Consider the following 72089-nt stretch of genomic DNA (forward strand, 5'->3'; position numbering starts at 1 on the left):
ACATGCACATTATTGCAACTATAGTCAAATCGCTAAAAACCATATAGTACATGCACACAGAATATTACAAAGTAATTTAATGCCCTCATTAAAAAAAAACAAAAAAAAATTACCATGAAAAGACTAATGTTGAATGAAAATATCAGGATATAATATCTGTGTTAATATACATAAATGTGTGTGCGAATACACACATAAAACCAGTTGTCATTGAGTCAGTTCTGATTCATGATGACACCAGTGTGCCAGAGTAGAACTGTACTCCATAGGGGTTCCAATGGCTGAGTTTTCGGAAGTAGGCTGCCAGACCTCTCTTTCATAGCAATTCTGGGTGGACCTGAACTCCAACTTTCTGTCAGCAGCTCAAGATATTAACCATTTGCATCAACCAGAGACTCTAATACACATACATGCCAATATAAGCAAGAAAATAGACATATCGGAACGTTAATAATTTATTCGATGCATTACGTATGCTTTCTTGTTTTTTTTTTTTTTTTTTTTGCATACTTTCCCATTGCTTCCAAGTTTTTGAGGAATAGAATGTACTTCTGGAAAAATTCATGAGAGATTTTTAAGTAAGGAAATAATTAACAGAAACAGAATGAGTAAATCTGTAGCAAGGCAGCCCATGAACCCAAGATTACAGTAACACTGGTATGAAAAGCAGAATTGTGGAGTCCTGAAGCTCAGTGGTTCCATGCATCCATCAGAAAAGAGGGAAGAGCAAATAAACAAGGAGAAAATACAGTGAGCCAGAGGAGTGGGAGCCCTCTGTTGTGGGCACAGTTTTCTCATGAAACTTTAGATGGACACAGTGGGTGGGATTATCCACTTCCATCATACAAACATTTTTATTACCCTTGATTTTAACAGAACTATGTTATAAAAACAAATAATAAAATAAAGTATAATAAAAGAATAAATCTCATCAGTGGACTACTATCATTTTCCCCAGCCACTGAGGAGGGCAGGAGACACACAAGGGAAAGAAGATGGAGCAGTGTGAAAACTCATGCTAAGTGGGGAGGAGAGCGTTTCTGAGACAGGCCTTAGCTGCTACCACCTAGGGAAGTAGGCAGCCGTGCACAACCAACTGGAAGAAATGGCACATTATTTCTGAGACCTACTCCAGCTCATAACAAATTATGGATAACATGGGGAAGAATGAGATTTCCAGGACACTTAACTGTTTTTATGAGAAACCTGTACATAGAACAAGAGGCAGTCATCTAAACAGAACAAGGAATACAGCATGGTTTAAAGTCAAGAAAGGTGTGCATCACTGTTGTATCCTTTCACCATATGTATTCAACCTGTATGCTGAGCAAATAATCTGAGAAGCTGGTCTGAAGAAGAATAAGGCATCAGGATTGGAGGAAGACTCATTAATAACCTGAGACATGCAGATGATACAATCTTGCTTGCTGAAAGTGAAGAGGCCTTAAAGCATTTACTGCTGAAGATCAAAGACTACAGACTAACAGCCTAACAACTGGACCAATAAGCAACATCATGATAAACGGAGAAAATGTTCACGTCATTAAGGGCTTCATTTTTACTTGGATCCACAATAAACACCCACGGAAGCAGCAGTCAAGAAATCAAACGACACATTGCATTGGGCAAATCTGCTGCCAGAGGCCTCTTAAAGTGTTCAAAAGTACAGATGTCACCTTGAAAACTAATGTGCGCCTGACTCAAGCCATGGTGCTTTCAGTCGCCTCATACGCACACGAAAGGTGGGCAATGAATAAGGAAGACCAAAGAAAAATTGAAGGCATTGAATTACGGTGTTTGCAAAGAATATTGAATATACCATGGACTGCCAAAAGAATGAACAAATCTGTCTTGAAAGAAGTACAGCCAGAATATTCCTTAGAAGCAAGAATGGCGAGGCTTCATCTCACATATTTTGGACATGTTTTCAGGAGAGATCAGTCCCTGGAGAAGCAGGTCATACTTGGTAACAAGTGGCCACAACAATCGGCTCAAACATAACGATGACTGTGAAGGTGACGATAGGTAGTTTAACATACATTTTGACCCATATGAATTAAAATTTAAACAATTATTTCATGCCTTTTTGTAGGGGTTTTAGAATATACAATTAAAATAAATGTAAACAATTAATAGAAAAAATCTCTGAAAATAAAATTTAATTTTTTTAAATCACTGCTCCATACCCCAGATCTAAATGGCTTGATATAAAGCACTGGTCTTTGTGATTCACAAAAAGGAGGTGCCAATTCCTGGAGGGGGGATGGGAGGATAGAGAGAGTTGGAAGCTGGCAAAATTGTCACGAAAGGAGAGACTGGAAGGGCTGACTCATTAGGCGGAGAGCAAGTGGGAGTACGGAGTAAGGTGTATACAAACTTATATGTGACAGACTGACTTCACTTGTAAACGTTCACTTGAAGCTCAATAAAAGTTAATATAAAAAAAAAGCCCAGCCCTGACCAATGTTTGCTTAAAAACTTTGAAAGTTTGTTCCTCTCTAAAATAAAGCAGGGTCTAACTTTAAAAATAAATAAATAAATGTAAACAATTTTTAGAAAAAATCTCTGAAAATAAAATTTAATTTTTTTAAATCACTGCTCCATACCCCAAATCTAAATGGCTTGATATACAGCACTGGTCTTTGTGATTCACAAAAAGCAGGTACCAATTCCTGAACAAGAACTGAAATGACAGGAGAAACCCCCCATGCTGTTATAGCCCTGAGTATGGGCCCTAATCCAGTGATCTGTCTTCATTAATTCCTTTTCATTTCATCTCTGTGAAAGAGGGGAGGAAGAAGGTGAGAGAGGGTTACATGTGCCTATTCTGTTCTTTAGCATCCAGTTCACTGCCAGGAACAAGTATTCGTAAGAGTCTAAAAAACGTTAAAGTACAAATAAGGAGGAAAACCTCCTAGTATATATATGTATTCGGTGGCACAAAGAGTTAAGTGCTCAGCTACTAACTGAAAGGTTGGCAGTTTAAATACACTCAGAGTTGCCTTGGAAGAAAGTCCTGGCAATCTACCTCCAAATGGTCACAGCTATTGAAAACCGTATGGAGGGCAGTCCTACTCTGAAAACTCACGGGGTCGTCATGAGTGAAAATCTACTCAACGGCAACTGGATTGGTAATCTATATATGGCATAAATGTTCGGAAAATTAGTTTCTGAACATATACGCGGCATACAGAATACACTGCACATTAGTATTATGTGCCAAAACCCACTGTCATCAAGTCGATTCTAACTCACAGTGACCCCAAAGGACAGAGTAAAACTGCCCCATAGGGTTTTCACTGAAGCAGACTGCCACGTCTGTCTCCTACAGAGAGGCTGGTGGGTTCGAACCACTGACCTTTCAGTTAGCAGCCAAGTTCTTTAACCACAGAGCCACTAGGGCTCACTGCTGTCATGTACGGTGATTACATAAGCAAATTCTGAAACAAACTGCCTGGGTTTAAATCCTAACTCAATTTATCAGCTGGGTGATCTGGGCACGTTACTTTACCTCTCACTGCCTCAGTTTCCCATTTCTAAAATGGGTCTTATTCAAAAGGTTGTTACGCAGGTTAAATAAAACACACAAGGCACTTAGAAAAAGGCCTTACACACAGAATGAACACAATAATTGTTAGCTTTCATAATTATTAAGGGAATACAAACAAACGGCTAGGTTGAAGGAACTTCCATTGAGAAAGAGCTGAGTTCCAAAATTCATGTGTAAAGTCATTTACGTCAACTGTTAAAGTTGTATGTTTAGATTCAAGTGATTACTGAGGTGTGTTATGATCTTGAACAGAGTTCTGGGGACTATACAGGCAGACTCTGCATGCCCTTCTCCTGCACATGCATTCCATCTCCCTTGGAGCCCAGACATCATGTTATCAATTAAACCCCTTCCACGCTGGTGGTGTACTGTTTAAGAGCTATGGCTGCTAACCAAAAGGTCATCAGTTCAAATCCACCAGGCGCTCCTTGGAAAGTCTATGGCACAGTTCTGCTCTGCCCTATAGGGCCGCTATGAGTTGGAATAGACTCAGTGGCAATGGGTTTTTAACGGGTATGAGGTAACTGTGCAGTGCTTAAAGACATACCAAAAGCAACCACGAACACAAAAGTATAGTAAAACGTTCTTATTTCAGAGTAGCAAAACCTTAGTTTCTAACACAGTGGTGAATTAGGGTGGACTGTGGATCAAGAGGAGCTCTGGTGGCATAGTGGTTAAGAGCTCAGCTGCTAACCAAAAGGTCAGCAGTTCGAATCCACCAACTAGTCCTTGGAAACTCTATGGAATAGTTCTATTCTATGCTATAGGGTCTCTATGAGTTCGAATCAACTAGGGTCTCTATGAGTTGGAATCAACTTGATGGTGACAAGTTTGGTTTGGTGGGTGTCATGGATTGAATTATGACCCTAAAAAATGTGTGTCTCAACTTGGTTAGGCCATGATTCCCACTATTGTGTAGTTGTCCTCCATTTTGTGATTGTAATTTTACTTTAAGAGGATAGGGTGGGATTGATTGTAACACCACCCTCACTCAGGTCACCTTTCCCTGGGGTGTGGCCTGCACCACCTTTTATCTCTCCAGAGATAAAACCAAAGGGAAGCAAGCAGAGAGTTGAGGGCCTCAGACTATCAAGAAAGCAGCACCAGGAGCAGAGCATGTCCTCTGGACCCAAGGTCCCTGCACCTGAGAAGCTCCTTGACCATGGGAAGGCTAAGGACAAGGACCTTCTTCCAGAGCCGAAAGAGAGAGAAAGCTTTCCCTTAGAGCTGATGCCTTGAATGTGGACTATTAGCCTACTTTAATGTGAGGTATTAAATTTCTCTTGGTTAAAGCCATCCACTCATGGTATTTCTGTTATGGCAGCACTAGATGATGAAGACAGTGGGTCAAGGTGGAAGGGGTGGATGAAGGACAAAAAAAGAAAAATGGACAACAGGAGAAATATAAGAATTCAGAGAACTGTGAAAATTTAATTCCTGAATATACTTTCTTTCTCCTCCCTATAACTGGAAGGACTTTTCTCATATACAGCATATATAAGGAAATCCTGGCAATATTTAAAACACTTAGATTTTTGTAAAACTCATTCTCTGAAAACTCATGGTGGCCCCATTAATTTGTGGCTTAAAAACAACTCAGAACTAAAAAGAAGCATAAATAAATAAATAAAGGCACTGCTGTCATTTGCGGGTGATATTCTTTTCCTGCTATCCACAACCCACACACTCGGGTTAATTTTCCAGGGTCAGTGTTCATAGACCATCCTCTTTCTCTTACCACCACCCACCACCCTTAATTATTTAGAAAGGGCAGGGCCAGTCAGTGCTCCAAACATCAAGTTTTCTCTCCAAAATGCCAACTGGCACTTGGGGAGCAGGCTACATTCTCAGCTATCAGCACTTCCACTAGCCCCTGCACATAAGGAATGTGTCTCCACTGAACTGTTCATTGTAATTAAAAAAAAAAAAAAAAAAAAGTAAAAAACTGTTTCTTAAAAAAAAAAAAAAAACCAGGCATTTCCCTATTACCCACCCACCCCACTCTCCCACACCCAGTGCTCCCCCACCACACACACACTCAAATATTTCCTACCAACGGTGTGTCCCAAGCACGGGGTCTGGCTCCGCTCTTCTTTTACACCCCTTGGAGGCCTCTGGAGAAACCATACCTTTGGTTGGCAATTCCCTGAACCCTGCCTATTCAAGCTGGCACTTATTCAAAAAGGCAGGTGAGTCTTCAAGTCAGGTTTTTAAAAGGAGTTTAAGAGGTGCCAGGTGATATGCCTACTCACCCTCAAATTTCTCAAAGGTAATAATTTCTTCAGATGTTTACAATGTCTCAACTATGGGTTAATTAAATCCCTTAGGATGGTGGGCATAGGAAAATCCTCCATCTCAATGCCCCCCATTTCGAAAAAAAAAGAGGGGAATCTCCAAAATTACAAATTTCAATTTCTACATACTTGATTGAACTAAGGAGTAAGTTCCTCACATGTGTTATTCTTGGTCTGAGTCCTGGTGGTGCAGTGGGTAAGAGCTCAGCTGCTAACCAAAAGGTCTGCTGTTTGAATTCACCAGCTGCTCCTTAGAAACCCTATGGGGTACTTCTACTCAGTCCTATAGGGTTGCTAAGAGTTAGAATTCACTGGACGGCAATTGGTTTGTTTGCTTTTCAATCTTTGGCTGAAAGGTAGACTTTGTTATCAATTTATTAAATCAACTGGTAATTTGCTGGATATTTCTCATACAGGAACTTATGATGTCTTCAAATCCAGCTAATCAGGTTTAGGGAGGGAGAAACTTCTCTACCTTAGCTTCCCTGCCACTCCCACACCTTTTTCACTGATTTCCATGCCCTGTTTAAGTGACATCACTCATCACTTCTCACTGTCTAGGTTATCTGAGCCAATTCATGGCAGTCAATTCCACCTGAGCCCTAGGATACCCTCATTTACATACTCTGCCCTGTTCCTTCACCAATGGCTGACCTCACATCTCCCCTTGAATGTCTACTAGGCATCTCAAACTTAATGTGGTTCAAATAAAATTCTTCGTCCAAGTGTCTTATCTACCTCCCAGTCTTCCTTATCTCAGCAAATGTTCTCACTATCCTCTGGGTTGTTCAGGACAAAAACCTAGAAATCATCCTTGATTTCTCTCCTTTATTCAAATCTTGCATCCAATCCATTGACATATTCTGGACTCTTGGCACTACCTTAACATAAATCCTGACTCTATCCACTTCTCACTACCTCCACCTTACATCCACCATCATCTCTTGGTTAAAACTGGACTCCATGCACCGATCTTCCCTCTTATAATCTACATAACAGCATCATTTCAGTGGCTTCTCATGGCAATTAGGAAAAATTCCCAAATCCTTCCCATGGTCTTTCATGATGTGGGACTTGCTCACCATACTAACATCATTTCCTAACAGTCTTCCCTCGGTTCACTCCACACTAGCCATGACTTCTTTCCTGAGCTTCCTCAAATGTGCCAAAACACTTGGTTATTTAAGGGCCTCAGAAACAACTCTTTCCTTTATTGGCAATATCCCTCCCTTCAGAACTTCATACAGCTATTCTCTCCTTTGATATAGGTCAGTTATCTCCTCAAATATCCTGCTCCCATAAGCCTTTACTATTAATCTAAAACAGCTCACCCCACTCATTCCCTCACATGCAACTCTGTCTTATTTTCAAAATATTTAGCTCTCCTTGACATTTTTTGTTAATTATTACCTGTATTTTTTCTGGTTGAGAATATATGCAGCAAAACATACACCAACTCAACAGTTTCTACCTGTACAATTTAATAACACTGGCTACATTCTTGAAGTTGTGCAACCATTCTTACCCTCCTTTTCCGAGTTGTTCCTCTGTCATTAACATAAACCCACTGCTCCTTAAGGTTCCTATCTAATCTTTTCAGTAGCTGTTGTCAATCTGATGCCATGTAGACAGTTCTTAAAAGAGCATATGCTCAAGGTAGACCATTTTTATTAGTTAAGTAAGCTAATGTTCTGGAGCCCTCATGGCACAGTGGTTAAGTGATACGGTAGCCAAGCAAAAGAAGAGCAGTTTGAATCCACCACCTGCACCTTGGAAACTCTATGGGGCAGTGCTATTCTGTCTTACAGAGTCTCTGAGTTGGAATCAACAGCAACAGTTTGGTTTTTTCTTTTTCATACTTCGGTTTTAAGATGATTCAAGGGAATGCTTTTGGTGTAATGTTTAAAGATTATCTCACGGCAATAGTTTCAGGAGTTCATTCACCCTCAGTGGCTCCAAAAAGTCTAGGGTTCATTTGAAATTCTGTTCTGCATTTTCCCCCTTTTGATCAGGGCTTTTCTATGGACTCTTTGATCAAAATGTTCAGCGACAGCAGCCGGGAACCTTCTGGTTCTTCTGGTCTCATGGCATGCTAGATGTTCTTCTAAAAAACATGAGTGGATGCTGAAGGTTATCAAATACTTATTTTATTACACCTATTAATATAATCACATTTATTTTACCTGTACATATGGCAAATTATACTGATTCATTTTCGAATGTTAAACTAACCTTGAATTCTTGGGATAGACCCAACTTGGTCATAATATATTCTTCTTTAGAGTATTGCTGGGTTTGTTTTGCCTATTTATTTTTATATTTTGCATCTATGTTCATCAGTGACATTGGCCTGTAATTTTCCCATCTTGTGCTGCTCTTGTCAGGTTTTGGTATCAATATTCATTCTACAAGCTTTATAAAATGAGTTTGGGTATATATTTCCTTTTATATTGAAGAATTTGTGAAATATTTCTTGAATATTTGGCAGAATTTGCAGGAAAAGCCATCTGATATGAAGTTTTCTTTTTGAGAATAGTTTGAGCTCTAATTCAATTGTATTAACAGTCGTGGAATTACTTTTGCTTCCTGTTTCTTCTTGAATCGTTGTTATTAACTTACATGGTATGATACGTTTGCCTACTTTACCTAAATTTGCAAATTTATTGGCTAATACGGTTCATAACATTCTCACATTATCTTTATGTTCTGCAAGATCTGTAGTCATTTTCTTTCTAATTCCTGATATTCGTTTTTTATATCTTTATTCTTTTTCACTTGATCAATCTTGCCTAAAGTTTGTCAATTTTACTAGCATTTTCTAAGAATCAACTTTAGTCTTTGTTGAGCGTCTGTTGCATGTATTCAATCATTAATAGAAACAAAAATTCCTATGAATGTTTGTTTCTGGTTTTTTCCCAACATTTTGAACGGATGTTTAACTCACTTATTTTTCAAGATTTGTTCTTTCCAATTATATTTTTAAGGCTATAAGTTTCCTATATTATATTGTCTGTACTGCACAAATTTTTATATGCACTATGTTCATAATTGTTCACTTCAAAATGTATTCTAATTTTCATTATGATGTCTTTTTTGACTCATAGTATTTTAAAATATCCAAGCACATGGAGATTTTGTATTTTCATTTTCTAAGATGGTTTTTTTTTTTTTTAATTATGGTGTACTAACATAAAAAAAAAATGGAGATTTTGTATTTTCATTTTCTAAGATGTTTTTTTTTTTTTAATTATGGTGTACTTACATAGTATCCTCTATATTATTGCAGACTCTTGAAATTTGTTGAGACTTGCTTTATAACACAGTATACAGTTAATTTTTATACACGCTATGTATGTGCATGAGATGAATGTATATTCTTTCATGGTTAGATAATACACACACATACACATATATCAATTTGGTATTTTTTTTACATGTTAAATCTTCTGTATCCTTGATAATTTATGGACTTCTATGTTTCTGAGGGGTGTGTTAAAAATCTATTATGATGCATGATGTCAAAAGGAGCCCCAGTAGTGCAGTGGTTAAGCACTCAGCTGTTAAACCTTTTGATTTGATCCACCAACTACTCCACAGGAGAAAGATATGACCGTTCCCTTCCATAAAGATTACAGCCTTAGAAACCTTTGGAGAAGTTCTACTCCATCCTATATTCACTATGAGTCAGAATTGACTCAACAGCACACAAGAAAAAATGTATGATGTGATGGAAACTCAGAAGTACGAAGCTAAAAAGAATTGGTCCTACCTCCAGGGTCAAAGGATGAAGGACAGAGAAAACAGCAGAGACATCCAAAAGCTTGGATAAAGGGCTGAGAGGACAATGGTTGGTGGTTTAAGGGCTTTGAAGGGCTACCATATATACTGAGGAATCTGAAGTGCAATGTTCTTGCCTAAGGATGAAGACATGCTCATAAAGATCCTGACAAAGCTTTAGGCTTGCACCTCTGGTTGATCTTTGGGCTCCATGGGGGCAGGAAGTGAAGGCTAGGGCAGAGTTTTAGGCACTCTTGCTTAGCATTGAAAGAACGCACCAGTTCAGAGCCAATCTGCAAAGACTGGGATAATGTTACTTTTTCTTTTTGGCTACAAGCATTTAAAGAAAGCACTGTCATGTCATGAACTGACTGCTGAGATAACAGAACAGAACTTCAGTGTCCACACATGAGAAGACATACAATCTTTGCAGAAATAGTTTGGAAACATCACTAAGCAAATGGATGACTGGCCCTCAACAATTAAAAAAAAAAAAAAAGCAAACCGTAATGACAGGAGGGAATCTGATTTCCAGAGTTACATTATAATATTTAAGATATCCAGTTTGCAACACACTATTCTAAGTCATAAAAAGAAAAAAGAAAAGGATGGTTCATTTGTTAAGAAGAAAGAAAGAAGAGAAATGAACAGAAAGCATCCCTAAGGAAACACAGATATTGGGATTACTAGACAAAGATTTTAAACCAATTGTCTTAAATTTCCTCAAAGAGCTAAACAAACCATAGACACACACACAAAAAAAGGAAACCAAGAGAAGAATGTATGAAGAAGTAGAAAACATTAATAAAGAAATATTATACAAAAGAACCACATAGAAATTATAGAGCTGAAAAGTTGAATAGCTGAAATAAAAATTTCATTAGAGATTCAGGCAGCCAACAGATACATGAGAAAATGCTCTCGATCATTAGTCATTAGAGAAATGCAAATTAAAACTACGATGAGATTCCATCTGACACCAACTAGACTGGCATTAATTCAAAAAACACAAAATAATAAATGTTGGAGAGGCTGCGGAGAGACTGGAACTCTCATACACTGCTGGTGGGGTTGTAAAATGGTACAACCACTTTGGAAATCCATCTGGCGTTATCTTAAACAGTTAGAAATAGAACTACCATACAACCCAGAAATCCCACTCCTCGGAATATACCCTAAAAATACAAGACCCTTCACACAAACAGATATATGCACACCCATGTTTATTGCAGCTCTGTTTACAATAGCAAAAAGCTGGAAGCAAACAAGATGTCCATCAACAGACGAATGGGTAAATAAATTGTGGTATATTCACACAATGGAATATTACGCATCGATAAAGAACAGTGACAAATCTCTGAAACACTTCATAACATGGAGGAATCTGGAAGGCATTATGCTGAGCGAAATGAGTCAGTTGCAAAAGGACAAATATTGTATAAGACCACTATTATAAGATCTTGAGAAATAGAAAAAACGGAAAAGAACACATACTTTTGTGGTTACAAAGGGGGGAGGGAGGGAGGGAGGGAGGGAGGGAGAGGGCTTTTTATTGATCAATCTGTAGATGGGAACTGCTTTGGGTGAAGGGAAAGACAACACTCAAAACATGGAAGGTCAGCCTAATTGGACAGGATTAAAAGTAAAGAGGTTTTCGAGAGAAAATGAAAGCTTCAAAGGATAGCGAAGCAGGGGCTGGGGTCTGGGGAACTTGGTTTGAGAGGACTTCTAAATCAATGGGCAAAACAATTCTATTATGAAAACACTCTGCATCCCACTTTGAATTGTGGCACCTGGGGTCCTAAATGCCAACAAGCAGCCATCTAAAATACATTAATTGGTCTCAACCCACCGGGAGCAAAGGCAAAGGAAGAACACCAAGGTCACACGACAACTAAGAACCCAAGAGACAGAAAGGGCCACTTGAACCAGAGACCAACAATATCCTGAGACCAGAAGAACTAGTTGGTGCCCGGCCACAATCGATGTCTGCCCTGTCAGGGAACACAACAGACAACTCCTGAGGGAGCAGGAGACCAATGGGATGCAGACCCCAAATTCTCATTAAAAGACCACACCTAATGGTATGATTGCGACTAGAGGAATCCCAGAGACAATGCTCCCCAGAACTTCTGATGGCACAGGACAGGAACCATCCCCGAAGACAAATCATCAGGCATGAAAAGGACTGGTCAGTGGGGGGGAGAGAGATACTGATGAAGAGTGAGCTAATTAAATCAGGTGGACACAGGAGAGTGTGTTGGCAACTCTTGACTGGAGGGGGGATGGGAAGATAGAGAGAGAGGGAAGAAGGTAAAATTGGCACGAAACGAGAGACTGTAAGGGCTGACTCAATAGGGGGAGAGCAAGTGGGAGAAGGGAGTAAGATGTATGTAAACCTACATGTGACAGACTGATTGAAATGGTAAATGTTCACTTGAAGCTTAATAAAAATTAAAAAAAAAAAAATTTCATTAGAGGAGCTCAACAGCAGATTTGAGCAAGAAAGCAGGAAAATGTAAACTTGAAAAAGCACAACTGAAATTATTCTAACTGAGGAGCATAAAGGAAAAAGAATGAAGAAAATGAATAGAGCCTAAGGGACCTGCGGGACAACATCAAGCATACCAATATACTCATTAAGGGAGTCCCAGAAAGGAAAGAAAGATGAAAGGACAGAAAGAATATTTAAAAACGTAATGACTGGAAGTTTCCCAAATGTCATCTAGATATCCAAGAAGCTCAATAAACTCAAAGGACAGTAAATACATAGATATCCACAGACAGACATAATCAAAATGTCAAAAGACGAAGACAGAAACTTGAAAGCAGCAACAGATAAGTGACCCCTAATGTACAAGAGAGTCTCAACAAGTTTAACTGTTGATTTTTCATCAGAAACCATTGAGACAAGAAAATAGTCGAATGATGTATGTAAGGTACTGGAAAAAAAATACAGAAACAAAACTATGAACCAAGATGTCAATATCTAGCAAAACTATCTTTCAAAAATGAAGGTGAAATTAAGACATGCCCAGATACACAAAACCTGAGGGAGTATGTTAGCAGCAGAACTGCCTTATGAGAAATGCTACAGGGAATCATCCTGGCTGGCACGGAAGGACACTAGACAGTAACTTGAAGCCATAAAAAGAAACGAAGACTCCGTAAAGGTAACTACTTAGATAAAACAAAGTCGGTAATATTTTTATATCACGCCTCTCTTTTTTTCATATATGATTTAAAGCACAAATGCATAAAAATACTTACACATCTCTCTTAATGGACACACAATGTATAAAGATGCAATTTTTGTAACAGCAACGTAAGTAGGGGAGGTAACTGAGCTGAATAAAAGCAGAATGTTGTATACTGTTGAAGCTAAATTTGTATTAACTAAAAGAAGATTGTTATGAACATAAGATATTAATTGTAATCCTCATGGTCACCACTAAGAAGTTAAAAAACATAAGGAAAGGAAATAAGGAGAGGATCAAAATTGTACACTTGAAAAAAATCAGTCAAACACAAAAGTGGACGGTAGTGAAGAAAATGAGAAACAAAATATGTATATGACCTACTACAAAGTAGAAGACATAAGTCCTTCCTTATCATTAATCGCTTTAAATTTAAATAGATTAAATTCACAATTGGGATCATTAAAGTTGTGTGTCAACTTTGTTGGACCATGATTCTCAGTGCTTTGGCAGTTATGATGTAGTTTAGCAGTCGTATAACGATGCAATCATTTCCATGATGAGATGTGATATAATGTGATTACCTCCATGATGGGATCTGCTGTGAGTAGCCAATCAGATCTAAGGGAGTTTCCTCGGGGGTGTGGAATGCATCCAATATAGGTGGACTTTCTGGCAAGGCTCTTGAGCTTTTGCTAACTCGGAATCCTGCAGCTGGCTCCTCTTCATCTGATCTCAAGTTTTTGGGACTTGAACTCTCAGCTTACCTTCCAATTTTGGGATTCACCAGCCTCCGCAGTCTGTGAGCTGCGGCCTGCCAGCTTACCTGCCGATCTTGAGATCTGTCAGCCTTTGCAGCCTGTGAGCCACAGACCTGTTGTATGACCTGCAGATCTTGAGTTCTGCAGTCCCTGCATCTATGTGAGTCAGGAGAAGCCACAAGCCTGACCCATGGACTTGAGACTTACCAGCCTCTACAGCCTCGTGAGCCATTTTCTTGATATAAAGCTATTTATATATAAATATATATATATACACCTCACTGGTTTTGTTTCTCTAGAGAACCCAGCCTAAGATACCAATTAAAAGACAAACATTGGCAGAATGCATAAAAAAATCATTCGATTGCTATCAAGCTGATCTGACTCGTGGTGACCCCTCCCCTCATGTGTGTCAGAGTAGTACTGACACACAAGTGTGTCAGTTCAATGGCTAATTTTTCAAAAGTAGATCACCAAGCCTTTCTTCCAAAGTGCCTCTGGGTGGACTCAAACCTCCAACATTTTGGTTAGCAGCTGAATGCATTAACCGTTTGTACCTCCCAAGGACTACAACATGTATCTATGTTTATTTCTGTGTTACTTCTCTTTATACTATATACATACATACACACATACACACACATAGACATCCATGAGTGGTTCATACAGATGCTCTGGACTTCAACTAGCAGGGCTCTATTAATTATTGATAGAAAAGTACTGATACCAGTTATAAATGCGTATTTGTCCATTTCCCCTTTCAGATTTATTAGTTTTTGTATTTTGGAGCGCTGTTGTTAGACATGTACACATTTAGGAGTGTTTTATCTTTTTGGAGAATTGAACCTTTATTATGTTATGTCCCTACTTATTCCCAATAATACTCCTTTTTCTGAAGTATAATTTGTCTGATATTAATACAGCCACTGCAGTAGAACTGGATAATTTTCAACCATTTCAAGAGGTAGCATAAGATCAAGAACTGATGGTATAAAAGGAAGAAATCGAAGCTGCATTGAAGGCATTGGTGAAAAACTATCCTCTCTCCACCATCTTCACTAACTCTGACACCAACTGTCCCTCACACAGCACTCCCTACTTCTCTGCCGGGTTCAATAACTCATTGCAATGGCCACACAGAACTCATAGTCCATATTCACGATTATGGGGTTTATTAGGGAAGTAACAGTTATAACTCAGGCTCAACGACACTCAGAATACAGTTCTTCTATCAGGACAGCCTCTTCCCTCCTGTGCTCATAGGCGTGCCTCTGCCTGGCCTTGGGCCGGCCTCTCTCCAAAGGCACTCAGCTTTCCTTCTCCATGGGCCATCATCTCCTATAGCCAGGTCCCTGTTGCTCGGTCTCTCCTGCCATGGCATCTTACCATCTTCAGGGTTACAGCTTCCTCTCTCTATCTCAGTCTCCTGCTTCTAGGAGCTTCTCAGTGCAGGGATCTCAGGTCCATAATATACGCTTGGCTCTTGGCTGTTCTTCCTTGATGGGAGTTGAATCCTCCTCTTTGCTCTGGAACTGGTTCTCTTTGAAGGGAAAATAAACAATCCCCTTGGTGAGCCACAATTACCCTATCACACAGTCCTGCCCAAGCACCAGGGTGGATGTTATAAGACCATGGCTAGAAAGGCCACACAAAGTAAACAATCACATCACAGTACCTTGGACTCATTTTTCAAGTGAAGTACCAAAAATCCCATACAAACAGATTGGTAAAGAATATAATCAACAGCAAGAACATTTTCATACTTATGTTTTCTGTATTTGGAAGAAATCTATAGCACTATTCTTATTTTGCCAATTCACAGGGATCACAGAGATTAGTGGTAGATGTTGCAGTACCAGAAAACTCTCTGGTCAAACAGTCTGTGAGCAGTCTTACAAACATGGATATTCCACCAGAGTCAAAAGAATGACGTTACATATCATCAAAGAGAACATTTCAAGATCTAGCCTGAAGTACAATGTTGTCACTGATAGGCTAAAATCCATACACTTACAAGGAAGACCAGTTTATATGACTATTCAAATTTATGCACCAACCACTAATGCCAAAGACAAAGAAATTGAAGATTTTAAACAACTTCTGCAGCCTGAAATTGATCAAACATGCAATCAAGATGCATTGATAATTACTGGTCATTAGAATGTTAAAGTTGGAAACAAAGAAGGAAAAGTAGTTGGAAAATACAGCATCGCTGAAATAAATGACGCCAGAAATCTCATGAAAGAATTTTGCAAGACCAGTGACTCATCCACTGCAAATATTTTTTTTCACCAACATAAACGGCAGCTATACACGTGGACTTTACCAGATGGAATACACAGGAATCAAACTGACTACATCTGTGGAAAGAGAAGATGGGAAAACTCATATCATCAGTCAGAACAAGGCCAGGGATCGATTGTGAAACAGACTGTCAATTGCTCACATGGGAGTTCAAGTTGAAACTGAAGAAAATTAGAATAAGTCAAAAGGGGCCAAAATATGACCTTGAGTATATCTCACCTGTATTTAGAGACCACCTCAAGAACACATTTTACGTGTTGAACACTAATGACTGAAGACCAGACGAGTTGTGGAATGACATCAAGGACATCACACATGAAGAAAGCAAGAGATCCTTTAAAAGACAGGAAAGAAAGAAAAGACCAAAACGGATGTCGGAAGTGACTCTGAACGTTGCTCTTGAATGTCGAGTAGCTAAAGTGAAAGGAAGAAATGATGAAGTTTTGAGTATTGAGACGCCACCAGTGATCCCTCTTACAAAAAAGACCAGAAAAAACAAGTGAAGCGATTATATTTATGACAAGCTAGGAGCCCTGAACATCAAAGGTAAAGTTAGAAAACGGACTCAGCGGCGGAGGGAGGGAGAGACTATTCAGAAGCAGAGAGGAGTTACTGAACCTGAATAGCCAGGAAGCCTCAGGCACCGTTCCCTGGAGCGACTGCAGTGGGGCTGGCAGTGGCGTTCCAGAGGCGCTTAGCTCAGGGAAAGACAGCAAGTTGCACAGACTACTCACACCTCCAGAACAAGAGAAGAACGGCACTCTCAGCAAAAGCTAATTACTTGTGTTTATTTTACCACGCCCCCAGCCCCCAAGCTGGCTTCAGTGGCTGTCAACTTCCCTGGGCCTGAGATAGGCCCTGGTAGCGCTCTGAGCCATTTTTCCATCCTTGAAGAAGGTATAAGTTCACAACTGGGGGAAAGATAATCTGCCAGCTCAATTAAGCTGGGGAGCTCAGGACAGAAGCAGCTCTTGTTCAGGAACAAACAGTCCATGGGCTTTGAATACCTTTCACCCCAGCATGGACCTGTGTGGGCCCATTTCAGGAGAATAGGCCCTTGTTGCCAGACTGCAACTGTTTCAGCTGAACGGTGGAAAGATGGGTGTTTGATGTTTGATACCGCTTTGCCTATTAAACAGGGTCTTCACCTCCCCACATCAGGGGCCTAAGGACTGGTGGCCCCACCCACAATACCTAGCCACCTGTGACAGGGTTCCAAGGATAAGTAGTACCGCCCAGAACTTACAACCAAAAGCATTGGGTACCCATCGCCCTTCTGCAGAACCCACCCGTGTGCTCTACAGAACAGGGATGCGCTTTCCTCACAGACACTCAGAGGACAGCTGTCAGACCCCTGCCTTGATCAGAGTCTGACCCCCTACTGCAGCCAGATACTTCTGCCTACACCAATAACCCCTGCCCCTCTAAGACTGCAGGACAGAGCCTGTACCTTACACTTTATGACCAACTACCTGGGCACCTGAGTTGAATCCATACAAGAAAACTAAATGAACTCCTAGGCTCATATACCTGGTAACAGTGCTAGCCATCTGGTGATAGTACATTAGAGCTTCAAAGGTGAAAATAATCAACCTAGCCCACTCAAGCAGCTTATTTGGGTATACCAAAACTAAACAAAGCAAGAAGCTAGGATATAAAAAGCAAGCATAAAATAAACTAGTACAATAACTTATAGATTGCTCAGAGACAACAGTCAACATCAAATCACATAAAGAGGCAGACACGGGGGCAGGACCAAGATGGCTGACTAGGTAGAAGATTCCGCTTATCCCTCTTGAAACAAAGACTCGAAAAAACAAGTGAACTGATTACATAAAGGACAATCTACAAACCCTGACCATCAAACACAGAACTAAGGAGCTGACCTGAGTGACGGGGGAGTGAAAAGCCACGCTGCAGCAGGGACCGCTTCCAGAGCCAGTGTCCCACGCCGCAGCCTTGAGCCCTCGCGGTTTCCTCATGTCAGAGTGGTGGGGCTGATTGTGGCTTACTGAGACAGGGAAGAAGAGATATAGGCCTAACCCTCAGGACCAACCTCAGAGGGGACCCAGGCAGCACACGCAGGCTCCAAACAGACGCAGCTGACAGGGAAACGAAAAACTATAGGGAAGCAGCGACTGGTTTTGGAGCCTGGAGTGCAGCATCCCAGAAAGGAAACCCTGGTGCTGGGCTTTGGACTAAGTGTGGGGGAGCCGATTGTGGCTTCCTGAGATGGTGTGAGCATGGATGCAGCCCTAACCCTCTGGGACAGTCTCAGCAGGGATCCAGCCAGCACACACGAGCGACACAATGCTCTGGAATCTCAGAAAAAACAGTCCTCACCAAACAACATAAGTAACTTTCTATATTTTGCCAGGCTACTCTCTTCTATATATCTGATTCCACCCCTCATTGCCCCAGCCAGCTTCATTAACATTGGAATTCTCTGTGCCAGACAGTGAAGTGCACTGCTGGATTTTTTTTCTTCTTTCTTTTCTAACCCATTCTCCTGGCCTGAGAAAAGCAGCATTTAACAATCAAAGAAAAAATCCTTCCCTGACTTCCCTAAACTGAAATAACAGTACAGAATCAGCTCCATCCAGGTATTAACAGACCCATAGTCTTTGGCTTTCACCCTACAGGTAACTAGGTGGCTATTACAATGTAAAGGCAATTCTGATAGAGATCTGACCATAATTGTTTTAGCTCAGCAGTGGAAAGGCAAGTTTTGGAGGTCAGATACCTCTCTACCTATTAAACAGAGCCCTCGCTGATCCACACCAGCGAACTGAGGGCTGAGACTCCACCCACACCACCTAGCCACCTGCTAGAGGGGTCTGAGAATAGTGACGCCTACCCAAGCATTGGGTGCCTAAGATACAGCTGCAAAGCCCACCCACCAGAGTGCTCTAGAGAATAGAGCCACACCTACCTCACTGACACTTGAAGGAAGGCTGTCAGCATCCTGCCCTCCTCGAAATGTGACCCCATGCCACTCATAGAAACTGGTGCATAAACCATCACCACTACTCCTCTAAGATAATAGGTGAGAGCCTACACCACACACTAGGTGACCAGCTATCACGACACCTGAGCTGATTCTATTCAAGAATAGTGAATGGACTCATACACTTATATACCTGGTAACAGCTCAGGCAAGCTGGTAATAGGACGTAAGTGATTCAAAAGCTACATCAATCACGATACCACAATCTAGTAGCCCGTCTGGGTGTATTGTAACAAAACAAAATAAGAAGATAAGACTCAGTGAGCAAATATAAAAGAAAATATTACAATATCTTATAGATGGATCAGAGACAGCAGTCAACATCAAATCACATGAAGAAGCAGACCATTATTGCTTCTACAAACCCCCAAATCAAAGAATCAAAATCATTCCCAGATGTAGATACATTCCTAGAATTGCCAAATGTAGAATATAAACAAATTGTATACAGAATGCTTCAAGACATCAGGAATGACCTCACAAATGAAATAAGGCAATCTACAGAAAACACCAAGGAATACGCGGATAAAGTAGTTGAAGATATCCAAAAGATTATTCAACAACATAGTGAAAAAATTAATAAGCTGTAAGAATCCATAGAGAGACAGCATTCAGAAATCCAAAAGATTACAATAAAGTCACAGAATCAGACAACTCAATAGGAAGTCAGAGGAGCAGAATAGAGGAACTGGAACGCAGAGTGGGGGAGCTGGAGGATAAGGCAATTGACACAAATATAGTTGAAGAAAAATCAAATAGAATTTAAAACTATGAAGAAACCCTAAGAATCATGGGGGACTCTATCAAGAATAATTTGCGTGTGATTGGAGTTCCAGAACAGGGAGGGATAACAGAAAATACAGAGAGAACAGTGGAAGATCTGATGGGAGAAAAATTCCCTGGCATTGTGAAAGATGAAAAGATATCTACCCAAGATGCTCATCGAACCTCATACAAAATAGATCCCAAAAGAAAATCACCAAGACATATTATCAAACCTGCCAAAACCAAAGATAAAGAGAAATTTCAAAAGCACCCGAGGATAAACGAAAAGTTACCTACAAAGGAGAATCAATAAGTTTGCACTACTCGGCAGAAACCATGCAGGCAAGAAGACAATGGGATAACATATATAGAGCACTGAAAGAGGAAAAACTGTCAGCGAACAATCATATATCCAGCAAAATTCTAAAACATGAAGGTGAAATTAAGATATTTACAGATAAACACAAGCTTAGAGAATTTGCAAAAACCAAACCAAAACTGCAAGAATTACTGAAGGAAATTCTTTGGTCAGAAAATCAATAATATCAGATACCAACACAACACAAGGTCACAGAACAAAACATCCTGATATCAACACAGATAGGGAAATCACAAAAACAAAATAAGATTAATTAAAAAAAATGCTCAAAAGAGGGAATCATTGATGTGATTATGTAAAAGATTACGATAGTGAAAAAAGAGGGACTAAATACAGGAGGCTTAGAAATTACATATGGAGAGGAAACCAAGGCGATACAGGGCGAAACAACTTAGGTTTTTACTTACTCAAACCAGGGTAAATATTAAGGTAACCACAACAAGGTCTAACAATTCCATACTTCAAAATAAAAACCAAGATAAACATAACGACTCACCAAAATAAATTCAACTACTATAAAAAGGAGGAACACACATTCTACAAAGAAAAACTCAGCACAAAAAAGTAAATGGAAAATGAAATTGTCAAAAACAGGCATCAAAATGACAGCACTAAACTCATACTTATCTATAATTACACTTAATGTAAATGGACTAAATTCACCAATAAAGAGACAGAAAGTTGCAGACTGGATAAAAAAACACGATCAGTCTGTATGCTTCCTAAAAGAGACACGCTTTAGAGTTAAGAGACACAAATAAACCAAAACTGAAAGGATGGATAAAAATATATCAAGCAAACAACAATCAAAAAAGAGCAGGAGAGGCAATATTAATTTCCAACAAAATAGACTTTAAAATTAAATCCACCACAAAGGATAAAGAAGGACACTACATAAAGATTAAAGGGACAATTTACCAGGTACATATAACCGTATTAAATATTTATGCACCCAATGATAGGGCCACAACATTCATAAAACAAATGTTAACAGAATTAAAAAGTGAGATAGACACCTCCACAATTATAGCAGGAGACTTCAACACAACACTCTCAGTGAAGGATAGGAAATGCAGTAAGAAGCTCAATACAGACATGGAAGATCTAATTGCTACAATTAAACAACTTCACTTCATAGACTTATACAGAACACTCCACCCAACAGCTGCAAACTATAATTTCTTTTCTAGTGCACATGAAACATTCTCTAGAATAGATCACATATTAGGTCATAAAACAAGCCTTTGCAGAACCCAAAACACTGAAATATTACAAAACATCTTCTCTGAACAAAAGACCATAAAAGTAAAAATCAATAACAGAAAAACCAGGGAAAAGAAATCAAATGCTTGGAAACTGCACAATACCCTGCTCAAAAAAGACTGGGTTATGGAAGACCTTAAGGAGGGAATAAAGAAATTCACAGAATTCAACAAGACTGAAAACACTTCCTATGAAAACCTTTGGGACATGGTGAAAGCAGTGCTCAGAGGTCAATTTGTATCAATAAAGGCACACATATTAAAGAAGAGCCAAAATGAAAGAACTGTCCCTACAACTTGAACAAACAGAAAGAGAGCAACAAAAGGAACTGTCAGGCACCAAAAGAAAGAAAAAATAAAAACTACAGCAAAATTAAATGAATTAGAGAATAGAAAAACAATTGAAAGAGTTAACAAGGCCAAAAACTGCTTCTTTGAAAAAATTAACAAAATTGATAAACCATTGGCCAGACTGACTAAAGAAATACAGGAAAAGAAACCAATAATCCGAATAAGAAATGGGATGGGCCATATCACAACAGATCCAACTGAAATTAAAACAATCATATCAGATTACTACAAAAAATTGTATTCTAACAAATTTGAAAACTTAGAAAAAATGGATGAATTCCTAGAAACACACTACCTACCTAAACTAACACAAACTGAAGTACAACAACTAAATAGACCCATAACAAAAAAAGAGATTGAAAAGGTAATCAAAACACTCCCAACAAAAAAAAGCCCTGGCCCTGACGGCTTCACTGCAAAGTTCTACCAAACTTTCAGGGAAGACTTACCACTACTACTGAAGGTATTTCAAAGCATAGAAAAGGACGGAATACTACCTAACTCCTTCTATGAAGCCAGCATAACCCTGATACCAAAACCAGCTAAAGACAACACAAAAAAAGAAAATTACAGACCTATATCCCTCATGAACATAGATGCAAAAATCCTCAACAAAATTCGAGCCAGTAGAATTCAACAACATATCAAAAAAATAATCCACCATAACCAAGTAGGATTTATACCAGTTATGCAAGGTTGGTTCAATATTAGAAAAACAATTAATGTAATCCACCACATAAAAAAAGGACAAGAACCACATAATTTTATCAATTGATACAGAAAAGGCATTTGACAAAGTCCAACACCCACTCATGATAAAAACTCTCAGCGAAATAGGAATAGAAGGAAAATTCCTCAACATAATAAAGGGTATTGATACAAAGCCAATACCCAGCATCATCCTAAATGGAGAGAGCTTGAAAGCATTTTCCTTGAGAACAAGAAACTGACAAGGATCCCCTTTATCACCGCTCTTATTCAGCATTGTGCTAGAGGTCCTAGCCAGAGCAACTGGGCTAGACAAAGAAATAAAGGGCATCCAGATTGGTAAGGAAGAAATAAAATTATCTCTATTTCCAAAGACATTATCTTATACACAGAAAACCCTGAGGAATCCTCAAGAAAACTAATAGAAGGGTTCAGCAAAGTTTCAGATTACAATACAAACACACAAAATCAGTTGGATTCCTCTATATCAACAAAAAGAACATTGAAGAGGAAATCATCAAATGAATACCATTCACAGCAGCCCCCAAGAAGATAAAATACTTAGGAATAAACCTTACCAAAAATGTAAAAGTGCTATACCAAGAAAACTACAAGGTACTACTGCAAAAAGAACAAAAGGGACCTACGTAATTGGAAAAACATATCTTGCTCATGGATAGGAAGACAACATTGTAAAATTGTCCATTCTATCAAAAGCACTTCCGATCCAAATTCCAATGACATTTTTTAAAAAGATGGAGAAACAAATCACCAACTTCATATGGAAGGGAAAGAAGTTGCGGATAAGTAAAGCATTACTAAAAAAGAACAAAGTGGGAGGACTCACTCTGCCTGATATTAGAACAAATTATACTGTCACAGTAGTCAAAACAGCCTGGTACTGGTACAGCAACAGACACATAGACCAATGGAACAGAATTGAGAATCCAGATATAAATCCATCCACATATGAGCAGCTGATATTTGCCAAAGGCCCAGTGTCAGTTAACTGGGGAGAAGATAGTCTTTTTAACAAAAGGTGCTGGCGTAACTGTATAGCCACCTCCAAAAAATGAAACAGGACCCCTACCACACACCATGCACAAAAACTAACTCCAAATGGATCAAAGACCTAAACATAAAATCTAAAACGATAAAGATCATGGAAGAAAAAATAGGGACAACATTAGGAGACCTAATACATGGCATAAACAGAATACAAAACATTACTAAAAATGACGAAGAGAAACCAGATAACTGGGAGCTCCTAAAAATCAAACACCTATGCTCATCTAAAGACTTCACCAAAAGAGTAAAAAGACCACCTACAGACTGGGAAAAAGTTTTCAGCTAAGACATCTCCACCCAGTGCCTGATCTCTAAAACCTACATGACTCTGCTAAAACTCAACCACAAAAAGACAAACACCCCAATTAAAAAATGGGCAAAGGATATGAACAGACACTTCACTAAAGAAGACATTCAGGCAGCTAACAGATACATAAGGAAATGCTCTCGATCATTAGCCATTAGAGAAATGCAAATCAAAACTACAATGAGATTCCATCTCACTCCAACAAGGCTGGCATTAATCCAAAACACACAAAACAAATAAATGTTGGAGAGGCTGTGGAGAGACTGGAACACTTATACTCTGCTGGTGGGAATGTAAAATGGTATACAACCACATTGGAAATCAATTTGGTGCTTCCTTAAAAAGCTAGAAATAGAACTACCATACAACCCAGCAATCCCACTCCTCGGAATATATCCTAGAGAAATAAGAGCCTTTACACAAATAGATATATGCACTTCCACGTTTACTGCAGCACTGTTTACAATAGCAAAAAGATGGAACCAACCAAGGTGCCCATCAATGGATGAATGGATAAATAAATTATGGTATATTCACACAATGGAATACTGCACATCAACAAAGAACAGTGACGAATCTGTGAAACACTTCATAACATGGAGAAACCTGGAAGGCATTATGCTGAGTGAAATTAGTAGCAAAAGGTCAAATATTGTATAAGACCACTATTATAAGATCTTGAGAAATAGTTTAAACTGAGAAGAACATATTCCTTTGTTGTTATGAGGGGGGGAGGGAGGGAGGGTAGGAGAGGGGTATTTACTAAAGAGATAGACAAGAACTACTTTCGGTGAATGGAAGAACAACACTCAACACAGTGGAGATCAGCACAACTGGACTAAACCAAAGTAAAGAAGTTTCCTGAATAAACTGAATGCTTCGAAGGTCAGCAAAGCAGGGGCAGGGGTTTGGGGACCATGGTTTTAGGGGACATCTAAGTCAACTGGCATAATAAAATCTATTAAGAAAACATTCTGCATCCCACTTTGAAAAGTGGCATCTGGGATCTAGCAAGCAGCCATCTCAGATGCATCAATGATTCTCAACCCACCTGGATCAAGGGAGAATGGAGAACACCAAGAACATAAGATAATAACGAGCCCAAGAGACAGAAAGGACTACATGAACTAGAGACTACATCATCCTGAGATCAGAAGAACTAGACAGTGCTGGGCCACAACCAACGACTGCCCTGACGGGGAACATAACAGAGATCCCTTGAGGGAGCAGAACAATGGGATGCAGACCCAAAATTCTCATAAAAAGACCAGACTTAATGGTCTGACTGAGACTGGAAGGACCCCAGTGATCATGGCCCCCACACCTTCCGTTTACCCACTATGGGAACCATCCCCAAAGCCAGTTCATCAGACATGGGTTGGACTAGACAATGGATTGGAGAGGGATGCTGGTGAGGCGTGAGCTACTTGGTTTGGGTGGACACTTGAGACTATGTTGGCATCTCCTGCCTGGAAGGGAGATGGGTGGGTAGAGGGGCTTAGAAACTGGCAAAATAGTCACGGAAAGAAAGAGTGGAAGGAGGGAGTGGGCTGTCCCATTGGGGGGAAAGTAATTGGGAATATGTAACAAGTTGTGTATAAGTTTTTATGTGAGAGACTGGCTTGATTTGTAAACTTTCACTTAAAACACAATAAAAATTATTAAAATAAAAAAAAAAAGCTGACCCATGATTGCTTCAACAAGCTCTCAGAACTAAGACTCAAGGAATCTTCTCGATGAAGGTGCAATCCTGGAATTACCGGATACAGAATACAAAAGATTAATATACAGAACTCTCAAAGATATCAGGAAGGAAATGAGGCAAAATACAGAACAAGTCAAGGAACACAAAGATAAAGCAGCTGAAGAAATTAAAAAGGTTACTCAAGCACATAATTAAAAATTTAATAACCTGCAAGAAACCATAGAGAGACTGCAATCAGAAATTCAGAAGATTAACAATAAAATTACAGAATTAGAAAACTCGACAGAAAGTAAGAAGAGCACAATTGAAGAACTGGAAGGCAGAATTACTGAGAATGAAGATAAAACTCTTGGGACCAATATATTTGAAAAGAAACCAGATAAAAGAATTTTAAATGAAGAAATCCAAAGAATCATGTGGGACTTTATCAAGAGAAATAACTATGAGTGATTGTAGTACCAGAATAGGGAGGGCTAACAGAAAATACACAGGGAACTGTTGAAGATTTGTTGGCAGAAAACTTTCCTGATATCATGAAAGATGCTCATCAAATTCCACATAAGGTGATCTCAAAAGAAAGTGACTGAGACATATAATAATCAAACTTGCCAAAATCAAACATAAAGAGAATTTTAAGAGAAGCTAGGGATAAAGGAAGTCACCAAAAAAGGAGAGTAAATAATAATAAACTTGGACTACTCAGCAGAAATCATGGAGGCAAGAAGGCAATGGGATGACTTATACAAAATATTGAAGGAAAAAAATTGCCAACCAGGAATTAAACCATAACCCTGGCCCTCTGGCCTTAGCCCTCTAACTCTAGCCCCTAAGTCCTAAGCCCCAAAGCCCCTAAGACCCTAAGCCCTTAGGTCCTAACCCCCAAGGCCCTAAACTCTAACCCTAACCCAAACTCTAACCCCTATACCCTAAACCCTAAACCCTAACACCTAACCCCTAACCACCCTAACCTTAACGACCCTAACCCTAACCCTAACACTCGAACCCTAACCCTCTAACGCTAACCTGAAACCCTAACCCTCTAACTCTAACCCTCTAACCCTAGCCCTCTAATCCTAGCCCTAAACCTAACCCCAACCCCCAAACCCAACGCCAAACCCTAAACCTCAAATCCCTAGCCCTAAACCTAAGAATGAGTCTAAGCCTAACCCTATCACTTAACCCTAAACCCTAAACCCTAACACTTAAAACCCTAACACCCTTAGCCCTAATACATTCAACCCTAACACCCTAAATGCCAAAGCTCTAAACACTAACACCCTTAACCCCAACCCCTAAACCCTAAACTTAAACGCTAAACCATCTAACCCTAATACCCTAACACTAAACCCTAAACCCTAACCCCTGCCCCCAGCCCTAACCCTCACTCTAAGCCTTAAACCCTAAACCTTAAGTCCTAAACCCTAGGCTCTAAGCCCTAAGCCCTAAACCCTAAGTCCTAAAACCCTAAACTCTAAGCCTTAAGCCCTAAACATAACCCTCTAACCCTAAACCCTAAAACCTTACCCCAGACCCATCCCACACCCCTAAACCTGAACCCCTAAACCCTAGCCCTAACCCCTAACCCTAAACCTCTAAACCATACCCCTAATCTTCTAACCCTAAACCTCCAACCCTAACCCTCTAACCCTAACTCTCTAACCCTAACCACAACACCAACCCCAACCTCTGAACCCTGAAACCCTAACCCCCAACCCTAAACCTCTGAACCCTAAGCCTAAACCCTCTAACCCTAAACCCTAACCTTCACCCCCTCACACCCTCACCTTCTCACTCCCTCACTCTATAATCTTCTCAACCTCTAACCCCCTCACCCTCTAACCCCTCACCCTCTAACTCCCTCAATCTCTAACCCCCAAACCTCTAACACCCACCCTCTTACCCCAAACCACATATCCCAAACAAACCCAACACCAACCCCAACCCTAAACCTAAATCCTGACCCCTAAAACCTAACCCAAACCCTACCGACTAAACCCCAAAACCCTAAACCCCCAAAACTGTAAACCCCAAACTGCAACCCCTAACACCTAACCTGTAAATCCAAACTCTAACCTCAAACCCTAAACCTAAGCCTAACACCTAACCCCAACCGAAAAACCCTAACCCAAACCCTAACAACCCTAACCCTAACATCCCTAACCCCAAAACCCTAACCCCAACCCCTAACCCCAAACCCTAACAACCAGAACTCTAGCAACCCTAACCCTTTTTGTTAGCAGCCGTAGCACTTAACCACTAGCCACCAGGGTTTCCATGAGCAGTCACAGGAATAGACATATGCACACCCGTGTTCACTGTGACATTATTCACAGTAGCAAAAAGATGGAAACAACCTAAGTGCTCGTCCACAGAGGAATGGATAAACAACCTACGGTACATACACACAGTGGAACACTACACGACAATGAAGACCAATGATGAATCTCCGAAACATCTCACACCATGGATGAATCTGGAGCGCATCATGCTGACTAAGTCAATCACAAAACGACATATACACTAAGAGACCACTATCATAAAAACTCATGAAAACATTTACACACAGAAACAATCCTTGATGTTCACCAGGTAGACGGAGAGTGGGTAGAGAAAAGCTAACTAAACAATAACCAAAAAAAACAAACCCACCGCCGTCGAGTCGATTCCAGCTCATAGAGACCCTATAGGACAGATTAGAACTGCCCCATAGAGTTTCCAAGGAGCGCCTGGTGGATTCGAACTGCAGACCTTTGGTTAGCACTGGTGGGTCTTAACCACTATGCCATCAGGGTTTCCAACCAAACGACAGATATATGGTAACTCTGGTGAAGGAAGAGACGGTACACAAGACTGGGAATCAACCTCAGCCTCACTCTAACCCTAACCATAACCCTAAACCACTTGTGCCCTAGCCTAGTAACCCCAGCCCTAACCCCAACCCCCAGCCACCTAAAACCTATACCCCTAAACCTAACTCCCAAACCTCTAACCCCCCAACCTGAACCCCTAACACCAAACCCTAACCCCTAACCCTAATCCTCTAACCCTTCTGCATCTCTGGGCCTCTCAACTCTCCGTCTATTTTCTCCCTCCAAATCCTACTAACACTCAGTGGAATTTTGAAGTTTCAGCTGTGCTTTGCTTCTTGTTGTCTCCACCGGTCCCATCAAGGCACTGCATCATTTATTTGCTTTGCTTCACTATTGAGTTCCAAAACCATGGCTTAGAATCACCTGACACTGAACCTCAGCGATTCGGTGCAAGGCCGCGAGAGGGCGTGCGCACCGCCGGTTCTGTTCTGCCCACCAGGCCCTCCGAGCACGGGAACCTCCTGGACCTAAGCCGGGACCGACCCGGGTACTGCTCCAGTGGCGACAGCAGAAGCTTTTCTTCCCGAGGGACCCAACGCCCCAGGGCGCTCTCTCAATACTCCCATTAATGCTACGATTATCCTAACCCACTCCTTCTGCGAGACCTAGTGGGTCCTCGACCAGGCCCAGCCTTCACGACCCGCACCCCCCTGCCGTGGTCACGTACAGGAACCTGTAGGGCCGCGCCCTCCCTGCCCAAGCTCTGCCCCTCCACACCCTGATGCCCTGCAGGCCTCTACTAGGTCACCGCCCAGGGGAGAGTTGTCGCCCCGCACGGAAACATTCGGAAACCACCCCCCAGGCACGAAGCCGACTGCCCGTATTCAGACCATGTGAGCAGGGCTGCCCCGCCGACTGGAGCCTGCAGGGCATCACTCACGTTTGTCAGCTTCTCACCGCCCTCTGGGCTCAGGGTCCCAGAGCAGCCAATCCCCCCCGGGGGGGGGGGCGGTCCGTCCGCAGGGGCTGGAAGATCGGGTTGGTGCCCATGGCCGGAGCGCTTAAAACCCTTACAAGCCCTCATAAACCGTCAGCTCCAGACCTTCAAATGTCAGCCCGAGAGACACCTAATCTCCAACCTAAAAAAAAAACCACACCTGTTGCCATCGAGTCAATTCTGACTCATAATAGGACAGAGTAGAACTGCCCCACAGAGTTTCCAAGGAGCGCCTGGTGGATTCAAACTGCCAACCGTTTGGCTAGCAGCCTTAGCACTTAACCACTACGCCACCAGGGTAACCCACTGAACCCACTGCCACCAGGGTAGAGGCTCCAAATCCCACCAGTCTGAGGAACCCTCAAATCCCCTCAGCACCAGAGACCGCGTCCACAGCGACTGCTACACAGCGCCGCACAAACGTTTAAGTTAACAAACAACATGGGCGCTCAGGACCCCTTCCTGCTACCCCTACCCCCGCCACCCAGAGGGGGAGCGGGACCCGGCATCCACACTGTTAACAGACACTGAGTCGCTGCTGCTTCCACAAGGAGTAGGATCCCCGCGCTGCTCCACAGATTCCCAGGACCCCTTCCTTTCCAGGTGGGGCCGGGGCCGCGCCGACGCCCCAGCCCCGAGAGTAGACCAGCCGGCGCGGGCGCGGGCGCGGGGTGCCTCAGCCTCCCAGGCACAGCGCCCAAAACAGTAAGGGGCAGCGGGGCCTTGGGCGGGGGATCGCTCTCTCCCCGTCCCTGGCACCCTACGGAGTCTGGTGGGGGTGGGACGACGAATGGGGGCGAGTGCCCCGTCCTCAGTCTGGAGTCTCACCCCCCCGGGCGAACTCTGGGCCTTGGTTTCCCCCCCTGGCAGAGGGAGCAGGTGGGGGGGGGCAGGAGCCCATCACCCAGCTTGGCCCGCAAACCCGCCCCGGGCAGAGGAGGGACCTGGGCGCAGCCCTGGACACGGCCTTTCTCCCCAAGCCCTTCAAGCCCCCAGGCCCGAGGGCACTCCGCAGCTGGATCCCGCGGCTGGACCCCCCCCCCCGCAAATCCATGGGGATGAAATTTCGCGGACCAGCTGCGTCTCCCGGGCCAGAGGCTCCCTCTCGCAGCCCTTACAGTGGCTGCGTCCGCCCGGCCCCGCACCGCGTCCGCCCCTGGGGATCACTGGGACGGGGTACGCCGGAGGGGGCGATGCCAGCTGCTAACCCAACGTCCGGACTCCTCAACCTCTGGAGACCACGGACTGCTGGGACTGGGAACCGCCCTCCTGGTGCCTTCCCTCCACACCTTCGAGGGGCCGGGCTTGTTCAGTCTGGGAGCGGGTCCCTCCACCCACCTGCCGGAGTTTCCTACCTTTCAGAAACCACGGCACGGAAAGCAGCACGAACACCGTCCGCTCTAAGGCGCGCCATCCGGCCCGGACCCCTCACCACCCGTCCGGGCGCTTCCGTGAGTAACTGGCTGGACGGCGAGGAACATGGCTGCCGGCCCCGCTCAGCGGCCCGGGTGTGGGGCGGGCGTGGGGGGGTTGGGCCTCCAGAGGGGAGGGTGGGGTCTAGAAGCAAGGACAACGCCAAGGTGTGCGGAGTGAGGAGACGGGAGACGTCAGGAGAGGGCCCTCTCGCGTGCAGAGTTAAGTATTGGAGGTGCAACGGTTAAGTGCTTGGCTAACTGAAAGGTGGGCTGTTGGAACCCACCAGCTCAGGGGTTGAAAAGATCTGAAGATGGGCTCCCGTAAAGATTCTAACCAAACAAAATCCGAACCAGTTGCTATTGAATCAATTCCGACTCATAGTGACCCTATAGGGCAGAGCAGAACTGCCCCATAGGGTTTCTAAGACTATAAGTCTTTACAGAAGCAGACTGCCATGTCTTTCTGCAAATAACCAACTGGCGGATTCGAACTGTCCACCCTTTGGTTAGCAGCCGAGCTCTTAACCACGGTGCCACCAGGGCTGCGCCATAAAGACTGCAACCTAGGAAACCTTGTGAGGCAGTTCTAAGTTGTCATACAGGGTTGATATGAGTCAGAATCTCTTGATGGCACACAACCATGATTGTACTAAGAAAAATTCCTCCAAGCATCTGCCTACATGACTCCTGAAGCAAACATGCATGCACGCTATCAAAGCAGTGCGGCCAAAGACAGGAAATTGGGATAGAGACATTATAGACTGCACACTGAAAAGTGATTTCTGAGGGGCATGCAGCTCAAGCGGAGGAGGTAGCATACAACTAAATGCCCTTCTCCTTCTATTGTTCAATGGTCTTGAGAAAGAATGTGTCCCAGGAATTAACTGTAGCCCAGGAGAACTTGAAGACAGCAAATACAGAGGACCGGTCAGGATGCTTCTGCAGTGGTCAGGGTGAGGAGTGATGGTGGAAGTGCAGGTGGGAACAGTGGGCAGGCTTGAGGTGTACTTTGGAGCTTGAGCTGCCAAGAATTGCTGGTCAATCAGACGTATGGGATGAGGGGAATGGAGAATCGAAGGTGACTTCTAGAATTCAGGCTACCATGAGAGCATGGTCACCAGAGCCATTCTCTACCATGTGGAAAACCATGGAGGAACAAGCTTGAGAAAATGATCAAAAGATTTTTTTCTGTACATGTTAGATTTGGATGTCTGAGTTCGTCCAAGTGTGGAGAACAGTTCCCAGCTGTGGATACCACTCAGAGGTAGAGTAGTTTTCTGGGTTCTAAGAATTTGGAGATCATCAGCCTATAGCTGATTTGAAAGCCACTGGTGGTGCGATGATTATGCATTTGGCTGCTACCAAAAGGTCTGCAGTTTGAATCTACCAGTCGCTCCTTGGAAACCCTGTGGGGAAGCTCTACTCTGTCCTATAGGATCCCTATGAGTGAGAATCCACTCAATAGCGACTTTTGTTTTGTTTTGTTTTAATACTAAGCTCAGAAAAGTTGTGTGTCAGGGTTGTATTTTTTCACAATACTTACTCAGGCAGTTCGAATCTACCAGCCACTCCTTGGAAACCCTATGGGTCAATTCTACTCTGTCGTTTAGGCTCGCTATGAGATAGAATTGACCCAACAGCAATGGACTTGGAACTTGGACTTAGAGGAGCCCTTTCTTTGTCAAAGCTGAAAGTTTTACTTCATACTTTTTAAAAACTGCCATGTCTCATGTTACGTGGCTACCCTTACAGGAGCATTTTTGGTGCTAACTTGACTTGTCCTTGGTGAAGGGCTCTGTATTCATTTTCTAGGGCTGCCATAGTAAATTACCAAAAACTCAGTGTCTTTAAAAAAACATATAATCCATACAGTCCAAGAAGCTGGATCATATGAAGAAGAAGGGGCACGAGGATTGGAGGAAGACTCATTAACAGCCTAGACATGCAGATGACACAACCTTGCTTACTGAAAGTGAAGAGGACTTGAAGCACTTACTGATGAGGATCAAAGACTTCAGCCTTCAGTATGGATTACACTTCAACATAAAGAAAACAAAAATCCTCACAACTGGAACAATAAAAAAATCACAATAAAGAGAGAAAATACTGAAGTCGCCAAGGATTTCATTTTACTTGGATCCACAATCAACACCCATGGAAGCAGACTTCGAGAAATCAAATGACATATTTTATTGGGCAAATCTGCTACAAAAGACCTCTTTAAAGTGTTAAAAATCGAAGATGTCACTTTGAGGACTAAGGTGTGCCTGAACCAAGCCATGATATTTTCAGTCGCCTCATGTGCAGCTAAAGCTGGACAATGAATAAGGGAGACAAAAGAACTGAAACTTGAATTATGTTGTTGGTGAAGAATAATGAATATGCCATGGACTGCTAGAAGAATGAACACACCTGTCTTGGAAGAAGTACAGCCAGAATGCTCCTTAGAAAAGTGGGTGGCAAGACTTGGTCTCACGTACTCTGGACATATTATCAGGAGGAATCAGTCCCTGGAAAAAGACATCGTGCTTGGTAAAGTAGAGGGTCAGTGAAAAAGACAAAGATCCTCAATGAGACAGATTGAGACGGTGGCTGCAACAGTGGGCTCAGACATAGCAATGAGAAAGGCCCAGGGCTGGGCACTGTTCCGTTCTGTTGTACACAGGGTCGCTATGAGTTGGAACTGACCCAACAGCACCTGACAACAACATCATAAACTCACTAGATCTCCTGGGGATAGAATGTCATATTCACTGTAGAGTAGATAGTTTGTCTGTTTGTTTACCATATTTACTAATACTATGATTTACATTTGATAACTTCCACAATCAGTTGGATCGCTTTTCTTTGGAATGGACACAAACATGCATCTCTTGCAGCCTGTTGGCCAGGTAGCTAGCTTCCAAATTTCTTTGCATAGTGGAGTGGGCATGTACAGGGCTGCATCTGTTTGTTGAAACAACTCAGTGGATATTCTGTCAGCTCCTGGAGCCTTGTTTTTCGCCAGTGCCTTCAGTGTAGCTTGGACTTCTTGGTTCACTACTACCAGTTCTTCATCATATGCCACCTCATGAAATGACTGAGAGTCGACCATTTCTTTTGGTACTGTGACTCTGTGTATTCTTTGCATCTTTTGTGTGTGTGTGCTTTAAGTGAAACTTTACAAATCAAGTCAGTCTCTCATACAAAAATTTGTATACAGCTTGCTATGTGCTCCTAGTTCCTCTCCCACTAATGAGACAGCACACTCCTTCTCTCAGCCCTGAATTCCCTGTGTCCATTCAGCCACTTTCTGTCCCCCTCTGCCTTCTCATCTCCCCTCCAAACGGGAGCTGCCCACATAGTCTTATGTGTCCACTTGAGACCAGAAGGTCACTCTTCACCACTATCATATTCTATCCTATAATCCAGTCCAATCCCTGTCTGAAGAGTTGGCTTTGGGAATGGTTCCAGTCTTGGGCCAACAGAAGGTCTGGGGACCGTGACCTCCAGGGTTCCTCTAGTCTCAGTCAGATCATTAAGTCTGATTTTTTTATGAGACTTTGAGGTCTGCATCTCACTGTTCTCGTGCTCCATCAGGGATGCTCTGTTTCGTTCCCTGTCGGGGCAGTCTTCGGTTGTAGATGGGCACCATCTAGTTCTTCCGGTCTCAGGCTGATGTAGTCTCGGATTTACGTGGCCATTTCTGTCTTTTGGACTCATAATTACCTTGTATCTTTGGTGTTCTTCATTCTCCTTTGCTCCAGGTGGGTTGAGACCAATTGATGCATCTTAGATGGCTGCTTGATAGTGTTTTTAAGACTGCAGATGCCACTCACCAAAGTGGGATGCAGAATGTTTTCTTAATAGATTTTATTATGTCAATTGACCTAGATGTCCCTTGAAAACATGGTCCCCCAACTGCTGTCCCTGCTACTCTGGCCTTTGGAGCATTTGGTTTATTCAGGAAACTGCTTTTGGTTTAGTCCAGTTATGCTGACCTCTCCTTTATTGTATGTTGTCTTTCCCTTCACCTAAAATGGTTCTTGTCTACTATCTAATTTGCAAATATCCTTCTCCCTCCCTTTCTCCCCACCCTCATAACCATCAAAGAATATTTTCTTCTCTGTTTAAACTATTTCTTGAGTTCTTATAATAGTGGTCTCATACAATATTCGTCCTTTTGCAACCGACTAATTTCACTCAGCATAATGCCCTCCAGATTCCTCCAAGCTATGAAATATTTCACGGATTCATCATTGTTCTTGATCTGTGTGAAGTATTCCATCGTGTGAATGTACCACAATTTATTTATCCATTCATCTGTTGATGGGCACCTTGGTTACTTCCATCTTTCTGCTATTGTAAACAGTGCTGCAATGAACATGGTTGTGCATATATCTGTTCATATAAAGGCTCTTATTTCTCTAAGATATATTCCAAGGAGTGGGATTGCCATATCCTATGGTAGTTCTATTTCTAGCTTTTTAAGGAAGTGCCAGATTGATTTTCAAAGTGGCTGCACCATTTTAAATTCCCACCAGCAGTGAATAAGTGTTCCAGTCTCTCTACAACCTCTCCAACATTTATTATTTTGTGATTTGGCATTAATGGCAGCCTTGTTGGAGTGAGATGGTATCTCATTGTAGTTTTGATTTACATTTCTCTAACGGCTAATGATTGTGAGCATTTCCTCATGTATCTGTTACCTGCCTGAATGTCTTCTTCGTTGAAGTGCCTGTTCCTATCCTTTGCCCATTTTTTAAATGGATTATTTGTCTTTTTGTTATTGAGTTTTTGCAATATCATGTAGATTTTAGAGTTCAGATGCTGATCAGAAATGTTATAGCTACAAACTGTTTCCCAGTCTGTAGGTAATCAGTTTACTCTCCTGGTGAAGACTTTGGATGAGCATAAGTGTTTGATTTTTAGGAGTTATCTAATTTCTCTTTGGGTACTTGTACATTGTTAGTAATGTTTTTGTCACAATCCCACCCTAATCCTCTTTAACATAAAATTACAATCACAAAATGGAGGACAACTACAGAACACTGGGAATCATGGCCTCACCAACTTGATACACACATTTTGGGGGGGACATAATACAATCCATGACATCCACCTTTTAGTATATTTTGGGGACTGGCTCTTTTAGTCAGAAACAGGTTGAATAAAAGTGCTTCCTTACCAGCAGTTTCCCAGCAGTGTTGGTGACGGATCCCCAGTTGGATACACACAATCACACTGACGTCATTTGCGGTGCCTCAGCAAGTCCCACTTGCCTTCATAACACTGATCTCTAGAACAAAACACAGCTCTGTAAGCGAGTCAGTTAAAAATAAAGGCATTGGATATTGAACATCACTAAAGACATAAGTGCATATTGGTTCTGTGTTGGTTGCCAGAATCTAATTCTCTTAATTAATTCATATTTTTTGTAGATATTTTTCTTGCTCCATATACCCAGAGCTCTGTGTACATATAATGAACATTCTACACGTAGTTTTCTCACAAATATTACCCAATGTCATTCATTTTTTTGACCATTCACTCAATGTTCAAGAATAAATTGAAGTATAGGAAACATTCTTATGGTTATTTAACTCTAAGGATGAAGAAATTGCATAGTGGGTCTTGGCTCCCTTTAGAAATTCTCTACGTGATGCAGTTCCACACAGCAACACGGACCTTCATCTCAGCACAGGAAGAAAGACAGCTTTGTCTCAATATTTGCCACTGCTCTTCACCTTCTACTAAGGTAAAAACTCTTCAGCCTGCCAAGAGCATTGTTCAAGAATTGGCTCCAAATCTCTCCTTGAAAATTACAGTGAAAAATCTTATAAAAATGTTAAGTTTTATTATTAGGCAAACCACTATTTCATCAAATCATCATCTCTATATAAATTTTTCACCACTATGTTTTTTTTTTATGTGGCTTAAGACAACAATCAGGTGTGTAATAATGTGTATATCATTACATTTCAAATTATAAAGTGATTTTCCAATGGTTTAAAGAGTTGGAGGGACTATTGTGGCTAGAGAATACTGAATCAAAAAATATTTTGACATGAAAGTTTCAACAACAAATATGTTCCATAACTATAGGTGTACTTGTAGGTAAATGTTTAATGTAATAATTCGGATGGTTAAAAAAGACAAAAACAAATAAAAACACATTAAACAGCAGAATAAGTCAATAGATATCTATTGTCATGACAGATACAAACAGAAAACAAAGAATAAAAAATAAGTGCAGCAGAGGTTACCAGCGTTATGTAAAAGAGAGGAGCATCTTGACACCGAAATAAAATAGCTAGATGCTTCAAAATGTGCATCCAGCAGCTTTTCTCTTTAGCAGGTGTTGCAATTTCTGATTTATTGGAATTAAACTAGTTGTCCATGTCATTCACGTATTATTTTAATGCAATAAATCATTTTACAAGTCCCATGCTGTAGAAAAAATGCTTAAATCATTACATAAACATAGCTTTGCTCACAACTCTTCCCATTCTGAATGCATTACTTTTCCCTTTACCACTTCCTAAACAGCTGTGAAAATCTTCACAGTGCTGTAAACCCAAGTTCTAGTCCCACCACCATTTTATGTGATACTGATCACTGTGTGTCCCTGTGAAGTCTTTTTTTTTTTTTTTTAACATCCTATATATATATATTTTTTTATAGCACTATGGTCACTATTGTCGACTCAACATGTTTACTGCCTTATTGCGCTCTTTACCTGTTGTTGAAGCCTTGTTATTTACTTTTAAATGTCTTTCTTATTTCTCTACCTTAACACTTAAAACAGTGTTTCATTTTATTTGCTGTTGTTTTTTTCTTTTATTATATTCTTGTCCACTCAGAGTTCAGGCATGATTAAAAAGTAATTACATTTTTGTGGAGACAGAATGGGATTTAGAATCAAGTTTCAATTACCTGGGTTTTACTTCCTTCATTGACTAGCTGTATATCGGCAATACTTACTGACTATAAAACTTAATTTCAACATTTGTAAAACAGGTTACAATCTATCTATGCTTTTTGTAGATGTATACATTTCTTTTTAATTTCAAAATATAAATTCACCAAAAATGATGTTAACATTTAGATTTTTCTTGTGTTAAAAAAAAACTAAACCAAACCTGTTGTCATCAAGTTGATTCCAACTCATACCGACTCTGTAGGACAGAGGAGAGCTGCCCCATAAGGGCTTCCAAGGAGTGGCTGGTGGATTTGAACTGTCAGCCTTTTGGTTAGCAGCCAGGTTGGAATCCGCTACATCACCAGGATTCCTTTCTTGTAATAAGTCAGATAAATTGATAAGCTTATATTCCAGCTATGTATTTAGTGCATGAAATATGTCAAAGAGAATTATGTAATGTTTAAAATTTTAAATGTAAATTGATCAAAAATTATAATAAATTCCAAATAAGTAAGATCAAATGATTAGCTCCAGTTCTCAGTAGGGGTTTAAATGCCTTTGAGACCAGTTGGTGCTCCTGTTTTCACCCATTCTCAATGGCACAAACTCAGCATCAGTCCCTGAATAGTGATTATGATACTAACACGGTAGACAGTCAGGAGTGGTTGGGCTACTATTTTCACATGTTTTGCTGGCTAATAGATTTAAATTATCTTTACTGTCTAATATTTCTTATCTTTTACTTTTGGAGAACGAAGTCAATTGTTCATGTCGTATTATGTATGGTACAGCCCAGAGTGTTTGTAGTGTTCAATACTTTAAATTTCTCACCACTTTCATCATTACTTTTTTGTATAGGAAACTCAGGAATCAAATAGGTATTTTATACTGTCCAGCAATGCTTACATTGTAAGTATAAAGTGGGAGCCATTATAACGTTAAGGGAAATATCATTGATACAATGTTGGCTTTTTAATTACGCAGATTTGTATTTGTAATCCCACTCTGCCCTTAATTGGCTGATGACTTTAAGTATGCTTCTTTACTTTCCGTAGCCTTGATTTACTCACCCACAAAATGGGATGATGACCCTCATCTGGAAAGAATATACATATATATATATATATACGTATGAAACTTACTTCTGACAATGGATGAAACAAAGCCAATACTAACAAATCTTGCTATTTCTTCTACCTGCCTTTTTTACTCACTCCAGGCTTCTAGACAGTTTGCTCAGATACGTTTCCTTCCTTCCCGTCTTCTTTCTTTCTATGCTACCTCTTTTTGTTTCCCTTTCAGTTTCATTGTGAATTCACAAACACTAGGTTGAATTTCAGTGTTTATATGCTATTGGGGGTATGCATCTAAGTAAGCAATTTACCTTCCTGAAATTAAAATATAGATAATTCCTGCACTGCCTGCTTCACATGGCATGCGAAAGTTATTTAAAATAGTAAGAAAATATAAATATGTTACTTATTATCTATTGAATCCATACATCAGGCTAGATAATTTAACTGTCATGTTGAAGTGATAAATTTATAAATATAGATATTAATATTTTGTTATTAATGTAAGAAGAGTAAGTTAGAAACCTAATATGAAGAGCAGGTGAGGATTTCAAAAGGACTGGTTCTCAGAAGAGTAGGACTAGAACAGTAATAATCAAACAAAATGTAAAATATGTTCATAGCAGGAACATACAAAAGGTTGCTTCTACAATGGTGTTTAAAATAGAATAATGTATATTTGATTAGACGATCATTTATGGGAATAAAAAGATTAAGAAAATTTATCCTTACCTGCAAAATCTTAGAACCAAACCCAGTGCCGTCGAGGTGATTCCTACTCATGGCGACCCTATAGGACAGAGTAGAACTGCCCCATAGAGTTTCCAAGGAGCGCCTGGCAGATTCAAACTGCTGACCCTTTGGTTAGCAGCTGTAGCACTTAACCACTATGTCACCAGAGTTTCCACAAAATCTTAGAAGCAACAACATATTCATCATATTTCATCCAGAACATTCCTGACGTCCTGCAGTCATGCATTTGAACTCATTTGTGCAGAAACATTCATTTTTATAGCTACTTACCTTCCTGGTGGTTACATCATCGGCTCCTAAAGACCAGAAAAAGAACCAAATGCAATTTGGCTGTCTTGACTGGGTCCCAAAGAAGACTCTTAAAGTTAAACAAATGAACAGAAATATCTTAAACAAGCAATATCTTCTAGGTGCAACTGCTTGTGTGTGGCACGAGGAAAATAAACACTAATCAAGGTAACTTAATTCTCAGTGAAATGAAACCTCATATGGAAACATGGGAATTTTACTCTTCCTTGATAATTACATCATCTAGAATCATCTCATGTGAGATTTTTATCATAAAGGAAGGGTTCATGGAAAGGAGATGCCTGACTGGAGCCCGCTGTGGATTATTCTTAATTGCCTCTCCACTCTCACATTCCCAAAAGGAAGGAGGATATCAGGGCTTAATATGACTCAAGTAAAGCATGAGAAAATGGAATATGTTTACAAATGTCAACACAACTATCTGTAAAATAATTCGATATTTATTAAATCTTTTTGTGAGAAATGAAGTGGCTCTAATCAGACTTAAATAAATGGGTTGACTAATTTTTTTTTTGTTAATATTTGAATGTACCATGCAACTAGGTTGATGGAAGTTGTATATAAAAGTTATCCAAATCACTCAGTAGGATGATTTCGAAGAATCTGAAAAAAGTTAGGAAAATAAATTTGAAATACTGTGGCACTATGAGTCAACCAGAATTACAGAGCGTTCAGTAAATTGGAGTAAAAAAGAACTGAAGGTATCATTTTCAAATTGATTGTTATTGTTAGGTGCCATCAAGTCTGTTCTGACTCATAGCCAACCTATGTATCACAGAACAAAACACTGCCTGGTCCTGTACCATTCTTAAAATCGTTACTATCCTGGAGCCCATTGTCGCACCCACTGTGTCAATCTCTCTCTTTGAGGGTCTTCCTTTTTTTCCGCTGATCCTGTACTTTACCAAGCATAATGTCCTTCTCCAGGAACTGATCTTTCCTGACAACATGTCCAACGTATGTAAGACACACTCTCGCCATCCTTGCTTCTAAGGAGCATTCTGGTTGTACTTCTTCCAAGACAGATTTGTTCCTTCTCTTGGCAGTGCATTCAATATTCTTTGCCAACGCCACAATTCAAAGGCGTCAATTCTTTTTTGGTCTTCCTTATTCATTGTCCAGTTTTCACATGCATATTGGGCGATTGAAAACACAATGCCTTGGGTCAGGCACACCTTAGTCTTCAAGGTGACATATTTGCTTTTCAACACTTTAAAGAAGTCCTTTGCAGCAGATTTGCCCAATGCAATGCGTCTTTTGATTTCTTTCTTTTTTTTTTTTTAATTTTTGTTGTGCTTTAAGCGAAAGTTTACAAATCAAGTCAGTCTGTCACACAAAAACTTATATACACCTTGTTACATACTCCCAATTGCTCTTCCCCTAATGAGACAGCCTACTCCCTCCCTCCACTCTCTCTTTTCATGTCCATTCCTCCAGCTTCTAACCCTCTCTACCCTCTCCTCTTCCCTCCAGACAGGAGATGCCAGCATAGTCTCAAGTGTCCACCTGATCCAAGAAACTCACTCCTCACCAGCATCCCTCTCCAACCTATTGTCCAGTCCAATCCCTGTCTGAAGAGTTGGTTCCTGTCCTGGGCCAAGAGAAGGTCTGGGGGCCATGACCACCAGGGTCCTTCTAGTCTCAGTCAGACCATTAAGTCTGGTCTTTTTACGAGAATTTGGAGTCTGCATCCCACTGCTCTCCTGCTCCCTCAGGGGTTCTCTGTGTTCCCTGTCAGGGCAGTCATCAGTTGTAGCTGGGCACCATCTAGTTCTTCTGGTCTCAGGCTGATGTAGTCTCTGGTTTATGTGGCCCTTTCTGTCTCTTGGGCTCTTAATGACCTTGTGTCCTTGGTGTTCTACATTCTCCTTTGATCCAGGTGGACTGAGACCAATTGATGCATCTTAGATGGCCGCTTGCTAGGGCCGAAGACTCCAGATGCCAATCTCCAAAGTGGGATGCAGAATGTTTTCTTAATAGATTTTATTATGCCAATTGACTTAGATGTCCCTTGAAACCATGGTCCCCAAACCCCTGCCCTGGCTACTCTGGCTTTCGAAGCGTTCAGTTTATTCAGGAAACTTCTTTGCTTTTGGTTTAGTCCAGTTGTGCTGACCTCCCCTGTATTGTGTGTTGTCTTTCCCATCACCTAAAGTAGTTCTTATCTACTACCTAAAGTAGTTCTTATCTACTACCTAATTAGTGAATATCCCTCTCCTTCCCTCCCTCCCATCTCTCTTAACCATCAAAGAATATTTTCTTCTCTGTTTAAACTATTTCTTAGTTCTTATAGTAGTGGTCTTATACAATACTTATTCTGTTGTAACTAATTTCACTCAACATAATGCCTTCCAGGTTCCTCCATGTTGTGAAGTGTTTCACAGATTCATCACTGTTCTTTATCAATGCGCAGTATTCTGTCATGTGAATATACCATAGTTTATTTATTCATTCATTCATTGATGGGCACCTTGGTTGCTTCCATCTTTTTGCTATTCTAAACAGTGCTGCAATGAACATAAGGGTGCATATATCTGTTCCTGTAAAAGTTCTTATTTCTCTAGGGTATATTCCAAGGAGTGGGATTGCTGGATCTTATGGTAGTTCTATTTGTAGCTTTTTAAGGAAGCGCCAAATTGATTTCAAAAGTGGTTGTACCATTTTACATTCCCACCAACCGTGTGTAAGTGTTCCAATCTCTCCACAACTTCCCCAACATTTCTTGTTTTGTGTTTTTTGGATTAATGCCAGCCTTGTTGGAGTGAGATGAAATGTCATTGTAGTTTTGATCTGCATTTCTCTAATGGCTAACGACCATGAATATTTCCTCATGTATCTGTTAGCTACCTGAATGTCTTCTTTAGTGAGGTGTCTGTTCATATCTTTTGACAATTTTTTAATTGTGTTATTTGTCTTTTTGTAGTTGAATTTTTGCAGTATCATGTAGATTCTAGGGATCAGGCACTGATTGGAAATGTCATACCTAAAAACTTTTCCTCAGTCTAGGTAATCTTTTAACTCTTTTGGTGAAGTCTTTGGATGAGCATAGGTGTTTGATTTTTAGGAGCTCCCAGTTACCTGGTTTTTCTTCTGCATTATTAATAATGTTTCATATACTCTTTATGCCATGTATTAGGGCTCCGAACAGTGTCCCTATTTTTCTTCCATGATCTTTATCATTTTAGATTTTATATTTAGGTCTTTGATCCATTTTGAGTTTGTTTTTGTGCATGGGGTGAGGTATGGGTCTTGTTTGATTTTTTTGCAGATGGATATCCAGTTATGCCAGCATCATTTGTTTAAAAAACTGTCTTTTCCCTATTTAACTGTTTTGGTGCCTTAGTCAAATATCAACTGCTCATATGTGGATGGATTTATGTCTGGATTCTCAAATCTGTTCCAGTGGTCTATGAATCTGTTGTTGTAGGAGTACCAGGCTGTTTTGACTACTGTGGCAGTATAATATGTTCTAAAATCAGGTAGAGTGAGGCCTCCCACTTTATTCTTCTTTTCCAGTAATGCTTTACTTATCATTAAAAAATGTCATTGGACTCATTAGACATGGATTGGACTGGACAATGGATTGGAGAGAGAGATGATGAGGAGTGAGCTACTTGTATCAGGTGGACACCTGAGACTATGTTGGCATCTCCTGTTTGGAGGGAAGATGGGACGGTTAGAAGCTTACAAAATGGTCACCAAAAAAGAGACTGGAAGGAGGGAGCGGGCTGTCTCATTGTGTAGTAAGGCGTATATTATAAGTTTATATGTGAGAGACTGACTTGATTTGTAAACTTTCACTTAAAGCACAATACAAATTATTTTTAAAAAGTTGGAATTTGGCTCAGAATTGCATTAAATCTATAGATTGCCTTTGGTAGAATAGACATTTTTATAATGTTAAGTCTTCCTATCCATGAGCCACGTATGTTTTTCCACATAGGTAGGTCTCTTTTGGTTTCTTGCAGTAGCGTCTTCTAGTTTTCTATGTTTAGGTATTTTACATCTCTGGTAAGATGTATTCCTAAGTATTTTATCTTCTTCGGGGCTATTGTAAATGGTATTGATTTGGTGATTTCCTCTTCGATGTTCTTTTTGTTGGTGTAGAGGAATCCAACTGATTTTTGTATGTTTGTCTTGTATCCTGATACTCTGCTGAACTCTTCTATCAGTTTCAGTAGTTTTCTGGAGGATTCCTTAGGGTTTTCTGTGTATAAGATCATGTCATCTGCAAATAGAGATACTTTTACTTTTTCCTTGCCAATCTGGATGCCCTTTATGTCTTTATCTAGCCTAATTGCTATGGGTAGGACCTCCAGCACAGTGTTCAATAAGAGTGGTGATAAAGGGCATCCTTGTCTGGTTCCCTATCTCAAGGGGAATACTTTCAGGCTCTCTCCATTTAGGATGATGTTGGCTATCGGTTTTGTATCAATGCCCTTTATTATGTTGAGGAATTTTCCTTGTATTCCTATTTTGCTGAGAGTTTTTGTCATGAATGGTGTTGAACTTTGTCAAATGCCTTTTCTGCATCAATTGATGAAATCATGTGATTCTTGTCTTTTGTTTTATTTATATGATGGATTACATTAATGGTTTTTCTAATGTTGAAACATTCCTGTATACGTGGTATGAATCCCACTTGGTCATGGTGAATTATTTTTTTTTGATATGTTGTTGAACTCTATTGGCTAGAGTTTTGTTGAGGATTTTGGCATCTAAGTTCATGAGGGATATAGGTCTGTAATTTTTTGTGTGTGTGTGATGTCTTTACGTGGTTTTGGTATCAGGGATATGGTGGCTTCATAGAATGAGTTTGGGAGTATTCTGTCCTTTTCTGTTCTCTGAAATACCTGTAGTAGTAGTGGTGTTATCCCTTCTCTGAAAGTTTGATAGAACTCTTCAGTGAAACTGTCCAGGCCAGAGCTTTTTGGGGGGGGGGGGCAGTTTTTTGATTACCCTTTTCGCTTCGTCTTTTGTTATGGCTCTATTTAGTTGTACTACCTCTGTTTGTGTTAGTTTAAGTAGGTAATGTGTTTCTAGGAATTCATCCATTTCTTCTAGGTTTTCAAATTGTTAGAGTACAATTTTTCAGAGTAATCTGATATGATTCTTTTAATTTCAGTTGGGTGTGTTGTAACATCGCCCATCTCATTTCTTATTCGGGTTATTTGGTTCCTCTCCTGTTTTTCTTTTGTCAGTTTGGCCAGTAGTTTATCAATTTTGTTGATTTTTTTCAAAAAAACTAGCTTTTGGTCTTATTAATTATTTCTATTGTTTTTCTGTTTTCTATTTCATTTAGTTCTGCTCTAATTTTTATTATTTGTTTTCTTCTAGTGTCTGTGAGTTTTTTTTTTTGTTGCTCTGTTTCTATTTCTTCAAGTTGTAGAGATAATTCTTTCATTTTGGCCATTTTTTCTTTTTGTATGTGTGCATTTATTGATATAAATTGGCCTCTGAGCACCGCTTTTGCTGTGTCCCAAAGGTTCTGTTAGGAAGTGTTTTCATCTTATTGGATTCTATGAATTTCTTTATTCCATCCTTATTTTTTTTTTTAATGTCTTCTATAATCCAATCTTTTTTGAGCAGGGTATTGTTTAGTTAGTGTTTGATTTCTTTTTCCTGCTTTTCCTGTTATTGATTTCCACTTTTATGGCCTTCTGGTCAGAGAAAATGCTTTGTAATATTTCAGTGTTTTGGATTCTGCTAAGGCTTGCTTTATGACCTAATATGTGGTCTATTCTATAGAATGTTCCATGTGCACTAGAAAAGAAAGTTTAGTTGGTTGCTGTTGGGTGGAGTGTTCTGTATATGTCTATGAGGTCGTGTTAGTTGATTGTGGCATTTAGATCTTCCGTGTCTTTACTGAGCTTCTTTCTGGATATCCTGTTCTTCAGCGAAAGTGGTGTGTTGAAGTATCCCAGTATTATTGTGGAGCTATCTATCTCACTATTCAATGCTGATAGAGTTTGTTTTATGTATCTTGCAGCCCTGTCATTGGGTGTGTAAGTATTTAATATGGTTATAGCTTCTTGGTGTATTGTCCCTTTAATCATTATATAGTGTCCTTCCTTATCTTTTCTGATGGATTTAACTTTAAAGCCTATTTTGTCAGAAATTAATATTGCTACTCCTGCTCTTTTTTGCTTATTGTTTGCTTGATATATTTTTTTCCATCCTTTGAGTTTTAGTTTGTGTCTCTAAGTCTAAGGTGTGTCTCTTGTAGGCAGCATATAGACAGATCGTGTTTCTTTATCCAGTCTGAGACTCTCTGACTCTTTATTGGTGCATTTAGTCCATTTACATTCAGAGTAATTATGGATAGGTGTGAATTTAGTGCTATCATTTTGATGTCTTTTTTTGTGTATTGACAGTTTCTTTTTCCCACTTGATTTTATGTTCTGAGTAGATTTTCTTTATATATTGTCCTTTCCTCATATCTGTTGTTGTTGATTTTGTTTCTGCTGAGTCTCTATTATTATTATTATTTTTTAATGAGTAGGGTAGCTTGTCTCCTTTGTGGTTACCTTATTATTTACCCCTATTTTTCTAAATTTAAATGGAACTTTTATTTCTTTGTATTGCCGTATTTTCCACTCCATATGGAAGGTGTATGATAACATTTCTTACTCCCTCTTTATTATTCTAATGTTGTCTTCTTTTCTATGATAACATTGCTGTTACCCTGTTTTGAGCTTTTTTTTTTTTTTAATAATCTTGCTTTGTTTTTTTGGATTTCCCTATCTGGGTTGACTTCTGGTTGCTCTGCCCAGTGTTCTAGTCTTGGGTTGATACCTGATATTATCAATTTTCTAGCCAAAGAACTCCCTTTAGTGTTTCTTGTAGTTTTGCGTTGGTTTTTATGAATTCTCTAAACTTCTGTTTACCTGGAAATGTCTGAATTTCACCTTTATATTTGAGAGACATTTTTGCTGGCTGTATGATTCTTGGCTGGCAATTTTTTCCTTCAACTTTTTATATGTCATCCCATTGCCTTCTTGCCTGTGTGGTTTCTGCCTAGTAGTCCAAGCTTATTCTTATTGGCTCTCCTTTCTAGGTGACTTTTCCTTTATCCCTAGCTGCTCTTAAAATTCTTTCTTTATCTTTGGTTTTGGCAAGTTCAAGTATAATCTGTCTTGGAGACTTTCTTTTGACATCTGCCTCATGTTCAGTTAGACGAGTATCTTGGATAGATATCTTCTCATCTTTCATGATATCAGGGAAGTTTTCTGCTAAAAAATCTTCAAAAATTTTCTCTGTATTTTGTATTATCCCTCCCTGTTCTGATACTCCAATCATTCGTAGGTTATTTCCCTTGATACAGTCTGCCATGATTCTTAAGCTTTCTTCATTTTTTAAAAATTCTTTTATCTGATTTTTCTTCAAACATATGACTGCCAAGTGCTTTATCTTCAAGTTCAGAAATTCTGCCTTCCATTTGCTCAAATCTGCTTCTCTGGCTTTCTATTGAGTTGTCTATTTCTTTAATTTTATTGTTAATTTTCTGAATTTCTGATTGCTGTCTGTCTATGGATTTTTCCAGCTTATGAAATTTTTCATTATGTTCCTGAATAATCTTTTTAATTTTTTCAATTGCTTTATCTGTATGTTCCTTGGCTTGTTCTGCACATTGCCTTATTTCCTTCTTGATGTCTTGAAAGGTTCTGCATATTAATGTTTTGTTTTCTGCCTCTGGTAATTCCAGGAATGCACTTTCATCTAGAAGATCCCTTGATTCTTTGTTTTGAGAGTTTGTTGAGATAATTATGGTCTGTTTCTTTATGTGACTTGAAATTGACTGTTTTTTTTTTTTTTTGAGCCATCTATAAGTTATTGCATTAGTTTATTTTATGTTTGCTTACTGTGTCAAAGCTTCTTGCTTTGTTTTGTTTTGATATGCCCAGATGGTTGCTTGAGTGAGCTAACTTGATTATTTTCACTTTTGGAGCTCAGATGTCCTCTCACCAGATGGTTAGAGCTGTTATCAGGTAGATCAGTCTAGGAGTGCATTCAGTTTTCTTGTATGAATTCAGCTCAGGTGTCTAGGTAGCTGATCATCAAGTGTGTGGTGCAGGCTGTGTCCCACACCCTTAGAGGGGCAGGGGTGATTGGTGCAGGTACCTGTATCTGGTTGTAGCAGGTGGTCATACTCTGAACAAGGCAGGGGGCTGAGAATCATCCCCCAAGTGTCTCTGAGGAAAGTGTGCCCCTATTCCCTAGAGTGTACAGTTGGGTGGGTTCTTCAGACGGACCATGGGCACCCAATATTTTTGGTTGTAAGAACTGAGAAGTACCAGTTATCCTCGGACCCCTTTTGCGGGTGGCTGGGTGACCTGAGTGGAGCCATCTGTCTTTAGGCCCCTGATATGGGTAGGTGAGGACCCTGTTTAATAGGCAAAGCAATGTCAAACATCAAACACCCACCTCTCCACCACACAGCTGAAATAGTTGGTGTTTGCCAACAGGGGCCTATTCTCCTGAAATAGGCCCAGACAGGTCCATGCAGGGGGGAAGTTTGTCAAAGTCCACAGACCGTTTATGTCTGATCAGGAGCTGCTTCTGTCCTGAGCTTCCCCAGTTAATGGAGCTGGTAAATTATGTTTTTCCCCAATTGCAAATTTATTCCTTCTCAAAGCCCATGAGGATAGGTCTAGGCTCTCAACAGGACCTATCTCAGGCCCAGGGAAGTCACCCACTGAAGCCATCTTGGGAGTAGGGGGGGCGGGGGGGCAGAGTGGGGGGTGCAGTGAAATATATGCAGGTAATTAGCTTTTGCTGAGAGCGCCATTCTTCTCTGGTTCCAGAGGTCTGAGTAGGCTGTATGGCTGGCTGCTTCTCCCTGAGGAAACTGTGGCCGAACACTAGTACCAACCCGCCACTGCAGCTCCTGGGAATGGGGCCTAAGGGCTCCCCATGATTCAGGTCTGGTAACTCCACTTCTGAACCATCTCTTCCTCCCCCTGCCCCTCAGTTCTTTTTCTAAGCTTGCCTTTGATACTCAGGGCTCCTAGCTTGTCATAAATATACTTGTTTCACTTGTTTTTTTCAGGTGTTTGTTGTAAAGAGAGCTCGCTGGAAGCGCCTGTCTATTCTGCCACCTTGGCTCTGCCTCTGGAAATAGCATCTTTTGATTTCTTGATTGCTGCTGCTATGGTATTGATTGTGGATCCAAGTAAAATGAAATCCTTGACAACTTCAATCTTTTCTCTGTTTATCGTGGTTTGGCTTATTGGTCCAGTTGTGAGGATTTTTGTTTTTTTGTGTTGAAGTGTAATCCATAATGAAGGCTGTAGTCTTTGATTTTCCTCAGTAAATGCTTCAAATCCTCTTCACTTTCAGCAAGCAAGGTTGTGTCATCTGCATAATGCAGGCTGTAATGAGTCTTCCTCCAATTCTGATACCTCATTCTTCTTCATACAGTCCAGTTCCTCAGATTATTTGCTCAGCATAGAGATTGAATAGGTATGGTGAAAGGACACAACCCTGACATTCACCTTTCTTCACGGTAAACTACTCAGTCTCCCCATGTTCTGTCTGAACAATTGCCTCTTGATCCATGTACAGATTCCTGATAACACAATTATGTGTTCTGGAATTCCCATTCTTCACAGTGTTATCCATAATTTGTTATGATCCACACATACTCGAATGCCTTTGCATAGCCAGTAAAACACAAGTAAACATCCTTCTGGTATTCTCTGCTTTCAGCCAGGATCCATCTGACATCAGCAATGATATCCCTGGTTCCACTCCCTCTTCTGAATCTGGCTTGAATTTTTTGCAGTTCTCTGTTGTTATACTGATATTCAAATCTATTAATGTCCCGTTTATCTTACCATTAATAAGGACCAGTTATAAAAATATATAAATGGTCACCTAATGGTATTAAAAATATGATATTCAAGTCAGCTATTATAGGGACATCTTTGGTTTAGGGTCTGTCAAAACCAATATGCCTATTGTTCATAGGAGACACCTGTGACATCTCACTGGTTTCTAGTCATGCTTGTAGAGCAAGTCAAAATTTCACCCAAGCTCCTGTCAGTATTAATTATATAAAATACATATGGGTTGGGACAGGTGTATATCATCACCATTATCATCAGCAGCAGCACTTTTTTTGCATTATCACTAAATCAGTTAAAATTTGTGTTAACTGGGTTAAAAAAAAAAAAACCTGAGTTCAAACTTGTATAATAATTACAGGTGCATGAACCCCTTCTAGAATAAATAAACAGTTGACCTAATTAGACAACATCTGGTTTAATTCATGCTCCAGAAATAATCACGACAAATGGGATTACCGTTATTGGTGAAATGGTTGGGTTATATCCTTGGAACTGGGCTTGAACTCTATCCTAGTTGATTGACAATCCACAAGTTTCATTGACTTAAAATGTGGGGATATTTCTCATTTATAATACCTCTTGGGTGTGAGTCAAGTGCAAATCTGCTCTGAATTATCATCTTTCCTATTTCATTTCTGGTTAGCAGCTCTTATGTTAGTCACTATCATGGCAAATGCATAGGAATATGGATGGAACCAGGTAAATGGCACTTAATTCTTCTGTTTGAATGTGGAATCTTTCACTTCATTCATATTCCATTTGCCCAGCAAGTCATATGGCAAATCCTGATGTGGAAGAGATGAGAAATACCCCACTACTCAGGATGCACCAAGGATAACCCTTTCCCTTGTTTCTAGGTATAGTGAATTAATCATACACTTCATATACCATTAGGTCTGTATTTGGCTTCCATATCATGTTCCTATATTAGTCATGGAATCGACTCGAAGGCACTGGGTTGGGATATTAGTCAGAATTTTACTACAATAATGATGTATAAAAGACAACCACAAAATCTTAGTGACACGTAATAAAAAGTATTTCATGCAACTCTACAGATGAGCTAGGTTTTGAGTTCAGGTTGTTTCCATGCATCTCTTAATTTCCTTGGACAAGTTGAAGGGGCGGCAGACACTTGAGGCAAGTTCATCTCATGGTAGAACTTCAAGCTTTCAGAGGAGAAATCTCTTACAGACTAGGCTGGGAAACACCACACTCACACTCATATCCACATTGCATTAACCAAGTAACATGGCCAAGACTAGTGTCAATGGGTCAGGAAATATACTCCTCCCATGGAGACAGTGTAGGTCTGTGTGGGGGGGGGTCAAGCAGGGGAATAATGTCAATATTTGGTGACTAATAATCTAATCTACACAAGTTGCATTCACTCATCCAAGAAATACTTTCTGGACACAAATATTTTTTTCAGATACCAAAGCAGGATGTCAAAGTATATGCATTCTAGTTGTTGTTAGCTGCCATCAAGTTGGTTCCGAGTTACGGTGACTTTATGCATGATAAAATGAAAGATTGCCATGTCCTGTAACATCTTCATGATCTTTGGTATTTTGAGTCCATTGTTGCAGCTATTGGGTTATTCCGTCTCACTGAGGGTTCCCCCCATTTTGGTTGGCTCTCTACTTTACCAAACATGGTACCTTTTCCTAGCAATTGGTTTTTCCTGATGACATGTCCAAAGTAAGCAATTTGAAGTCTCACCAGCTGTCATGGATTGAATTGTGTCCCCCCCAAAATATCTGTCAACTTGCCTAGGTCATGATTCCCTTGTCCGATTCTATGATTGCCTATCATTTCACGATCTGATGTGGTTTCGCTAAGTGTTGTACACCTTATCACTATGATGTAATAAGATGGATTAGCAGAAGTTATGTTGATGAAATGTATAAGATCAGGTAGTGTCTTAAGTGAATCTCTTTTGAGATACAAAAGAGAGAAGTGAGAAGAGAGACATGGGGGCCTCATACCACCAAGAAAGGAGTGCTGGAGCAGAGCATGTCCTTTGGGTCTGAGATTCCTGCACTGAGATGCTCCCAGACCAAGGGAAGATTGATGACAAGGGCATTCCTCCAGAGCAGACAGAGAGAGAAAGCCTTCCCCGGGAGCCGACGACCTGAATTTGGACTTGTAGCCTACTAGACAGTGACAGAATAAATTTTTCTTTGTTAAAGCCATCCTCCTGTGGTATTTCTGATATAGCAGCATTAGATGACTAAAACACCGTCCTAATTTCTAAGGTACATTTTGGTTGTATTTCTTCTAAGACTGAATGAGTAAACATTCATTCTATTGGGAGTCTATGGTATATTCAATATTCTTCATCAACACTGAAGTTTGCATGCATCAATTCTTTTTCTAGTAGTAGACAGAAATAGATACACATAATTACATATATAGTTAGATGGTGCCTTGCTCTCTGAAGAAAAATTAAAAAAGTAGGGTAAAGAACAAGATAGTAACTGGTTCAGGGATGAAGTCTCTCTATCATTTCTAGAAGCAGACTGCTCAAAGCAAATGAACTGGCTAAAGCCCTGAAATAAGAGATGAGTTAGTATCCAAAGAAGAAACCTCAGCAAAATGTAGCTGTAATACAATGAAAGAGCCCAGTGATGTAATAGGAATTGAGGAGCACACAACAATGGAGGCCAGGTGGAGTTGGGCCTTGAGTTTAATTTTAAAAGCTTTCCATTCAACTCAGGTTTTTGTAAAATTGAATAGAACCGTAATAAAATCTAACATACTTTAAATGGATTATTCCATGTGCTTTATGGTACAAAGATGGGCACAGTAAGACAATTTAGATAGATATTACAAAAGTACAGGTGAGTAAGTATGATGACTTGAACCATCAAGTATGGAAAATAGCAAAAGTAGCAAAATCCTGAAGACACATAGAGAGATAGTATTAATGCATTCTTTGAGAGAACAGTGGAGTCAGGGATGCTACTAAAGCTTTGGTTGAATAAAGGCATCATTTATTGACAGGATGAAGATTGAGCAGGAAAATATCTTGGAGAGCCTAATCAACCTTTAAACTTCAAACACGTCAACTTTGAATACTTAACATATATCCTCATGGAGAGATTAACTTGGAAGTTGATATTCAACCATAGATTTCAGGGAAGAGATTCTATTTGGAGATATAAATTTGGTAGTTGTAAGCATAGAGATAGAAATTAAACAATGACATAAACGATTTAGTCAAATGAGAAGTCTGTTTATTTAAATAAGGACACAGCACTGTTCATTTATTACAAAATGTCAGGTATCTGGTAGGGGCTGTTACTTATTTTTTAGTACTACTCTAGCTACTATTGGGCCTTTACATACCTACGTAAGTTTTAGAATTAGTTTGTCATTTTCTTTACAAATTTTGTTGTGATTTTTATTAGATTTGCATAGAATATATAAACAGTATTGATGGAATTTAGTCTTCTTAACCATTAACTTTCTATATCTCAAGAATTATTGAGATCTACCTTCATGTCAATATTATAATTTTATCCGTGAAATCCTTGAGTGGATATGTGTGTTCATGAGTGTAGGAGTGTGTGCATGCATGTGTGTGTTCATATACACGTGTGTAAGTCTGTTCACAGATATACATTAACAAAATATAATCAATAAAATACCAAAAAAACACTGAATAGAAAATACCTAAACTAGAAAGCTACTGAACCATTAAAATCCAAAGCAAATCACTGTCATATAATTTTTATGTTACTTTTATCAAAATAGCAAGAAACTTGCAATTCTTATACTTTGTAATATATTTCAGACACAGGGCATAGTGAGGGTAAGGAGTTTCCAGGGCCAATCTCTAAGTTCAGCCTTTCCCTATCCCAAATTTCAAGATGAATAGATGTTGATGAGTCAGCAGAAATGTCTTCCCCCTCTTGTCTGGCTTTCATATTTGTGGTGCCTAAAAGTATTCTGTACCTTGTCTGCTGCACCCTTGGACTTGGACCCTGGGGCATGTGCCCTCCTCTGCCCTCCTTTTGTGATGCTTCTGTTTAGACAATGGAGAATATAAAATAGAACAAAACCGTGTGATTAATAATAATCATACGAATTCTAGTTGCATGACCAAGAACAAGTTACTTAACCTCTCTGAGCCTCAACTTTGTCATCTGTACAATGGCAGTAATAACAGTAACAGATTCAATAGAAGTAATAGGTTTTGATGTTGTGAGGATTAACTAGTTGCCATCCAACTGATTTCATCTCATGGCAAACCCATACTCTGTAGGGCTTTCAATTGCTGTGACCTTTTGGAGGTAGATCACTAGGTCTTTCTTCTGAGGTGCCTCTGGGCAGACTGAAGCCACAAATATTTTGGTTAACAGCAAAAAAAAAAAAAAAAAAATTTTTTTTTTTTTTAGTGCAACTAGGGACTCCCTGTGAAAGTTAAGTGACTTATTATAAACAAAATGTGTAGAACACTGCTTGGTATATTGTAGTTGCTACTTAATTGTTATCAGAAATTGTTATCAATATATCATGAATATTTATGGCATTATCACTGAAACATTTGATAAAAAGAACAAAAATATAAAGTTGGACAAGCCTCACTTATGCATATTATTTAATACCATAAATCAAATCCCAGAAAATGAATGCTGTCAGTAGATAAAAAAGATACTGTATTTTAAACATATATTTGTAATTACAAAATTCCTAAGATGGCCCTACAATACGACCAGTACAATAATCCATTCATTAAAAAATATTAAGTAAGTGCATATTGTTTGTCAACTGCTGTTTCAGGTCCCATAGAAACAGAAGTAAACCATCAGACAAATCTCTGCCCATCAGAAACTTACATTCCAATGTAGAAGTACACAAAAAATGCATATACAAATAGAGATACAGTAAAATTCAAAGTAATGCTAATGCTTACAAAATGAGCAAGGCATTGAAGTAGAATGTTAATTTATAGGTTAAATTAGTTGGTCAGCAAAGTCCTTTCTTAAGAGTGGTATCTGAGCAGAGATCTGAAAGAAAGGGGAGAGACAACCAACAGGAAAATATGCAAAAAAAAGAAAAAAATGCTAGGAGAGAGAACCAACCCCAGTCCAAAAGCCTGGAGGCAATGAAACAAAACAAGGAGGATGCACAACAGAAATCAAGGGAGAGAGGGGTGCTCTGTAGTGAGGTGAGCGATATGTCCAAAAGACTATCATGGCAGCCTAAAGGACTTGGATTTATTTAAAATCTTTGAAAAGATTTGATCAGAGAGACATGTCACCTGAGTAATGTTTTAAGAACTTCCCCCTGGTTGTTGTCTGATTAGACTCTACAGGGAAAAATTGAAGGTTGGGAGAGCAGTTAGGAGGCCCTTGCAGTGTCTGAGCAAGCTGTAATGGCAGCCAGGCCCAGGGTGTTGGCAAGGGAGTAATTTAGAAGTGGGCAGATATGGAATCTATTCTGAAGATACAACCAACAGAAAGTGTTGTATATAAGATGTTAGAGAAAGAGAGAAGTCAATGATGACTCCAAATTAGAGAAAAACCCTGACATCACATAAGTGGGGGATAAACATTTTTGGTAAAAAATAATGCAAATTCCCATAGAACACTAAATACAAACATACTAATTTTTTTTGATAGTCTAGAAGAGGCAGAAAAAAATCTGTAATATCATAAACTGCATACGTAGTTTAAATGGAAAATAAAACACTGTTAATGTTTTCCATCAATGTTACAATCAAACATTAAGGATCAAATACTCAACATTTTTCTTGGAAATTGTATACCTGGATATCATGGCAAACAACACTGGAACCAAAAATATCTTACCTTTGAAAAGCTAGCAAAAACGAATGGTATTTACGTATGATATAATCAACCTGCAACACTATTAGACTCAACTGAAAAATCATATGAACTAAAAAGAATGCTCAGAAAGTATAATTGGCACCCCATTAATATAGATAAAGTATAACCCTGAAGAGTTACAAATTTGATTTTCTCATAAATAAAAAATGCAACAAAATTTATACATTTCCTAAATCTAAATTATCAATTTAGATTTAGGAAATGTATTTTGTGATATTTATATAAAACATTTTTTCCTTGAACTCCACTTAAACCAAATGAAACCCATTGTTATTGAGTTGATTCCAACTTACAGCAACCCTATAAGAGAGATGTAACTGCTCAGTAGGATATTCTTGCTGTACTTCTTCCAAGACAGATTTTTTTTCTCCTTTTGGCAGTCCACGGTACATTAAATATTCTTCACTAAAACCATTATTCAAAGGCACCAACTCTTCCTTGATCTTCCTTACTCCTTGTCCAGCTTTCACACACATATAAGGCAGTTGAAAACACCATGGCTTGGATCAGGCACTCCGTGGTCCTTAAAGTGACATCTTTGCTTTTTAACACTTTAAGGAAGTCTTTTGCAGCAGATTTGCCTAAAGTAACACGTCATTTGATTTCTTGAATGCTGCTTTGATTGTCACTCCAAGTAAAATGAAATCCTTGACAAGTTCAATATTTTCTCCTTTTATCATGACGTTTCTTAGTGGTCTGGTTGTGAGGATTTCTGTTCTCTTTATGTTGAGGTGTAGTCTATAATGAAGGCTGTGGTTTTTGATCTTTATCACTAAGTACTTCAAGTCCTCTTCACTTTCAGTAAGCATCGTCTTGTCATCTGCATATCACAGGTTGTTAATGAGTCTTCCTCTAATCCTGATGCCAAATTCTTCTATACAGTCTGGCTTCTCAGGTTACTTGGTCAGCGTACAGATTGAATAAGTATGGTGAAAAGATACAAACCTGATGCACATCTTTCTTAACTTTAAACCATGAAGTATCCCCTTGTTCTGTCGGAACGATTGCCTCTTGATCTATGTCCAAGTTTCTCATGAGCAAAATTAAGTGCTCTAAATTCCCATTCTTTGCTATGTTATCCGTAATTGGTTATGATCCACACAGTCGAATGTCTTTGCATAGTCAATAAAACACAGGTAAACATCTTTCTGGTATTCTCTGCTTTCAGCCAGGATCCATCTGACATCAGCAATGATATCCCTCATTCCATATCCTCTCCTGAATTCATCTTGAACTTCTGGCAGTTCCCTGTCAATACACTGCTACAGCCACTTTTGAATGATCTTTAGCAAAATTTTGCTTGTATGTGATATTAATGATATTGTTCAAGAATTTCTGCATTTGATTGGACCTCCTTTCTTGGGAATAGACATATATATTGGCTCTCTTCCAGTTGGTTGGCCAGGTAGCTCTCTTCCAAATTTCTTGGCATAGACAAGTGAGCACTTCCAGTGCTGCATTTGTTTGTTGAAACATCTCAATTGGTATTCTATCAGTTCCTGGACCCTTGTTTTTTGCCATGCCTTTCAGCATAGCATGGACTTCTTCCTGCAGTACCATTGGATCTTGATCATATGCTACATCCTGAAATGTTGAACATTGGCCAATTAGTTTTGGTATAATGACTCTGCGTATTCCTTCCATCTTTCTCTCGATGTTTCTTGAGCTGTTCAATATTTTGCCAATAGAATCCTTCAATATTGCAACTTGCAGCTTGAATTTTTCTTCAGTTCTTTTGGCTTGAGAAATACTGAGAGTTTTCTTCCCTTTTGATTTTCTAGCTCCAGATCTTTGCACAGTTCATTATAATATTTTATTTTGTCTTTCAAGCTGCCCTTTGAATCTTCTGTTCAGCTCTTCTACTTCTTAATTTCTTCTATTCCCTTTAGCTACCGGATATTTTAGAGAAAGTTTCGAAGTCTCTTTTGACATCCATTTTGGTCTCTTCTTTCTTTCCTGTCTTTATGATACATATAAACCAAGTCATTGAGTCAATTTTGACAGAGTGGAACTGCCCCATAGGGTTTCCAAGGAGCACCTGGTGGATTCAAACTGCCAACCTTTTGACTGGCAGTCATAGCTCTTAACCACTATGCCACCAGGGTTTCCTATAGCACTCCTCAAATCAACATAAAAGTATAAAAATGAGCAAAATATATGTCAGGAGAGTCCAGTAGAAGATAAGAAGGCACTAATATATTCATGGAAATTTATCTAATTTCACTAAAAAATAAATTTAAATTTAAATGGCAGCTGGAATTCATCATTTTTCCAAATGGTTTATCAGCTATTGGAAGACTTAAAAATAGTAATAGAAATGATCCAAGGGAAAGCAGGTGCCCTCAACCATTGTTGCAAATATGGATTGTGAAACTTTGTGATGATATATTTGCAGTTGTTTTCAATATTTATATTTATGCTAGAAATAATCCAAGTTAGGAATTCATAAAATCAAATAAACAATTTTACATACTTTTCTTCATTACATTTTATAAGAGGATTTTTTGAATCAAAAAAAAAAAAAAAAAGGAAAGAATTCCCATGACTGTGAATTTCCATCAGTCAGGCATGAGAACATAATGTCTACTTTGAAAGCATGAGGAAAACTTATGTTCTAACCTAGAAAAGTATCTATCAAATATAGCTAGACAAGAATGCATCAGATGCAGGCAGGGCCAAGATAGTGGAGTAGTCAGATGCTTCTGATAGTCCCTCTTACAACAAAGACCTGAAAAAACAAGTAAATTGATTATATATATGACAAGCTAGGAGCCCTGAACATCAAAGGCAAAGTTAAGAAATTGGACTTAGCAACAGAGGGAGGGAGATACGGTTCAGAAGCAGCAAGAAGTTGCCGGACCCAACTCAGTGGGAACCAGCGCCCCTCATCCCTGATCTGCTGGTGTGACTGCAGAAGGGCTGGCAGTAGCTTTCTGTACACGGTTTCCCTAGCCACAGAGAGCCAGTGGCACAGAGTCTACTCACGCCTCCAGAATCAGAGAAGAACAGCGCTCCCGGCATAAGTGCTAGCATTTAATTCACTGCACAGATCAAATACCTCCCCTTTCAAAAGAACTCTCTCCCATTTATCTGATCCCTCACCCTCTGTCCCAGGCCCCCAAGCTGGCTTCAGTGACATTCGATTTCCCTGGGCCTGAGATAGGTCCTGGCATGCAACCAGAGCCATTGGAGAAGGAGCAAATTAACAAACAGGGAAAAAATAATCTGATGGCTCCTCTAAGCTGGAAACTCAGGGCAGAAGCAGCTCCTGTCCAGGCACAAGTGGACCATAGACTTTGAATGGCTTTCACCCCTGCACAGAACTGTGTGGCCCATATCAGGAGCTGGGTTCTTGTTACAGTGCAAGGGTGTGTGGCCTAAGGTCTGACTTTAATGGTTTCAGCTGTGCAGTGGCAAGGTGGGTTCTTGATGCTTGACACTGCTCTAATAAGCAGGGTCCTCACCTACCCAAATCAGGGGCCTGAGGACTGGTGGCTCCACCTGCACCACCTAGCCACCCATGTCAGGGGTACAAGGATAAGTGGTGTCTCCCAGTCCTTACAGTTAAAAGTATCGGGTGTCAATGGTATGGCTGCAGAGCCCACCCACTTGTGCACTCTAGAGAACAGGGACATGTCTTCCTCACAAACACTCAGGGAAAGGTTGTCAACCCCCTACCTTGCTCAGAGTGTGACCACCTCATGCAACAAGAGACCTGTGCATACACCAATCACCACTGCTCCTCAAAGACAGTAGGTGAGAGCCTACACCACACACTTGGTGACTAACTACCTGGAAATCTGAGCTGAATCCTTACAAGAAAACTGAATGGACTTCTAGGCTCATATATCTGATAACAGCTCTAGCCATCTGGTGACAGGACGTTAGAGCTTCAAAGGCTCCATTAATCAAACCAACTAATTTGAGCAGCCTATTAAGTATTTCAAAACAAAACAAAGCAAGAAGCTAGGACACAGTATGCAAACATACAGAGACAACAGTCAATATCAAATCACATAAAGAAGCAGACGATGATCATGTCAGCAAGCTTCCAAAGCAAAGAATTGAGGAATCTTCCAGATGAAGATATATTCCTAGAATTACCAGAGATAGAATACAAAATAATAATATACAGAACTCTTCAAGATATCAGGAAAGAAAAAAAAGAGCTCAGGCAAAATGCAGAACAAGCCAAGGAACACACAGATAAAGCAGTTGAGGGAATTAAGAAGGTTATTCAAGAGAATAACGAAAAATTTAATAGGCTTCAAGAATCCTTAGAGAGAGAGCAGTCAGAAACTCAGAAGATCAACAATAAAATTTCAGAATTAGACAACTCAGTAGAAAGTCAAAGGAGCAGAATTCAGGAAAGTGAAGTCAGAATTAGTGAGACTGAAAATAAAATACTTGGCACCAATATATTCAAAGAAAAATCAGATAAAAGAATTTTAAGAAATGAAGAAACCCTAAGAATCATGTGGGACTCTATCAAGAGAAATAGCCTACAAGTAATCAGAGTACCAGAACAGGGAGGAAAAACAGAAAATACAGAGAAAATTGTGGAAAATTTGTTGGCAGAAAACCTCCCAGATATCATGAAAGACGAGATATCTTTCCAAGATGCTCATCTAACCCCACAGAAGGTAGATCTCAAGAGAAAGATATCAAGACATATTATAGTCGATCTTGCCAAAACCAAAGATAAAGAGAATTTTAAGAGCAGCTAGGGATAAACAAAAAGTCACCTGTGAAGGACAGTCAGTAAGACTAATCTCGGACTACTCAGCAGAAACCATGCAGGCAAGAAGGTAATGGGAGGACATATATAAAGACTTAAAGGGAAAATAATTGCCAGCCGAGAATTATATATCCAGCAAAACTGTCTCAGATATGAAGGTGAATTATGGCATTTCCAGATAAACAGAAGTTGAGGGACATTGCCAAAACCAAACCAAAATTACAAGAAATTCTAAAGGAAATCCTCCAGTTAGAAACTCAATAACATCAGATAACAATCCAAGACAAGAACAGAGGACAGGGAAACCAGATATCATTCAAGACAGAGAAATCACAAAACTAAATCAAAGCTAAAACGCTCAGAACAGGGAAATAGACATCATGAAGTAAAAGATGACAACATTAACTCAAAAAAGAAGGACTAAAAGATATAGTCATAGATCTTTCATATGGAGTATGAAAATAGGGGTAAATTTATCAAGGTAATCACAAAGGAAAATAACAATCCTGCACATCAAAATAATAATAAAAAAGAAAAACATGAAGACAGCAAAAACAAAAGCAACAACACTGGAAAAGAGGAAAAGATAAAATTACTTAATAAAGAAAAATTACTCAGCACAGAAAATTCAGTGGAAAAAAGAAACTGTCAACAACCAAAAAAAAAGGCATCAAAATGACAGCACTAAACTCATACCTAGACATAATTACGCTGAATGTAAATGTACTAAATGCACCAATAAAGAGACAGAGAGTGGCAGAGTGGATTAAAAAAACAAGATCTGCCTATGTGTTGCCTAAAAGAGACATACCTTAGACATAAAGATACAAACAAACTAAAACTCAAAGGATGGAAAAGAGATACCAAACAAACAACAACCAAAAAAAGAAGAGTGGCAATATTAATTTCTAACAAAATAGACTTTAAAGTAAAATCTACCACAAAGGATAAGGAAGGACCCTTTTGTGCAGCCAATGACAGGGCTCCAAAATACATAAAATGAACTCTAAAAGCACTGAAAACAGAGATGGGCAGCTCTACAATAACAGTAGGAGGCTCCAACACACTACTTTTGGTGAAGGACAGAACATCCAGAAAGAAGCTAAATAAAGACAGTGAAAGTCTAAATGCCGCAATCAACCAACCTGATCTCATAGGCACATACAGAACACCCCACCCAACGGCAGACAAGCATATTTTCTTTTCCAATGCACATGGAACGTTCTCCAGAATAGACCACATATTAGGTCATAAGCAAGTCTTAACAGAATCCAAAACATCAAAATATTTCAAAGCATCTTTTCTGACCATAAAGCCGTAAAAGTAGAAGCCAATAACATAAAGCAAGTGAAAAAAAAACCAAACGCACAGAAACTGAACAACACCTTGCTGAAATACTGCTGGGTTATAGAAGAAATTAAGGATGGAATAAAGAAATTCGTAGAATCAAATGAGAATGAAAACACTTCCTACCAGGACCTGTGGGACACAGCAAAACAGTGCTCAGAGGTCAATTTATAGCAATAAATGCACACATCCAAAAGAAGAAAAGGCCAAAATCAAAGAATTATCCCTACAACTCAAAGAAATAGAAAGAAAGCAGCAAAAGAAGTCCTAGGGTACCAGTAGAAACAAAATAATAAAAATTAGAGCAGAATTAAATGAAATAGAGAAAAGAAAAACAATTGAAAGAGTTAACAAGACCAACAGCTGGTTCTATGAAAAGATCAACAAAATCGATAAACCATTGGCCAAATGGACAAAAGAAAAATAGGAGAGAAAGCAAATAACCAGAATAAGAAATGAGATCGGCAATATTACAACAGAGCCAACTGAAATTAAAAGAATCATAACAGAATATTATGAAAAATTGTACTCCAACAAATTTGAAAACTAGAAGAATTGGATAAATTTCTAGAAACACACTACCTACCTAATCTAACACAAACAGATGTAGAACAGCTAAATAAACCTATAACAAAAGAAGAAATTGAAAAGATAATTAAAAATTCCCAATAAATTAAAGCCCTGGCCCTGATGACTTCACTGGAGAATTCTACCAAACTTTCAGAGAAGTGTTAACACCACTACTACTAAAGGTATTTCAGAACATACAAAAGGATGGAATACTCCCAATCTCATTCTATGAAGCCAGCATAACCGTCATAACAAATCCAGGTGAAGACACCACAAAAAAAGAAAATTACAGACCAATATTCCCCATGAACTTAGACACAAAAACCCTCAGCAAAATTCTAGCCAACAACATATTGAAAAAGTAATTCACCTTGACCAAGTAGGATTCATACTAGGTATGCTGGGATGGTTTAACATTTGAAAAACAATCAATGTAATCCATCATATAAATAAAAGACAAGAACCACATGGTCTTATGGGTTGATGCAGAAAAGGCATTTGACAAAGTCCAACATCCATTCATGATAAAGACTCTCAGCAAAATAGGAGTAGAAGGAAAATTCCTCCACATAATAAAGGACATTTATGTAAAGCCAACAGCCAACAGCACCCTAAATGGAGTGAGTCTGAAATCATTCCCCTTGAGAACGGGAACCAGACAAGGATGCCCTTTATCATCACTTTTATTCAATATTGTTCTGGAGGTCCTAGCCAGAGCAATTAGTCTAGGGAAAAAAAAAAAAAAAGCATCCAAATTGGTAAGGAAGAAATAAACTATCTCTATTTGCAGATGATATGATTTTATACACAGAAAACCCTAAAGAATCCACAAGAAAACTACTGGAACTAATAGAAGATTTCAGCAAAGTATCAGGATACAAGATAAACATGCAAAAACCAGTTGGATTCCTCTATATGAGCAAAGAGAAAGTCGAAGAGGAAATCATGAAATGAATACCATTTACAATAGCCCCAAGAAGATTAAATACTTAGGAACAAATCTAACCAGAGACATAAAAGACCTATACAAAGAAAACTATGAGACACTACTGCAAGAAACCGGAAGAGACCTACGTAAGTGAAAAAACATACCTTGTTCTTCAATGGGAAGACTCAAGATTGTGAAAATGTTTATTCTACTCCAAACAATCTATAGATAAATGCAAGCCTGATCCAAACTCCAATGGCATTTTTTAATGAGATGGAGAAACAAATCACCAAGTTCATATGGAAAGGGAAGAGGCCCTAAATAAGTAAAACAGTACTGAAAAATTAGAACAATGTGGGAGGCCTCACAGTACCTGATTTTAGTGCATATTACAACACCAGGGTAGTCAAAACAGCCTGGTACTGGCACAACAGCAGGTACATAGACCAATGGAACAGAATTGAGAATTGAGACATAAATTCATCCACGTATGAGCAGCTTGTATTTAACAAAGGCCCAAAGTCCATTAAATGGAGAAAAGACAGTCTCTTTAACAAATGGTGCTGGAATAACTGGATACCCATCTGCAAAAAAATGAAACAAGACCCATACCTCTCACACCTTGCAGAAAAACTAACTCAAAATGGATCAAAGACCTAAATATAAAATCTAAAATGATAAAGATCATGGAAGAAAAAATAGGAAGAACTCTAGTAGCCCTCAAACATAGCATAAACAGTATACAAAACATTGCCAAGAGCGCACAAACACTGGAAGGTAAAGTCGATAACTGGGAGCTTCTAAAAATGAAACACTTATCCTCATCCAAAGGCCTCACCAAAAGAGTAAAAAGACTACCTATAGACTGGGAAAAAAATTTGGCTACAACAAATCCGATCAGTGTCTAAATCTTTAAAATCTACAAGATACTGCCAAACTTCAACAACAAAAAGACAAATAAACCAATTAAAAAATGGGCAAAGGGTATGAACAGAAACTTCACCAAATAAGACGTTCAGGCGGCTAACAGCTACATTAGGAAACGCTCATGATCAATAGCCTTTAGAGAAATGCAAATCAAAACTACAATCAGATACCATCTTACCACAACGAAGCTGGCTCTAATCTAAAAAAACACAAAATAATAAATGTTGGAGAGGTTGTGGAGAGACTGGAACACTTGTACATTGCTGGTGGGAATGTAAAATGGCACAACCACTTAGGAAATCGATTTGGCGTTTCCTTAAAAAGATAGGAGTACCATACGATCCAGCAATCCCAGTCCTTGGAATATAGTGTAGAGAAATAAGAGCCCTACAAGAATAGATATATGCACACCCATGTTCACTGCAGCACTGTTACAATAGCAAAGAGATGGAAACAATCAAGGTGCCCACCAATGGATAATGGATAAACAAATTATGGTATATTCACACAATGGAATACGATGCAACAATAGAGAAAAACAATGAATCCATGAAACATCTCATAACATGTAGGAATCTGGAAGGCATTATGCTGATTGAAATTAGTCAGTCGCAGGACAAATATTGCTTGAGACCACTATTATAAGAACTCAGGAAAAGGTTTAAACACAGAAGAAAACATTCTTTGATGATTACGAGAATGGGGAAGGAGGAAGAGGGATATTCACTAATTACAGAGTAGACAAGAATCATTTTAGGTGAAGGGAAGGACAACACACAATACAGGGGAAGTCAGCATAACTGGACTAATCCAAAAGCTAAGCAGTTTCCTGAATACAACGAAACACTTCGAGGGACAGAGTAGCAAGGGTGGGGGTCTGGGGACCATGGTTCAGGGGACATCTAGGTCAACTGACGTAACAAATCGTATTAAGAAAGTATTCCACATCCCACTTTGATGAGTGGTGTCTGGGGTCTTGAAAGTTAGCAAGCGGCCATGTAAGATGCATCAATTGATCTCAATCCGCCTGGAGCAAAAGAGAACGAAGAACACCAAGGACTCAAGGAAATATGAGCCCAAGAGACAGAAAGTGCCACTTAAACCAGAGACTCTAACAGCCTGAGACTGGAAGAACTAGATGGTGCCCGGTTACCACCAATGACTGCACTCTAAGGGAACACAACAGAGAATCTCTGATGGAGCAGGAGAAAAGTGGAATGCAGACCTCAAATTCTAGTAAAAGAGACCAGGCTAAATGGTCTGACTGAACACTGGAAGGACTCCAGAGGTCATGGCCCTTGGACTCTCTGTTAGCCCAAAACTAAAACCATTCTGAAGCCACTTCTGCAGACAAAGATTAGACTGGACTATAAGACATAAAATGAAACTGGTGAGGATTGTGCTTCTTAGCTCAAGTAGACACATTGTGACCGTGTGGGTAGAGCCTGTCTGGAGGCAAGATGAGAAGGCAGAGGGGGACAGGAACTGGATGAATGGACACAGGAAATACACAGGGGAGAAAGAAGGAGAGTGCTGTCACATTGTAGGGAGAGCAACTAGGATCACCTTAACCATGTCTGTATAAGTTTTTGTATGAGAAACTTACTAGAACTGTAAACTTTCACTTAAAGCACAATAAAAAGAATACTTAATATTAAAAAAAAGAATTGTTATCCATACACATTTGCTAAATATTTACTTCTGAAAAGCTTCCATATACCATAACTTCCCCGTTACCCTCACTCTGTTTATGATTTTTAAAATAAGCTTAAAAATTTCAATTTAGAACAATTTTATATCTTGCTGTTATGATTTCACTTAAAGTAAATTTATTGCCAATCATAGCTTTTATAACAAAATATTAATTCTTTTTCCCTTGCAAATAATTCATTTGATTGGACTATATATATATATATATATATATATACATTTTTTCTCATTGAGTCCATGTTTAAATTTCTTGTTTATAATTTCTTTTCTTATCCACTCCAAGCCTGTAAATACAATTTACAGAATGTAGTAGCAAGTTTTGATATAAGACCCTGGATTCACTTTGGAAACCCTGGTAACATAGCGGTTAAGAGCTACAGCTGCAAACCAAAAGGTTAGCAGTTCAAATCCACCAGGTACTCCTTGGAAACCCTATGGCACAGTTCTACTCTGTCGTATAAGTTTGGTCAGAGTCAGAACCCACTCGATGGCAACGGGTTTTAGGGAACTTACTTTATGCTACATAAAAAAAGAAAATACAGCCATCAATTTACATATTATTTAGGTCAACAATTAGGTTATCAAACACTTATCATTTATTAGTCACCGTGCAGGTCATGGTGCCATGAATAGTGATGTTTATGGTCTCCAGATACCAAAAGAAAAATGAGTAGTAATGGTGAACATTTAGAAATTTATTTCATCTAATAAAAAGGAAATACTTTTTTTCTGATTTTTGATGCTCTACCCACTATCATCTGATGCCTACAGCCACGTTTTCTTAGCATTAGAAATATTTGTTTGTTTTTCTGTGAAAGTAATTTACAAGTGAGAACAACTTTCGTGAGGGAAGGGGTCATGTGCATCCTCTGAGGGAGGCTGAGGAATATACTCAGCATTGCATAACCCAGTATATTGGCTGATGCCTTATTGTTTTCCTTGGCAATTTTATTGCATACTCCCAGAAATAAAACAAATTAAGAGAACAGTTTATTGTGATACACTCAGTGATTATTTTTGAAAGCTGGAAGGATATATTTATTTTTACCTTTCAAATATTTTTGATATGAAAATAAAATGGCAGAAATCTTAATGAAAAGTATGATTTCTGAGATTGTTCTATAAAATATGAGAAGAACAAAAGAATTTATTTTGTATTCCCCTATGTAATTTCCATCTATCCTATATCAGTATTTTTGAAGATTGGGTTACTTCAGAGTCTATGTCTTATTTTGTTAGAAAAAAATTTTAAAAACTACCAAATTATTTTAACATTGGTCTTTACCACTTATACACAAATCTAATTCCCCTTCAACACTGAAATTTTACCCTCTGTGTACTTAGCTACATTCCCAAATTTCTCACCGGAATGACAAGATTTTGTTAATTTTAGATGAGTGGAATCCCAAACATGAATTTTTGTCTAGAATGTGGGCAATTAGTTATAATATTCTAGTTTATGCTGTAGTATAACACCAGTGATTAAAAAAAAATCTCTGTCATAAAACCACAATAGTGGATTTCTGGATCACGCTGCATGTTATCTTGGGATTTGTCCTCCCTCAGGGACACAGGCTGATGGTGCTTCCCTCATTGTGAAGCAACAGCAATTTCTGGAAGATGGAAAGAACATGGAATTTCACTCGCTGGCTCTAAATTCTTGCCATGGGTTACGCATGTCACTTGCACTAATGTTTCACAGTCCACACCTAACTTCAGAGAAAAGGGAAGTGCAATCCAAACTTGAGCCAGGAAGGATGAAGATCAGATGATTAACCCACATTCCTAATCAAGTAGTTCACCCTTCTGGGTCCCAACTCCTCTCCAAAGGAGACAACCAAATGTCCCGTTCAGTCATGGAATAAGCTCAAAGCCCAGGATCTCTTGGTGATAAGCAGTCACCAATAAGGTCCATCTTTTATCTGATGACCTGTGAATTATCTAAATTTCCCAGTTATCCAGATATCCAGCATGTCTTGGTTGGACAGGGACAGGATAACGGAAATAAACACTGGTATTAGGAAAGAAATAATGAGATATCCACAGGAATCGTGGGTCCCCAGAAATTCTGAATTTCCATTAGGCAGACATTTAAAGGCCCACTATATTTCTGATGAGGAATAGTCACTGATAAGGCCACATTTCTGCCTCCTTAGAGTAGTTTTCACATTCATTTTTTTGATAGCATAGCCCCTGGATCTTCTCTCTGAGATATGCTTTTTAAAAGATTCATATTGCCTTATCTGCCATGATGCAAAACCCCAAAAAAACCACTGCTGTTGAGTCGATTCTGCCTCATAGTGACCCTATAGGACAGAGTACAACTGCCCCATAGAGTTTCCAAGGAGCGCCTGGTGGACTCGAACTGCCAACCTTTTGGTTAACAGCCATAGCACTTAACCACTACGCCACCAGGGTTTCCTATCTGCCATGATAATTGTGGAATATACTCTTATGGTTGCTAAAGAGTTTTTTCAACTAACTTTCTGCCCATGGTGTTTGGAGTCTGTGATAAAGAGACTATCATTTGACAAGTATTTACTGCCTTCTGCTGATCACATGAGGAGCACACTTCTTCACTCCATCACGCGTTAACCTAGTGATTTGATAAACTTTGCTCAATAGCATGTGGCTGAAAGTGTCTGTATACCACTTCCAAGCCTAGAGTTTCAGCGATATTATATTTTCATATTTCTCTATTGTTTCTTCCATCATCATGAGAAGAAAATGTCTCCAGTACGTTGTCTCTTTCAAAAACTTTTTTCTAAGCCTAATTTCCTCATCTAAAAATCAGTTATCAGGAGAGAGATCACTAGCTATTTCAAAAGAGAGAACAGAATTCAGATAAGTACTTCAATAGGAGATGAGGGAATCAAGGAACCAAACAAGGGAAGCTGAATCAACTTAGAGACTCCCATCAGTATGTTGCTTCCAACACCCAGAAAACTGTCAAACAGCAGGACAAGATGGCTTCCAGGACCCCATGGGTGGGGCCCTCATGCAGAACCCAGAACCAAGGTGAGGACCAGCGGACAATATTTGAAACCATGAAGAGAGTGGCTATTTATTCAAAGTGAAATCATGGCGAGCCACGGTTACTTCCAGGAACTATAGTTGAAGTGGGGAAAGAGAGAAGGAGAAATTTGCTGACTTCTGTCCTATAGCATTTCTAATCTTCTGACAGTCTTACATTGTGATTTCCTACAAGAAATATGCTGGCAAAGGATCTTGGGAAATGTAGTTCTCCTTGGTATAGAGTCAAATAAAGTCAGTGAAAGTATCTGAAAACCAAGGAGCATTACAAAACATGCTGGCTAATATGAAAAAATAAAAACCAATCATGTTGAGTCAATTACAACTCATAGCAACCCTATAGGGCGAAGCAGAACTGCCTTATAGGGTTTTCAAGGAGCAGCTGGTGGATTTGAACTGCCAACCTTTTGATAAGTGTCAGCTTTTAACCACTGCACCACCAGGACTCCAAGCTAATAATCCAAAAAAAAATAGAGCCTGTCTTATATGGTGTGTGTGAGCATCTTCATATCTAGAGTTTTTTTTTCTTAAAATCTGCTTTGTTTAATATTTTATAGCTAAACCATATTTCCTTTTAATTAATATTTGTCTTACGTATCTTTTTGACCTTTTAAATTTCATATATTCTTTGTCTTTATATTTAAATATGCCTCCTTAAAATTTCACTCAAGTAAAATTTTGCTGAAGATAATTAAAAAATGGCTGCAGCAGTACATCAACAGGAAACTGCCAGAAATTCAAGCCGATTCAGAAAAGGATGTGGAAACTAATGGGCCGCAACTACCACAGCCTCCACCAGACTGAGTCCAGCATAACTAGATGGTGCCCAGCTACCACCAACGACTGCTCTGACAAGGATCACAATAGAGGGTCCAGGACAGAACTGGAGAAAAATGCAGAACAAAACTATAACTTACAAAAAAAGACCATACTTACTGGTCTGACAGAGACTGGAGAAACCTCGAGAGTATGGCCCCTAAGTGTCCTTTTAAATCAGTACTGAAGTCACTCCGAAGGTTCACCCTTCAGCCAAAATTTAGACAGTCCCGTAAAACAAATCAAGACTAAATGGGCACACCAACCCAGGGGCAAGGATGAGAAGGCTGGAGGGAACAGGAAAGCTGATAATGGGGAACCCAAGGTTGACAAGGGTAGAATGTTGACATGGTGTACGGTTGGCAACCAATGTCACAAAACAGTATGTGTATTTATTGCCTAATGAGATATTAATTTGCTCTGTAAACCTTCATCTAAAGCATAATTAAAAAAAAAAAGAGAAAAATCAAAATATCTAGCTGATAACATTTGGGAATTACTGTTATTTCCATCATTGCTATCACATAATAACAATTATAACATGTGCATTGTTAATTATAATTACAACGTTTATTGTGCACTGTCAGGAACAGTACCAAGTACTTTTCATACATTGCTCATTCCATGCCCGTATTAACCCCATGAAGTAGGTGCTATTATCACATCCAGAGTCCTGTGGATAGTAATGGGTAGGAATGTAAACCTAGGTTGAAATTCTTAACCACTGTTACATTAACTTCAGTTCTACTTCTGGCCACGGTGGTTCTGTTTTTATATATTAATTGATTAAATGTATTGAGGAAGACTGAGACTATAAACTTAGAGAGATAAATTTGAATATGTAAGTATATAGCCAGTGGAAGGATTTCAAAGGATAATGGAATCAGGGTATTATAATGAAGAAAGATCTGGATCATTGGGATGGCAGACCAAAGAGTAAGAAACACTAACTCTTCAGATGAACTATGTGAGCACTACCCAACTGGCACAATGGTAAGTCCCATCACTTGTCTTGTCAAAGAAGATATGACATACTGAAGCCATATACAGCTGTATTTCTGTATGACTTGATTCTGATCCATTGGGCAGACAACCATGTATAATGACTCTGATCTACAAGAAACATGTGCTCTGTGTGCTAGGCTTTGGGTACACAGATATATGTTCCCTTTCTTTTCTTTTCTTTTTTAAAAATAAGTTGTGGTTAAATAAATATTAAAATAAAAAAATCCTGATTTGAAAGAAAAAAAATAACGAAAATGACACGGAAGGAGGGATATAATTGCTGATGTCCAGTGGATCTTGGCTAAAAGCTGAAAATACCAGAAAGATGTTTATTGTTGTTGTTATTAGGTGCAGTGGAGTCGCTTCCGACTCATAGCGATCCTATGTACCACAGAAAGAAGCACTGTCCGGTCCCGTGCCATACTTACACTCGTTGTTATGCTTCAGCCCATAGTTGCAGACACTGTGTCAATCCATCTCATTGAGGGTCTTCCTCTTTTAAAAGCTGACCCTGTACTTTACCAGGCATGATGTCCTTCTCCAGGGACTGATCTCTTCTGACAACATGGCCAAAGTATGTTAGATGCAGTATCACCATCCTGGCTTCTAAGGAGCATTCTGGCTGTACTACTTCCAAGACAGATTTGTTTGTTCTTTTGGTATATTAAATATTCTTTGCCAACACCACAATTCGAAAGCATCTATTCTTCTTCAGTCTTCCTTATTCTTTGTCCATCTTTCACATGCATATGAGGCAATTGAAAATACCACTAATGCTTGGAACCTGAAATATACGAAGTATGAATCTAGGAAAATTGGAAATCTTCAAAAACGAAATGGAACACATAAGCATCGATATCCTAGGCATTAGTGAGCTGAAATGGACTGGTATTGGCCATTTTGAATTGGACAACACATAGCCTACTACGCCAGAAATGACAACTTGAAGAGGAATGGTGTTACATTTATGGTCAAAAAGAACAATTCGAGGTCTATCCTGAAGTACAGTGCTGTCAGTGATAGGATAATATCCATAGGCCTATAAGGAAGACCAGTTAATATGACTATCATTCAAATTTACGCAGCAACCACTAAGAACAAAGTTGAAGAAATTGAAGATTTTTTTCAGCTTCTGTAGTCTGAAATTGATTGAATGTGCAATCAGGATGCATTGGTAATTACTGGTGATTAGAATGTGAAAGTTGGAAACAAAGAAGAACAATTGGTAGTCGGAAAATATGGCCTTGGTGATAGAAACAATGCCGGAGATTGAATGATAGAGTTTTGCGAGACCAATGACTTCTTCATTGCAAATACCTTTTTTTCACCAACATAAATGGCAACTATGCACATGGCCCTCGCCAGATGGAATACACAGAAGTCAAAACGACTACATCTATGGAAAGAGACAAAGGAAAAGCTCAATATCATCAGTCAGAACAAGGCCAGGGGCTGACTGTGGAACAGAAAGATCTTTCTGTGTTAATTATTGACTATTCAAAGGCATTTGACTGAGTAGATCATAACAAATTTTGGATAACATTGCAAAGAGTGGGAATTCCAGGACACTTAATTTTGCTCATGCGGATTCTCTACATAGACCAAGAGGCAGTAAC

At 39.5% G+C, this 72089-nt stretch overlaps 1 long non-coding RNA gene across 1 annotated transcript; it reads right to left on the bottom strand.

The window, feature by feature from the left end:
* Positions 1–11159: 11159 nt before the first annotated feature.
* LOC135229343 (uncharacterized) lies at positions 11160–30683 on the bottom strand. The gene is made up of 3 exons (XR_010320121.1): positions 30598–30683; positions 29186–29384; positions 11160–15119 (listed from the first exon to the last, which is right to left on the bottom strand). It is a non-coding gene; the product is annotated as an uncharacterized LOC135229343 (long non-coding RNA).
* Between the last annotated feature and the right edge of the window lie 41406 nt (positions 30684–72089).

The sequence above is a fragment of the Loxodonta africana genome, unplaced genomic scaffold, assembly GCF_030014295.1.
Source record: "Loxodonta africana isolate mLoxAfr1 unplaced genomic scaffold, mLoxAfr1.hap2 scaffold_268, whole genome shotgun sequence".
NCBI lineage: Eukaryota > Metazoa > Chordata > Mammalia > Proboscidea > Elephantidae > Loxodonta > Loxodonta africana.